Below are 71,216 nucleotides of genomic sequence, written 5' to 3' on the forward strand. Positions count from 1 at the left end.
CTCCCAGGAAGAGACAAATGATCTAGGGAAAACAAAACAATACCTCTTGCTGCTGGGGATTTACTAAAAAGACTAACTTCCTGGCTCTGACTGAGGGGTGAGGACTGTTGATTTCCCTGTCACATTTAAGTTGTTGGGGGTGAGGTCATTGGTGTCAGGCATGATTCACGAGAGGCCGACCAGAGGCAGAGAGAGAGGCTAGAACCAGGGAGTGGGTATAACCTTTAAAGGCCTGTCTTCACTGGATCTGTTCCTTCCATGCAGGCTCTGCACTTATAGGCTCCACAGCCCTCAAAATAGCCTCAGAGACTGGAAAACCAGTGAGCCTGTGGGGGACATGTCAGCCCCTAACAATAAGGAGACTCACATAGGGCCACAGCATTTGCTGTTGGTGGCACTGACAGAGCTTCCTGGGAACAGAATAATGGGTAAAGGGCCTCGTCTGGAATCCCGCCTCCAGCCACTGGATCCCGCAAGCCCACACCTGGGTCTCCATAAATAACGAAACTCCTTCCCATAGAGTTGTGAGAGGCAAACCCAAGATCGGAAGTGAAAAGCAGAGTTGAGGAGATGGCAGCTAAGGGCACTCACTGCTCCTGCAGAGGCCCAGGTTCATTTCCCAGCACCCACGTCAGGCAGTTCACAGCTACCAATTCAGATGCTGTCTGCCTTTGGTGGCACCTGATAGCCACATGCAGCCACACACACATACACGTAAATACAAATAATGAATAGATCTTAAAAAAAAATAAGTGAAAGGCAAAACCAGACAGTATAGTCTGTCTTGTTTTTGTTTGTTTGTTTGTTTATTGATGGTGGGGCAGATGCTTGCTGCCAAGGCTAGTGACTTAACTCTGAAATCTAGGATCTGCAAGGTAGCAGGAGAGAACCGACTTCCACAAGTCATTCTCTCTCTCTCTCTCTCTCTCTCTCTCTCTATCTCTATCGCACACACACACATTAAGTAAAGATGTCACATTTAAGATGTGACTGTTTCTTAGTTCCCGATTCCCATGGCTGCCTTGCAGGTAATGATGGCTGGTTCCAGAGGCTGCTTGCGGTGGTCTCCGGCTGGCACAGTATTCAGTGGCTCTGCCTGTCACAGATTAGCACGCCTTCTTCTTCAAGATGCCTGTGTCCTGTGACTGTTAGGTTCTATGAGAAGTGGCAGGTTCCTAGTCAGATGATCTTAAAACTGTCAGTCTATTTTGGCATATCTGGGTTACTGGCGGTATAATCAGGAGGGAGATTGTTTCAGTAGAATCTAGGCGGGTCGTGTTCTTCCACCTGCAGCTCCTAGGACCATGACCTTTGCCCTCGAAACACCTGCCGCTCTCTGGCCAGAGCTCTGTGAGATAATGTTTATTGTTTTCAGCCACTGATATTTTGGTCATGCTATTGCTTTCCTATTGCAGCAACAATAGGAAAGTAACTTGGCCCCCTGTGGGTGGACACCAGGTCTTCAAAGACATTGCACCTCCTACAGGCAAAAGCTCCCAGACCCTAGGGGAGTGAGCAAAGCTTCTCCTTTCTCCCTGTCCCAGTGGCCTCTGAGTCACCAGCCACTCAAGATAAGAGCTGGGCGTCATCTGCTTGAACATGCTCCCTGCACCTCCGTCACAGGTCCTTCCTCCCTGCCCTTCATGCTTCAACGAGGTGTGCTGGGGTCTAGATACTTGAGACTTGACCGGTTCTTAAGAACAGGTTAGGTGTGCAGCCACACACACTCAGCTGCCAATGGCAGCCTTTCCACATGCCTCCCTTCCCCGTTAGCATGGACGGAGATCCACTGCAGTCATGAGCCAAACTACTGGCAGGTAGACTGGTCTCAGTGACACAAAAATATCAGGAGTTTTTAGAGCCATCCAGAGGTCAGCACAAAACCATGAGCCATACACAAAGCAAGCAAGGAAGAGAATGCCCGGGCCTTACATGGGTATTTTTGTTTTGTTTTGTTTTATTTTGTTTTGTTTTTGTTTTTCGAGACAGGGTTTCTCTGTGTAGCCCTGGCTGTCCTGGAACTCACTCTGTAGACCAGGCTGGCCTCGAACTCAGAACTCAGAAATCCGCCTGCCTCTGCCTCCCAAGTACCGGGATTAAAGGCATGCGCCACCACCGCCCGGCTTATTCCTTTTTTTTTCCCCATGGTTGACAGCTGTCTGTCAGCGAAATGCTCATTCTCCACATCTTCTGAGCCAGCTGTTCCAGGCCCAGAGAATCCCACAGCTGAATCCCACAGCACCTCAGCTTTTCAAAGTGTGGTGCTGAGGAGAGACTGATGGGCAGCTGTCAACAACAACAAAAAGGAGCAGAGCCTGGGGTGGCAGGACACACCTACACAGCACACGAACTGACTCCTTCCTCAGAAAGACTGTATTGGGCTGGAGAGATGGCTCAGTGGGTAAGAGCACTGACGGCCCTGGCAGAGGTCCTGAGCTCAATTCTCAGCAACCACACTGTGGCTCACAACCATCTGTGATGTGATCTGATGCCCTCTTCTAGTGTGTGTCTGAAGACAGCTGCAGTGTACTCAGATGGAGCGCACACTGTGACCGGCCCCTCTATGGAGACCCAGATGCCTCATCCAGAGGCAAACAGGGAACCCAAGGTCATCAGCCTCCAGTGCGAAGCACACTCTGGAGTAAATCAGAGCATGACAATAGAGATGAGCCGGTGTTTGCCCCAGGGTCAGTCTGGACAGACAGCAGCTGTCCCTGGAGAGGGCGCAGCAAAGCAAGGTTCCAAGTACGGTGTGTGCTGTTTCCCAGGGGCAGAGAGGGTGAGGTTCCAGAACAGGCCATCCAGAATGTGAAGAGGGCTGTCTGGTAAAGTGCTTTATGGTCTGCAGACAGTCTCTGGCACTTCCCTGTGGAGTCCACAGTTCAGAGACTCTTCTTCAGAGAATAAGATTAGTTAAGTTCCAGAGAAACTCTCGGTGGAGACAAAGCCGCACTGTGTGAGGCTTTCCTTATAGCCAGCCTGCGAACTCCCTCTTGCCAAGTCAACTTTTTGTTGTTTGTGTTTAAGTGTTGGGCATCCAACCCAGGGCTTTAAGCCACTAGGCAAGTGTGTGCCACTGAGCTCCACCCCTGTCCCCAGCCCTGACTTGTGCGTAAGGCGAAGACAAAAAGGCTCCAAGGTGTGGTTGAGGTAAAGGAGATCCGAGGGAGAGTACAGCCAGAGGCGTCTGGACGAGTCCGAACAGGGAAAGTAGTAGTGACACGGCCAGCAGACTGGACCAGGCCGTGAAGAGAGGAGGAGACAGACAGCGAGGAAGGCAAAAGGGGCCCAAGAAATCGCATAGCTCAAATGTCAGATTACCTAGGAATGAGAAGCTGGGGGCCCCCCTGGAAGCCAGAAGCCAGTGAGCTGGAGTTTAGGATGGGGGTCGGGTGAGAGGAGCTCAGGGGATCCACAGGGCCTGAGTGGGCCTTGAGGCCGCAGACACTTGGTGTGCTAATAGGCACTACAGTTAGCCATTGGTCCTGAGTTTCTTTTGTATCTGAGAACTGGATAGCTTTCCTCTTCCACATGTGGTTAAGTGAGGTTCTTTCTCACCAGGTCCCTTGGGGTCCCTCTCTTAGAGGATGCTTAGATTGTGAGGATAGGGACCCAGCAGAGGAAGAAAATATTCCTTCTGGTTCCTCCAGAGATGTGAGAGATGGGGAGGGGAAGTGTGTCAGGCAGAATAACATCCTTTAAAAGATGCCCAGGCACTGATCCCTGGACCTTGGGGATATGTGATCTGACAAAAGGGTCTTTGTGGCTATGACTGAGTTGAAGATCCTGACTGAGGAGATGATCTGGACTCTGATCTCCATGGACTCACGGTCACTGCCAGGGTCCTTGAACAATAGGGAGCCATGAAAGAGAACCAGAGAGAGGGCAACACAAGGCTGACTGGGCCCAGCACTGACAGAGAAAGCCTATAGCTTCCAGAGCACAAAGAGGGAGGAGCCCCAGGGTTTTCTCTCGGGCCACTCCAGAAGGAACAGCACCCCCACCCCCCATCCACCCCCACCCCCGCCGCTGCCATCTCCACCCTAGGCCTGCTTCACACATCTGACCTCAGAGTGACAATAAATGTAGTGAAGTAAATGAGATGGTAAGAGCTCTTGGTTGGTAAGAGCTCTTGTGTTTGGGGACATCAGGGACAGAAACCCAGTGCAGGAAAAGCTGTCTCTGAGATTTGTTGATGGGCGCCTGGCTTCCCTGGCTTCCGCTAAGCCCTCAGTGAGCTGACCACGCCTGTCCTCTGCCTTGCTGCTTTGCAGATCTGGCTTGCCCCCCCCCATCCCCCTGAGGCCTGTGTGAATGCTCCCCGGTGTTGAGCAGCCGGAGCTCCCAGAGGTGAAGGCGCTGGGCAGTCAGTTCATAGACAGGTGGCTGCAGCCTGGTGTGGGTCTGCCATGCCTCAGGGGCTGGAGGCTCCTCTGCACCTTTCAGGCTTGGAAGGGCTCTCTGAAAACATGTGGTTTGGGTTTCCTGCTTTGAATTCTGGAGCGGCATGTTTTTCTTTCCACCTTCTGAGTAGTTCTCATTAATCTTTCCATCAGAGAAAGTGTTACGACGATTTCTCTTTTGAGGGAAGGTTGCAGGGTTTTCCGTCTCTAGCCTAGCCCATAGAGTATCTGCCTTGGTCTCTTAGGGGAATCTTCTACCTCAAGGGAATACGTTCTTTTGTGACTTGTGGCTCTCAGAGCCGGGAGGCAAGTTAAAAGTGCACCTTTCCTCTGTGGCTTCGAACCTGGGATGCAGAGCGTTATCCAGATCTCAGTGATGAAATGCTGAGAGGTTTTGAGGAGCAAATGATGTCCACTCTTGCCCACCTGTCAAGTGCCTTTGGGAGATGCCTATCTGATTTGGGGCATCTGCATCAACACACATATGCAGGGCCACCTTGGTACTCTATCTGGACCTAGTAGACGCTCACTCTATGGGATGTTCTATTATTGGTTAGGGTTAGGGTTATTCCTATAGAAAGATAGAGTCTTGGGCAGCCCACAGTCCAGTGCCACTCATGGTAGAAGTGGGAACACAGTATGGTCAGGCTGTGGTTACCATGACCTAGAGGCTACCCTAAAACATGCCTCCCATAGTGTCATCTTCACACTCAGGCCCAGGGGGTGTGTCAGGGAGAACAGCTGCTCCCGTCCCAGAACCAAACTGCACCCAGAGCTGTGTTGATGAAATAGCTTTGATCACAGGCACAGAAACGTATTTTTGTGATTCAGTATTTTCTGAATTGTCCCCCTCTCTCCCGCCCTGCCTGTTCCTCCTCTGGTTCCCTGTCCCTCTCAAGACCCCCTTTCCCAGCTTGCTGCTCCTCTGAACCCAAAGCTTCACCTGTACAATGACGAGCAGATTCTAACTTGGGAGCCGTCGCCTTCCAGCAACGACACGAGACCAGTGGTGTACCAGGTGGAGTATAGATAGTAAGTGGACGACGCTGTGCGGTGTCCTTGCCGGGTCCTGCTGGGGAGGTCGGATGGAAGCCCGGAGTCAGATCCTGACCCGGGCTTTCAGCAGGGCTGTTGTGGGTGGGACCTCCTCTGCACTTAAAAGCTTCAAGGACAGAGATTTCATGACCGCCTGCTCATCAGAGGTGGATTTAATTTAAGCTGGCTTCAACACTGGCTGCTGGGGAAAGTTAACCCCTTTCTCTGTACAAATCGAGGGTTCCCTTCTGCCCTGGAAAGGCAAGAAGCAGCTTTCAGGTTTAAAAAGTCCAAACTGAGCTGGGCAGTGGTGGCGCATGCCTTTAATCCCAGCACTTGGGAGGCAGAGGCAGGCGGATCTCTGGGTTCGAGGCCAGCCTGGTCTACAGAGTGAGTTCCAGGACAGCCAGGATTACACAGAGAAACCCTGTCTCAAAAAAAAAAAAAAAAAAAAAAATCCAAACTGAGCCTACTGAGGAATTTGTTCAGCAGACTACAGTGAACCCTCAGTTTCTCACGTGGTTTTCTGTTCTGAATAACGTGGTGTTCGCACCCTTTGTTCTGCCTCTCACCTCCGTGTTCTCCATGGCTGGCCACCACTTGATTTGCAAAGAAGTATTCACGAAGGAACTGCTCAGTTAAATGGTTTTGGTTTTGGTTTTTTGGTCACATAAGTTAGTTGAAGATGAAGCTGAAATCACTGGGTACATGGTAATAAACAAAACCTGTTTGTTTTTGAGACATGTTGACTCAGAGAGCCCTGGAGCTGGACATCCTCCTGCCTCAGCCTCCAGGAGTAGCTGATACCCAAGGCCTGTGTCATCGTACTCTGAGCTTGTTAAAAAGACTCCCACAGAGCTTTGTGTTACAGACTAACTTGTTTGACTCTAGGGTTGTTTGTTTGTTTGTTTGTCTGTGGGGTGGGTAGGTGCATGTGTGTAAGCCTCTCTCACACACATACACACATGCACATGCATGTACGCACATAGGCATGTGGAAGCCAGGGAGCATGGCAGAGTGCCTTCCTTAGCCCCGCCCCCTTAGTTTTTGAGACTAAGACTTAAAAACTGTGTTTGTCTGTGGTCAAGCAGAACTGCCATTGTAAATGAAGGTGCCCCCTTTGCTTTTTGTGAAGGTCACAGTAGCAAAGCCAAGTCTACAGGAGAGTCAAGTCAGCAGTTCAGGTTCACCAGCACAGATGCCCGGCACTCTCTCACACAACACGTTAGGGAATTTCTGAAACAGAAGTCCAGAATGACCCCGTGCACAGTGTAGAGAGAATCTCTTGGCTCTTGCACTGTGAAAAAGCCGATGCCTTGTAGCAAAAGGCAGGAAGAAATGTGTGGGAGTTCTGGTAGGAAACGGTGGAACTCCGGGAATTCATCAGAGGCTCTGGAGATGGGAGAGGTATCCAGCCATGTGGCTCAGAACAGAATAATCGGTTATATAAGTTACAAACTAGCGAAAGCTTGCGGCCTAGGCACTTACTCATACATAATTCAATCTCTGAGTCTTTATTCTGGGAATAAAGAGGCAGAAACACTTCTGGCTACAGCACTGAAGTGGGGATGACTCTCCTATCAGTCAGGCTGAGGCCGGCTGATTTGGTAGAGCTCGATGAACCACATGCTTGAACTGTGGTCACGTCGTCGTTCACTTAAATGCAGCCAAAATCACCTTGTTTTCACCCTCTGTACCCTTGTCCCCCCACAAGTCTGCCTTCCGAGAAACATTCTTAAAAATTGTTGTGAGAAGAGTGGTGGTGGCTCACACCTTTAATCCTAAGACATGAATGCACATAAAAATAAAACACAACATTTTAAAGCTTTAGAGGGAAAACCTGATACATTCTATATCTGAATGGAGCTGCCATAAAGGCATCCTCGAGATACCAGTAGTTCATAGGTATCCATATTACGGTATGGTTCCGTTCAGGATGAGGGTGCCTCTTGAGACAGACAGTACCTCAGCCCTTGCCGCTGACCGGAGCTTCAGGTTTAAGAGAAGTGGAGACTCACTCTCAATAGATACCAGATGGGGGCTTTTGTCGGGGAGGGGCAAATAACCCATATTTTTAAAATGGACTATACCGGTGGTCTCCTAACCTTGTGCACATCCTGGGAGCACTGAACACTTGAGTAGGCCTGGCACAGGAAGTAATCTAGTCAAGGGTTTCTGTGTTTGACCTTTGCCAAAAGGAGTAGCGAGTGAGCAGCTCAGATGGAGAAGTTAGTGTCCTTAGTGTCACACGTGAAGACAGAACTCTGTGAATTGAGATCTTGTCCTCTTTCCCAGCGTCGATGGCACCTGGCGTTCGTTGCAGTGTACAGACATCGCAGAGACTAAGTGTGACTTCACAGAAGGGGACCCCTTGAAGGGCCCACTCTCACGCTTACTCTCAGTCTTCCTGCGGGTGCAAGCCAAGCGAGGAAACCGCACTTCCGACTGGGTGAACCTGGATCCATTTCTACACTACGAGAATGGTAAGAGGACTCGGGAAGAAAGCTTAACAGGGGCTAGAGAGGCGACTCAGCCGTTGGCTCCTGAGGAGGGCCAGAGTTCAGTTCCCAGCACCCACATCGCAGAGCTCACAACTGCCTGAAACTCCAGCTCCAGGCCCTATCCTGGCCTCCTCAGGCACCCACACCCACACACAGAGAGATAAAATAGACACACCTTTAAAAAAAAGGTCACAGTCCCAGGTTTCCTCTGCGTGCTTCTTCAGTGATCACTACTGAACCCACCCTAGGCCTTGGCCCTACCCTAGGCCCTCATCCTATGCCAACGACAAATGGTAAGGTTGTCAGAGATGACTGACCTTAAGCTGATGCTGCCCCAGGCTCTAGGGCTCGAAATCTGACCCCACGCCTGTTATTGTAAACTGTTTGTTTGTTTGTTTGTTTGTTTTTTAAAGAAACACTTATTTATGTATATGAGTATACCATTGCTCTCTTCAGACACCCCAGAAGAGGGCATCAGACCCCATTACAGATGGTTGTGAGCCACCATGTGGTTACTGGGAATTGAACTCAGGACCTCTAGAAGAGCAGTTGGTGTTCTTAACCGCTGAGCCATCTCTCCAGCCCATAAGCAGTGTTTTATGGGAAGACAGTTACAACCATTTTTTGTTTTCTTTGCTGTGGTACTAGGAAGCAAGGACCTGATAGCTCCCAGGCAGGTGCTGCATTGCTGAGCCCCCATATATACACACACATGCTCAAAGTATAAGACAACAGACATGACCACTGTCTAGACAGTTCATGCTGTAGTAAGCAGCTACAGTATTTTGGCTAGGGTTTTTTTTTTTTCTTTTCTTTTCTTTTTTTTTTTTAAGAAGTATAATCCTGGGTAGCATGGCAGATTTTATGTTTCTACCACTATAACATCAAAATGTAATAGAAAATTTAAAGTAAAGCTAAGTAAAATTTTTTTTTTTTTGGTTTCTCGAGACAGGGTTTCTCTGTGTAGCCCTGGCTATCCTGGAACTCACTCTGTAGACCAGGCTGGCCTCAAACTCAGAAATCTGCCTGCCTCTGCCTCCCAAGTGCTGGGATTAAAGGCGTGCGCCACCACTGCCCAGCAAGCTAAGTAATTAATAAATGAATAAATAAATTCCCCCAAATAATCCAGAACCATTAAAATGCCAGCTTATTTAAACATGAGCTAGGGGTTAAGGGTGGCACACACCTTTAATCACAGCACTTGGGAGGTAGAGGCAGGCAGATGTCTGTGAGTTCAAAGCCAGCCTGGTCTATGGAGTGAGTTCCAAGCTAGACAGAGCCACACATATCGAGAGACCCTGTCTCAAAAAGTCAACAGTGAAAGAAACCCCAATGATACTGTAAATGTTATACTACCCTACACATTGTCCTGTTTACATGTAACATGTCTAGTTACACATGAACACGATAGACTGAGACCCTCGTATGAGGTGGAACATGCAGTGTCTTTTTCTCTCTGAGTTCAGTCCCTCACTTAACATGACGATCTCCAGATCCACCCACTTCTCTGAAAATTTCAAACCTTGTACACCTTTTCCACCCTGAATGAAAGCTTCGCCTCCAGCTTAAGTTTCTGTTCTGTTTCTCTGGAATTCTGATGTCTGCTGTGATTATGAAAGCTTTGCTTGCAGTCAGATGACTCCCAGCTGAGAAACAGCATCTCTGATAGAACAATCTTGAATGCCTCTCGCAAGGCCAAACTCCTTGAGGCGTGCCCCTCCCTGATGGGGACCAGGAAACAACTCCCATGTAGCTCTAATAGATTCCAGCTCAGAGGCCTTCAGCTTCAGCAGGGCAGATCCTGCACCTGCCAGAGCCCGGCAGGTTCTCCTATTCAGAGATGGCATTCAGAATGGGCATCTGAGTGCAGCCCATTGCTTGTGTAAGTATAAATGTGTGTGTGCACACAATGTGGATGTGTATTGTGTTTAATAGACATGCACAGTGTATACGGGTGTTTGTGCATCACTCATGTGAGGTCTTTGTTTGTGATTCTATTTCAGTTACTGTTGGACCTCCAAAAAACATCTCGGTGACCCCAGGAAAAGGCTCCCTCATCATACACTTCTCCCCTCCCTTTAATGTGGGAGGGGGGGCAACATTTCAGTATCTTGTCCACTACTGGGAAAAGACAGGAACCCAACAGGCAAGGACCCTTTTCTTCTTTATGTTTTTTTTTTTTTTCTCTTTGGAGTTTCTTTTTTGTTGTTGTTGTTTTAAGATTTATTTTATGTGTGTGAGTACACTGTTGCTGTCTTCAGACACACCAGAAGAGGATACCATTACAGATGGTTGTGAGCCACCATGTAGTTGCTGGGAATTGAACTCAGGACCTCTGGATGAGCAGTCAGTGCTCTTAACCACTGAGCCATCTCTACAGTCCCTAGAGTTTCTTACTCAGAAGAAAGATTTTCCATATGAGACAGGAGACTAGGGTTGCCAGTGTCTCCTGGATCTTGAGCCCTGAGCTGGTTTTAGCCCTCCTTGCTGTCCTGAGCCCTCCTCTGCCAGAAGGATTTGACCCTTTTGGTGTCATCCAGCCCTGCTGTCTGCTTCCATTCATGGGCTTTGCTGGTTCTCTGTCTACCATGGCTTTGCTGTATCTGGACCTTGGGGAGGTCTAGGGACCTGTTTCTTTTCCAACAATTTAGATAGTTAGGCCTGCCAGATGGCAGTAGATTTGTGACGTCATTTCAGTTACTGTCACCACGGGAGCAACACCAGGACAAGGCCCAGGTGTCCTCCCTCTCCTCTTTGATGTCAGCCCTCCTGGGGCCATTTCTGGTGTGGACTGAATGACAGTGGTTTGCAATGTTAAGGGTTTGCTTGTTTGCAAGAGGCCACATGGGACTAGAGGGAGACAGCTGGAGAGAAAGAAGACAGGCATCCCAGGATTAATACCTCCAAGTAGAGAAAACAAAGCACACCATGACACAGCAGGTGCCTTGATCAGTCTAAGCGATGACACAGGTGTGGCCAACAGAAGAGTTGACATAGCCTGAAGATATAAACACCTGTGTCCTTTTAACCATAAAGGGATTGGCACATTTCACTTCAGATCAGAAGCTGTTTGGGAATTAAAGGGACATTGCAGGATGCTTTTACTGTTGTCTAACCCAAGACACAGATGATTATTTTATTGTCTGTGAGTGAGTGTGTGTGTGCATGTAGGCTTGCACACAGGCCCACACATCCATGCTTGTGTGGGGGCGGGGGTCAAAGGGCAACATCAGGTGGCCTCCTCTGTTGCCCTCTGCCTTAGTTTTTTGAGACAGAGTCTCTCCCTGAACCTAGAATTCACCACTCATCCAGACTGGCTGGCCACTAAGCTCCAAGGATCTGCCTGTCTCTGCCCCCCATTGCCTGACTCTGCTCCCCAGTAATGGAGATAAGAGATGGAACATCAAGCTGGACTTTACATAGGTGCTGAGGGAATGAACTCGGCTTCTTGTGATCACACAGCAAATGCTGTGCCCACCAAACCATCTCCCTAACCCAGGGCTTTAGTTTTACAGAACTCTCTATACTAGAAATTAAGATTTGTGATGTTCTGGCTGCCTCAGGAGGCTTAGTGGATCCTCACAGCCCCACAGTCTTGTTACTATTTGGTTGTGTTCACTGTGGATTTGAGGAGTCACTAGAAAAGCTAGAAGCTGCGTGGCTCTGTCTGTCTGTCTGTCTGTCTGTCTGTCTGACCTGTGTGGCTCTGATGCTGTCTATACAGGTTAAAGGCCCTTGCAAGAGCAACTCCATTGTGCTGGATGATCTGAAGCCATTCAGAATATATTGTTTACAGACTGAGGCACAACTGATTTTGAAAAACAAAAATATCCGACCAGGCGGGCTTTTGAGCAATGTATCTTGTCACGAAACAACAGCAGATGGTAAGACATACCTTCATTTATCCGTTACCTGCTGAGGACAGCATGCAGTGGCATGGCCGGTGGGCGTGGCAGAGACTGGAAGTACTTGTCTGCAGCAGCAGGGGCTGAGAGACTAGACTGAGCAGCCTCCACAACACTTGGGACCAGGAGTGTGTCAGATTTGTGGTTGTCTTGTTTCAGATTTTAAAATATTTGCATATATATAATGAGGTGTCTTAGGGATGAATCCTAAATCTGAACACAAAATTCCCTTATGTTTCATAGACACCTTGCATGCATAGCCTGAAGGAGGTTTTATATAATATTTTTAATACACTGTTATAGAATTTTATTGCATTTTTTGCTTACTTACTATGCATGTGTGTGCATGTGCAAACGTGTATGTGAGTACACCTGAGTGGCAGTCAGAGGACACTCTGTGGTATTGTGACAGGGCAGAGGATGTTCACACTGCTCTCTGCTGTCACACATGGGTCTCCAGGATGAAATGCAAGCTTGGCAGGCTTAGAGGCAGGTCCCTTTACTTGCTGAGCTATCTCACCACTCCAAGTGCACTGGGGCTTGCACTGGGGCTTGCACTGGGGCCCATCAGATTCATTTGGATGTGGAATTTCCCATTTGTGGTATTATGACAGGGCAGTTTTTGATTTTGGAATAGAAAATTTCAGGTTTTACATTTTCAAGACAAAATTATTAGTTTAAGCCCATATTAAGGGGGGAGAGGGGGCCTGTGGGTTTTCCTGGGACAGGGAAACGGCCCAGCAGAGGCAGATGAGGCATGGACTGCCACTTGTGGCTTGCTCACGTCTGTCATCTTTAGCCTCCACCAGGCTGCAGCAACTCATACTGATCCCTGTGAGCATCTTCGCATTGCTGCTGGTGCTGACGGGAGCCTGCTTCATCCTGTTCCTCAAATACCAAAGCCGGGTGAAATACTGGTTTCAGGCTCCACCAAACATCCCAGAAGAAATAAAAGAGGTCAGTGCGCAGATTCGTGAGTGACCCTTCATGACCCTGGCACCACATGGTAGGAGAGCACTGACACGCCATGTTGTCCTCTGCCCTCCATATGTGGGCACCTGCCCACACACGTACGTTCACCCAGAATAACTAAGTAGTAAAAGGAAGGTTGGGTTAGGTCAGAGTCCGCGGTGATGGGTTAAAGGTGTCCCTGGTTGACACTGCCAGAGAGTAACAGTTCCGGGTGGCTCTTGAGGTTTTACTGGGTTCATCCTGCCTCTTGGGTACAGCCCTCAGAGGAACTGGGTCTGGGTTACCACAGTTGTCGCTCTGGGGCAGAGATCTAAGGTTTTGGTGTACTTTCTTGGGAAAGTGTGAAGGACTGCCAGAGGCTGCTGATGTTACGTGAGAGTGAGAGAGAGCGGTTTCGCTTCTGTGTCTGGGGTTTCATGCTGTGCACACGTGACTTCTGTTCCTCTTTCGGTTGGCTGTTAGCACTTCTAAGAGCTGCAGGCAGAGCCTGAGAATCCTGAGGAGCTTATAGCCGAGGACAAAAGGGAAAGAAAGTTCAGGGCTGTGAGACCAATCTTCACCGTGAGGACCCCAGCCCCACCCAGACGTGTCCAGGGTTGTGTGCAGGTGGAAGGAGAGGCTAAAACTTAGGGATGTTCCCTGCTTTATCCTGCCATAGCTGACTGAAAGCTGAAGACTACTTCTTTTACTGGACAGGGTGTGTGTGCGGGCACGTGTGTGTGTGTGTGTGTGTGTGTGTGTGTGTGTGTGTGTGTGTGTGTGTGTAGGTCAGAAGACAACTCTTGTGAGTTCTCTCCTTTTATCGTAGAGGTCTTGGGAACCAAGCTCAGGCTTGGCAGCAAGTGCCCTCACCAAAATGTAGTTACATTTCTTAAATATTTTGAAGTTCATAACCCACTAAGTATACGCCGACGACAGTGGGGATTCTGACCTTTCCTGCATTCTGCCCTTCACAGTTTTCATCAGATGAACAGAGGATGGAGCCCAGGCCCCTGTACTTTCTAGACAAGCATTCTTGCTCTGAGCTACACCTAGGCCTGCGCCATTATAGAGACAAGGGGTGAAGGGAGCGTCAGGCACGTGCTGGAAATCAGGGCTGAGCATGTGTTAGCAGCACAGTGTGCCCTTGCCATACGCCAGACCTCGGCTTGACCCCCAGAATCACAACAGTAACAATCATGATTGGTGGTGGTGGTCGTCAGTGACAGACAAAGTAAAGTTGTATCTGATTAATGTGACTACACCAAGTACAAGTAGAGACCTTGTGTATGACTGTTTGTAACCGGCTGGCCTTCTACCCTTTTCTAGTATTTAAAGGACCCAGATCAATTCATCTTGGAGGCCTTGGACAAGGACAGTTCACCGAAGGATGATTCCTGGGACTCCGTGTCAATCATTTCTTCTCCAGAAAAGGATCGAGGATGTGTTCCAAACACCATGAACTAGGCCACAGTCTTTGCTTGTCCAGGAGGACAGTGCTTCGGGCAGCTTTGAGAGACCCCCAGTGCCCCAGATACATCTGCCTCCGGGAGGCCTCCGGGGCCGGGGGAGATGGCAGACTGTTTATTCTTTATGAGTTTTCTGGATCCTACAAGTATCTAAAAGGATTCCACAGAAAGATATCTCAGAAAAAAGAAAAAAAAAAAAAAAAAAAAAAGGTTTCTCTTAAACACTAAAAAGACAATTACTCATTACCGGCAACATGGCTACAAACCGGTGATGCTTTCTTTGGTGTTAGCTGCTCCGGCTGTCAGAAGACTGGGTCCTTGCCTTCACTCTGGAAAATGAGTTGTCCCAGGCATCACAGCCTGTCACAAAGAAGGGCCCTTCATGTCCCCTTCATGTCCAGTGTGATGGCTGAAATGTGACTACCCTGGGCTCAGTGTTTGCCTAGAATGTCCAAGCCCCACCCCGGCACCTCACACACATAGAGGTGATGAATCTTGTAAATACTGTCCTGATAATTTAAGTCTTTTTTTTTTAATCTAGAAATAAAAGATTGTATATTGAGCTTTTTAAAAAAGTCTATCTGCCAGGTGGTGGCGCACACCTTTATTCCCAGCACATGGGAGGCAGAGGCAGGTAGATCTCTGAGTTCCAGGCCAGCCTGGTCTACAGAGTAAGTTCCAGGACAGCCAGGGCTACACAGAGAAACCCTGTCTCAAAAAAACAAAAAAACAAAAACAGAAAGAAAGGAAGAAAGAAAGAAAGAAAGAAGTGTATGTGTTTCTTCTTTGCCCGTCTCTTTACCACTTTGCCTTCTTTGTTTTGGCCTGTTTTCTATCAAGTATTGACTTTGAAAAGTCTTAGCCAGGCAGGGTGACACAAGCCTTTATCCCAGTACTTGAAAAGCAGAAGCCAGCGGATTTCTGTGAGTATGAGGCCAGCCTGGTCTACATAGTGAGTTCCAGGAGAGCCAGGGCCATGTAGAGAGATCCTGTCTCTCTAAATAAATAAATAATAAATAAATACTTAAAAATATTTTTATCTAAACTTGTATTTTCTTAGGTTGCACTTAGTAAAGCTGGTGAGTCCTCAGGAGACTTCAGCAAGAAAGAAGCTCCTACTGTTTCATGTCTTAGTTCTTCAAAGCTCTGAGAACAAACACCACAGTTCACAAATGAGTCACACTGTTTGGCCCAGTATCGGGGCGGGCCACCAGCTATGTCACCCAGGAACACACCTGAGCTGACTGCCACCCTTGCTCAGCTTCCCAATGGTACCTTTTAAGCCCTTTGGCAGGATTTAACATTTAGGAAAGGCTGTCCAGCTCGCTCTTCTCCCACACACAGTGCCACACAGAGGCCCATGTGATCCACTGTGAGGAGCCGGCCCACAGCCTTGTCCTGATAGTGGGAGGAGACTCAGGCTTGTTGGCAAAGCCACCTCATCCTCTGTTGGGCCCTGTGCCCTTAGTGAGAAGCAGAGAGTGAGAAGGGGGAGCCTCTTTAACTAGACACTGTGTAGCCGCCATCTTGGTGGGGTTGAGGACATTAAAGGTTAAAAGGACAGGGCTGGGCCTAGGCCTCAGTAGTGAGTGCTTGCCTAGGGTGCCCAGGGCCTTGAGTTCCATTCCTGGCACTGCAAGAAAGAAAAAGATGAAGGAGGCACCCCTACTATAGTCCCTCCATTTTGTGGAGAGGGGTTAGTTCCAAGTGTAACCATCACAAACTGTTTTGGGGGTGAGACTGGTCTGCTGTCTTGAGGCAGGAGGCTGCTGTGGTTGAGCCCCAAAGGGCAGCCAAATGGGCCGAGGGTGGCAAGAATGTCAGGGGGAGCATGGAGCCCAAGGTCAGAGCAATCATTTTCTAGAAGTTGGGGGCGGGGTGGGCTATCCAAGCTTATTCTCTGAGTGAAGGGCTAACCTGGACACATTCATCTACTGAGGATTCAAACAGCTACACACGAGCATATTTGTTGTCGGTACTTAGTTTTTGAGACAGAGCCTTACCATGTAGCTCTGGCTGGCATGGAACATCTATATGGAACAGACTGGATGTGTGGAACAAGCTAGCCTCAATCTCACAGGGCACACACACCACGCCCAGAAGAACAAGAAAAGCAGTTTTACAACCCTCTTCACCATTGTCATGACCGCCTCGGTGGTTATTGACAATGACGTTAAGCCAGTTAAAAGTCTGAAGTCCTTTCTATTTATGGCTTGAGTGAGCCTGTGCCTCAAAAAGGTCTATCTGTGCCAAAGCGCAGGAGGATACAGATTTTTTTTGGTTTTTCGAGACAGGGTTTCTCTGTGTAGTCCTGACTGTCCTGGACTCACGTTGTAGATCAGGCTGGCCTCGAACTCAGAAATCCGCCTGCCTCTGCCTCCCAAGTGCTGGGATTAAAGGTGTGTGCAATTATTTTTGAATTATATCTTTTCTAGTTATTTTGGTTAATACATCTAGACTGTGGTGGAGACCATGGAAACCTCAAATGTGTCTCCAGGGCAGATTTGACATTGTGTGTATGTGTGTGTGTGTGTGTGTGTGTGTGTGTGTGTGTGTGTGTGTGTTGGGAGGTGGAGAAATGTTGAGGGCTGAGAACTGTGTAAGGAAACAAAAGATAAATGGAGGCAGAACAGGATGCAGAACAGGATGGTGGATGATGGTCCTTCATCCCAGCTCAGTACGTGCACAACAGGCAAGAGACCTGCCTATTGAGAAGACCAGAATATTTTGAATAAGAAAGATACCTGTATATATATTTCTCCCAAAGAAATGCCTCAGTCTGCCTTGTAAAATAAACTACTAGTCGGTAGGATTGATTCGTGTGCTATCTTGAAGTTTTAATTTCTAATCAGAAGCCCATCACCTATGGAATATCCTGCTGGCACTCTCTTACCGTAGAACAGCTGTAACTGCAGGCTTTATCCACTGGCCAGACTCATTCCCTGCTTTTCTCCAGCTTGTGGGTCCGCAACCATTTTTACATCTTTAAAGAGCTGAAGGAACAAACAAAAGATAAGGGCCGAGGATATGCCTCAGCAGTTAGGGGCCAGCTGCTCTTCCAGAGGACCCGGGTTTTAGTTTCCAGCATGCATACAGGGTGGCTCACAACCACCTATAACTCCAGTTCTAGGAGATCTGACACCCTCTTCTAAACTCTGTAGGTACCTGCACACACGGCAAAGATACAAACAGGCACAAACACTACTCAAATCAATAAAAATAAAAAATTTTAAAGGTAACACTTCAAACCACATGAAAATGAATCGGAATTCCAGTGTCCGTGAAGTTTTACGGACACCCGGTGAGGCTCCACCGTTCACACGTGATCTGTGGTCACCTTTGCACCACCAGACAGACCTGAGTAGTTCCTACAGAACACATGGCTCACAGAGCCTTATGTTTACAACAGCTGTCGCTCTGTGGCAAGCTTGCTGGCCTAGTTAATGACGTGGTCACTATACAGGTGCAAAGAGATCCACTCTTATCATCAAGGTTTATGATGTTGGGGTCAGAGGTCATAAATTATAAGAGGGGACACTGCATTCTTGTGTACATACCATAAAGCATGTTATGAGTCAGGAAAGGCTGCGTGCTCACAGTTTAGGAGAAGACAGGATTGGTCATCCCGAGCTGATAGGACTAGCTGGACCAGGCACTAACTGTAAGGAACCTCTCTCTTCAACTCACCTTACTTCCAAGGGCAACAGATTTTCTTCCTCAATAAGCAGACACATTCTGTGTGCCCGCTCTTGTCAGGGACACATAACAGTGTGTTCCAGGGATTAGTCTGCAATACAGTGTCAACCACGTCACCAACATAAAAACAAGGTCACTAGGATTTGGTATTGTTACTTCTCTGTAAGACTTTAGTGACTCACAATAAAATGTTAATCGGTGCATTCACGGTGTTCCTGGCCAGAGGTAAATATAGCTCAAGGAACATGGGAACACCATGGGGACCTGCATAAGTCACTTTACAGCCTTTGCTGAGCTGGGGTTGGGGGGAGGGCAGTAAACTTACATCAAAGGGCTTTCAAGTTTCTGATGCTACAAAAGTCAAAGCTCCCATAATGTCTACCCCAGCATAGCATCCCTGCCCCAGCTTGACAGCCCACGGTCTGCACACTTGCTGTGGAGATGTAAAACCCCGGTATGGCACCAGAGCAACTCAAGAGGCTTGTGCTTCTATATGAAAGCCCCAGGGAGAACATTTCGACAGGGATGGATGGCACTGCTACAAAAAGAGGGGTGGGGCTGGCAGAACAGAACAGAGAGCACAGCCCAGTGTGGAGGTGCAGGACACTGAGGAAGGAAGAGGGTCTCCAGTTCAAAGTCAGCCAGAGCCACACAGGGAGGAAGACATCCAGTATCTAGCCTCCATGCACGTGCATTTGTGTACAGATATACCCACGTGCACACATGCACACACACATGAACATCCATACACAAGATACACAAATAAAACAAACTTTAAAGAGTAAAAACTATATTTAAGCACAAAAAGGTCACAATGAAACACATTTTTGTAAGCTAACCAAAAATATAATTTTAAAAGATTTATTGTGGGCTGGAGAGACGGCTCAGTGGTTAAGAGCACTGGCTGCTCTTCCACAGGTCCTGAGTTCAAGTCTCAGCAACCACATGGTGGTTCACAACCATCTGTAATGGGATCTGATGCCCTCTTCTGGAGTGTCTGAAGAGATTAACAGTGTACTTGCATACATAAAATAAATAAATACATAAATACATCTTTAAAAGATTTATTGTTATTTTATATGGTTTGTGCATATGACTGTTTTGCCTCAATATACGACTGCTCACTGTGTGTAGGCAGTATCCCTGGAGGTCAGAAAAGAGCCCAGAGTCCCTTGCCCAGGAGTTATAGAAGATTGTGAGCCACAATGTGGGTGCTGGGGCATGAACTGGACTTTTGGAAGAGCAGCCATCTTTCCAGCCCCGAAAAACACATTTTCCAAATATTTTAAAAAATATTTATTGAAAAAAAAAAAAGTATGGAAACCACTATATAACTATCCCCTCTTTAAAACATGCCATGTGAAGTATAAGTCCGTGTGGGTTCACATGCATGTGTACTTGTGCATGCATGTGCATAGGCTCAGAGGCCCACCTCAGGCGTCATTCCTCAGAAACCATTCACCTGGCTTTCAGAAGGGGGTCCCTCACTGACTCACAACTCACCAATTAGGCTGGCTGGCTGGCCAGAGGCTCTAGGACTCTACTGTTTCCATAGACCCAGTATAAACTTCACAGCAAAAAAAATTAATTTTTTTTAGCTTGGGTGCTGGGAGATTGAAGTCAGGTCTTTGTGTCTTCAAGGCAAGCACACTACCAACTGAACTAGTCCCTATCCCTCAATACACATTTTATAGAGCTCTAATTTAAAAAACAAAATCCTGAGGCAGGCGGATTTCTGAGTTCGAGGCCAGCCTGGTCTACAGAGTGAGCTCCAGGACAGCCAGGACTACACAGAGAAATCCTGTCTCGAAAAACCTGAAAAAAAAAAATTCCTTCGGGGTGGGGGGGTGGGGGTGGGGGACTATACGACATTTACCCTAAGTCAGTTTGGTTTCCCATGCTTCTTTGCTGTTGTACTTTTCCTGGGTCCCTGAGGGGTCTTGAGTGTTCCGGGAGCAGCCTACAAGTGCGGGCTGGGCGAACAGCAGGGCTTTAGGTCATGGAGAAAGTCTAAGTCACCAAAAGCTACCCGACCTCTCTGGACTCGAAGTTCTGAAGGGAACTTCGAGGAGAGAATATAGGACACGCTATTCCCAGAGCTATCTATGTGGAGCAGAAAAATGACTCAGGCCACCCAGAAGCTGAGTGCCTAAACTGGCAGTCATAAAAGGGGGGACGTGACCTGTCACAGGAATGCTGAGGGAGGCTAGGGCAGTCGGGCTCCCCAGCCACTACAGGCCCTCGTCACTCCCATCCATACATGCCCTCCCCCGGCACTGGCCAGTCCTGCTACTGGCTGAAGTGTATCTGTGACCCCAGAATCAATATTTGGGGCAATTTCCTGATCCTCTAAGGATACATGCAGAGAGTTCTAAGTCGTCTGATGGGGCTGGTGCAAACAAGGGCCTAGTTGTCTGGTAACATGTCTTTCTCGCTTTCGCTCTTGCTGGTGTTTCATGTGGCCTCCAAGGGTGGAGCTCAAGTTCTGTCTAGTGTTCAGCTGCAGGAAGATTGTAACATGGGGTCCAGTGTGGCATAGCCACAGTGTAACGTGGGGACCAGTGTGGCACATCCACAGTGTAACGTGGGGACCAGTGTGGCACATCCACAGTGTAACGTGGGGTCCAGTGTGGCACAGCCACAGTGTCAGTTGAATGAGGCAAGATACAAAGCAGTCCTGATCAATGGAACCACATCGTGATGAGTAGCTCTCAGGAACCTAGTCCTGTCCTTGCTCTAGAGACAAAGGTTTAATGTTCTTGACACCAGTGTTCACTGGGACTTAGAACCAACCATGAGAGAAAAATCTAAGAAGTCAGTGTATCTGGAGTGTCAAGTCCAAGGTTTCCTTCTTAAAGGGAAAAAAAGAAATGGAGGCCATGTGGGGATGGTTATGGTGACATGTTGTTTAGCTTAATTTAATCATTTCACAATGTGTTTTTTGAAAACTACAGCCTGGCATAGTGACCCAGGCCTTTAATCCCACACTTTGGAGGCAGAGGCAGGCAGATATAGATCTCTGAGAGATCCAGGATAGCCTGGTCTACACAGTGAATTCTAGGACAGCCAAGGTTACATAGAGAAACCCTGTCTTGAAAAATAAAATAAATAAGTAAATAAATAAATGAACATACTACTTCGTACCCTCCAAATACATACCATTTGTTCATACCTAAAAAGCAAGTGTGAGCTTTCATGAAGTTCAAGGAGTGAGAATGGGAAACGTGGACTCTTTAAACATCAGACAGTCTGTGCAAATAGATTAGTTCATTTTTAATAGAACAAAAGCGTCCTAGAAAGCTGTTTCTAAGAAAATGGGAATAGGCCGTAAGAAGAGAAATTATGCCATGATCTCGTCACGGTGAAGAATGAGTCTACGGTAAAATAACCCTGCTCTGTTTCCCTCGGCAACTCACAAAGGACAGGAGCTGGGCCTGTCAGCCAGGGCGGCTCAATTCCTCTGCTTTCCCCTCACAGGGAAAACAGTTCACGGAGTGGCTGTTGCTCAGTGACCCAGGGTGTTCTCAGCAGTCCAACTCCAGCAAACACACCCCAAGATAGTAATTTCTATTTCAATGAGCTTCTACTTTCGTGACTGTCCTGGCTAGTTTTGTGTGTCAGGGTGACACAAGCTAGTCATCAGAGAGGAAGGAGCCTCAGCTGAGGAAATGCCTCCATGAGATCCATCTGTAAGGCATTTTTCTCAAGCAGTGCTCAATGAGGGAGGGCCCAGCTCATCGTGGGTGGGGCCATCTCTGGGCTGGTGTCCTGGGTTCTATTTAAGAAAGCAGGCTGAGCAAGCCATGGGGAGCAAGCCAGCAAGCAGCACCCCTCCGTGGCCTCTGCACCAGCTCCTGCCTCCAGGTTCCTGCCCCATTTGAGTTCCTTTCCTGACTTCCCTCAGTGATGAACAACAACGTGGAAGTGTAAGCTGGATAAAACCTTCTCTTCCCGACTTGCTTTTTGGTCATGGTATTTAGTCAAAGCAATAAAAACTCTAAGACTGGTACCAGTATCATGCAGTATTGCTATGACAGCCCTGACCATGTTTTTGGGAGAACTGTGGAAGGACTTTGGAACTTTGTGCTAGAAAAGCCATTGGGTATTTATAGTTCTGTGAGTATTCAGTGGGAGCTCGGGAAATAACAATGTTGAGGGCAGGGCAGAGGATGGAGGCCTGGCTTGTGACACTTCAGAGGGAAGATTAAAGACTATCAGGACGGTTTGCTATTTTGGTTTAAGATTCTGTGGTTGTGGTTAGCTGGGGCTGAAGAATCAGCTGTGATTAACAAGATACCAGAACTACGAAAGTGAAACCTTTGTATTACTTGAACAATGAATGGATCCTGGTCAGGTGAAGCTAAGAAATTAGTGGTGATTAAGAAGAGACCAGCATCACTGAGGTGAAATCTTCTGGAAAGTGATTTTTGAGAGCACAAAGAAGCTGTGTTTCAGAGACGGCCAAGGTTGTACCTCGTGCTGCAGCTGGACTTGGTAGTAAGAGTCACCTGGTGGTACTGGTTTTGAAGGCAGGAAGGGGTCATGCAGAGCAGCTGAGGCTCGGCACTGTGAGAGGCCAGGGAAGGCCGCTGGTAAAGGGGCAGCCTCGGTTGCAGTTGAAGCCCCAGGACTGAAGGGGTCGTGCAAAAGGATTTGAGGCTTGGCACCATGGAGAGAGCCCATGAGAGGCTATTGGTGAGAATGCGGCCCAGTAACATGAAAGACCCCAGCTTTTGGAAATGGCAGTATTGTGGGCTGAGCACCAGGAGGCGGGGCAGCAGGGGGGTGGAGCCAGCCAGTGCCCAGGGGTCAACCTGTGCCACAGAAGGAGGAGCTGGAAAAGTGACCCAAGCCCTTTTGGAGGAGGAGTCCAGGTCATGAGTGGATCCCAGACTTTGGATGGCTGGAGTTTGATTTTGCTTTGCTTTGACTGTGCCCTGATTTTTCCCTCTTGAAGTAAGAAACTATTTTACTGGAGCCCACAGATGAGAAGCTTTGAATTTTAAAAGACTTTGGATTTTTAAAGAAATTGGGTATTTAAAAGAGACTGAAATTTTAATGTGCTTGAATGTGTAAAGACTGGGACTTTTAACGTTATTTATGTTTTTAAGGTGAGATCTTGGGGATAAATACGAAAGGAAAGGTTGTGTTTAACAATGATGATTGTGTGTCAAGATGACATGACACAAGCTAGAGTCAGAGAAAGGAGCTTCAGTTGAGATGCCTCCATGAGATCCAGCTGTAAGGCATTTTCTCAATTAGTGATCAACGGGAGAAGGTCCAGCCTATCGTGGATTGTGTCATCCCTGGGCTGGTGGTTCTGGGTTCTAAAAAAGGTAGGCCGAGCAAGCCAGTAAGCAGCACCCCTCCATGGTCTCTGCATCAGCTCTCACCTCCAGGTTCCTGCCCCATTTCAGTTCCTGTCCTGACTTCCTCCAGTGATGAACAGTGTGGAAGTGTAAGCTGAGTAAGCCCTTTCTTCCCCAACTTGCTTTTGGGTGGTGGTTGTTTCATCGCAGCAATAGAAACCCTGACTCAGACGGTGTCTAACCACTGCCATCATGCGATGCAGTGCCAGCACCCACTGCAGCAGCGCACTTAACTTGAACATTGCTCAACAACGGAACAAGCTCGTTGCTTATAGAAGTCTCCTCAGAGATGTCCTTCAGAGTTTAACAGGCTGTCATCTGAGATTAAAATGTCCAAAACCAAACCAGTGAGTTGACTTAGTGGGTAAAGGCCCTTGTCCCCAAGCCTGAAGACCCGAGTTTGATCCCTAGGTCACATATGGTGGACAGAACTGACCTACCCAGACAGACAGACAGACAGACAGACAGACAGACAGACAGACACAAATAATACTAAAAGAAACCCAAACCTTCACTTTTTGGGAGGAGTGGGAGTTTCACAACAGGGTTTCTCTGTGTAGCTCTGGCCGTCCTAGAACTCTCTCTGTAGACCAGGCTGGCCTTGAACTCATAGTGAGCCACCTGCCTGTGCCTCCCAAGTACTGGGATTAAAGGTGTCCACCACCACTGCCCGACAAACTTTTTTGGTTTTAATCAGAAGACTACTCAAGAGTATTCAGGATAGTACACAGAAGAATTGGGATAAACTTGTGAGACTGGCAGAGACTGTTTCCTATGAAATGTTGAAGTGTTTACATCTAAAATGATTATTTAAAAAATGCTGGGCTGGAGAGATGACTCAGCAGTTAAGAGCACTAGATTTTCTTTGCTGAAGACTCAGGTTTGGTTCACAGAACACACATGGCAGCTCACAATAAACTGTAACTCCAGCTCCAGAGAATCTGACACTATCTTCTGGCCTCCTCTTGCACTGGATACACATGTGGCTTGTGTACATACATACAGAAAAAAACATTTATACACATAAAATATACATTACATAATCCTGAATTGACCGGAAATGCAGAGAACATTGTTGCGGCCCTCTCCACTCCACACTTATCGGCCACTGTTTCCCGGCCCAAGCTGCCACTCCGGTCTTCAGGTCAGGGCCTAGCGAGAGAGAGAGAGAGAGAGAGAGAGAGAGAGAGGGAATAAAGGGGAAGAGATGCAAAGAATGGAGACAAGACAGAGGTTCTGATCAAGTCTCAAGTCTCGTTTATTGAAGGGAAATCTGGGGTATTTATACGCTTTTGCCACGTGCCTTGTAGGCGCGTGGATACCATGTGCCTTGCAGGTGTTGATATGACGTAAGCCTTACAGGCGTGGATACCATGTGCACCTTACAGGCATGTATAACATGGATAGCATGTGGACAGCACGTGAACTGCATGCCCTGCAGGTGTGGCTACCACGTGCGCCTTGCAGCCGGGGGCACTAAACAGCAAAACAAAATATGTAGGATATCAGAGTGTGCTTCAGCTGTTGTAGGCTGTTGAAAAACAAGTCTCATGTCAGGGTATATGGCTCAAGATGGCTGCAAAGCTGATAGCCGCTTTCTGCTAAAAAGTCAGCTCCCAACAGAACATAAATTCAACCTGTCCATGGCAAACACTCTTGAGTTTCCTACTCAAGAGGCCAAGCCATGTGGTTAGATATCATCTGTTTCTCTTAGTTTCTCAGCCTTCAAACTTCAGTTTGTTTGTGCATATCAGTTTCTTAGAAAGGAAAAACAAACCTCAGGATGGAACAATCTCCGAGTGTCTTCATCAGTGGCAAGAAAAGAGCTGATGCAGCAAGAGGCCCTAAGGAGACGGCTAGGTCGGTACAGAGCCTGCCAGGCAAGCATTGGTAGCTGAGTTTGATCTACAGAACCCATAAAACTCCAGGCACAATGGCACATGCCTGCAATCACGGTGCTGAGGAGGCAGAGACCACTGGGTTCCTGCAGAAGAACAACCAGCCCGTCTAATTTGTGAGCCCCCAGGTCCCAGTGAGGAACTGCCTCAAGGCAGACAGTTCTGAGGACTATCTAAGGCTGACCTCTGGCCTCCACAAACACGCACATACACCTGCACACATATGTGCACCCACACATCTTACACACAGTAACACAGGTTATGTGTGGTAGCCCATGTCTTTAATCCCAGCACTTGGGAACCAGAGGCAGACAGATCTCTGTGAGTTCAAGGTCAACCTGGTCTACATTTCAAGTCTCAGGGTAGACAGAGCTACACAGTGAGACCCTGTCTAAAAAAAAAAAAAAAAAAAACTAAAAATATAACAGTGAGGATCTGAGAATGGCCTAGAGAAAGAACACTCTGACGATACGGTCCACACAGAGTGGGCTACAGAACGCTCTGACGATATGGTCCACATACAAAAGACTCACATTCCATAGTCTTGAGCTTGAGCAACAGTGAGACCTTTATTACAAGAACCATGTGCATTTTATATGATTAGCAAGAATTCTACTGTCTCATAATATCTATGAGAGGATACTAACTTCATCTCTCTTGTTTAATGAAACAAATAGAAAATCAACAGATTTGCTTACAATTAAAACAAAATTCATGAATAGAGAAGAAGCTACCGCCATTTTCAGTCGGTCGTCAGGGCTGCCCTTCATAGACCTCCCATCAGCATGCTGTGTAGCGTCCCCTCCTTGTTTATGAGTGCTTCTTGGACAGTGGAGGATGGACAGGGCCGGGTTGTATGGGTCACTCCCCCGAGCACACCTAACTGCAGCATGTGTGAGAGGGAGTATTTATTGCATTAGTTCTAATGGAAACGTGTGGTTAGATTTATAGTTCACTGGAAACAAGACAAAGCTGGCATTTTGAGGGACTGACAGGAAAGTAATGAGGCAAGATGCATCAGAATGAAGCACAGCGATCAGCAGCCGCTTCACACGCTGTGCTCAGTGGGGCCTCTCGGAGAGGCCAGCTAAGTAAGGCCTGCATCAGAAGGTGTGTTAATCCGTCCTTACTACTGGTTTACAGCAAAGGGTCTTATAAAATCCTCTGGGGTTAAAAGTGCAACACAGAGTCTTGGCCCAAGGGAAAGGCCCTCAGACATACATGGGGCAAGCGCAGCGATCAAACGCGGGAAGGAGCATCTGGCGTGAAGTGTGACCTTTCAGTACAGGATACGTCTACTGTGCAGCAGCTAGTCTCCCGGAGCCTGAGAGTGATGCAGGAGTCAGGAACAAAGAGAAAAGCATCTGACCTTTGAGAGGTCACAGCGCCCTTCGGGAAGAGGTCTTTAGCTAGTTATTCTACTTGTGCCAGTCTAAACTGTGCCTGCTGCAGGGTCCCCTGCTGTGTGTAACACGATGGTGACAAGCCATCCACTACAACCCAGGCATCAAAGCTGCTCGGTAAAACGGGAAGCACATGGCTCAGCTGCCTACTGTCTTTTTACAAAATGGACTTTATCTCTGTGTTATCCCTTCTCAAACAAAAGTCAAGTTAGAGGAGTTCTTTGTAAAGGGGTCTTTCAAACTAGTCCTTTGGGCATTTAAAAAAATCTTCATATAAAAAGTCCAGCTCTTTAATACATATGCACAAACATTTTTTCCTTAAAAAAAAAAAATCTCATTTCTAAGCCAAAATGAATTACACCTGGCAGAAATGCCTTTGTTAACGGCTCAGGACCTCTGGAGACATGGAGCTGTATAGTTTGCACATTTTCAAACATCAGAAATACCAAGACAGAGTATTTACCTCTAAACACCAAGACAATATAACCCTGGCTTGGGATCCATGCCAGTCTTCGTCTTGGGAATAAAAACCTGCCATTCAGTATCATGTACATGTAGTGATGTATTATGTACGTATTAACTTGTCTTGATCTTCTTGTCAAGACAGACATTTTGCAAAAGCAATTCAAAACTCAGGGCACAAAACTATGAAGAAATAAACCCCTGAGCACACAATGTGCTCCATTTGGCAATATGTAAATTATACTAGTGATAAAAGGAGCTAGGCACGGAACACAACAGAAGAAGGTGCGGTGTGCGGTGATCTCAGGCCCAGAGCTCCTCAGTTCTTCCAAATTTGTAGATCAGGGTGCTGGAAAGGAATGGACACAGCTGTGAGGTACAGGGACAAGCAGCACAGAGCGCACCTCCTACACGGCTCCAGCATCTGAAACCAAGTGCAAGCTCAGGGTCTGCTGAGGAACGGGCTCCTTCTGTAAAGCAGACACACACCGATGTCTGGGCCTCGGCAGCCACTGACGAGGAAAGCGTGGGGAAAGAGCTGCCTGTGTGGGTGGTGAGCGCAGGTCGCTCTACAGCTCGAAGAGCAGCTCTGTCTGTGCTGTAGTCACAGGCACATCCGAGCACAGACCAGATGTAATTCTCTGTTCTTTAGCAATTACTGTAGGCTGAGTCCTGGAATGCCCCAGGCCTCCGGCTAAGTGCTGGAATGCCCCAGGCCTCCGGCTAAGTGCTGGAATATGGCTGAATCTAAATGAACAGATATGCTCCTTGTAGAACAGAGTCTAAGAAGGGACATGACTGACGCTGTCAAAGTCCAACCACAGACTATGCTGTGAAGGAGTGGCGGGAGGTGTCCGTCCTAACAGATCAGAAGGAACTGATGCCCACCATCCCAGCACCTGGGAGGTAGAGGCAGGAGCATCAGGAGTTCAGGGCCATCCTCAGCTATAGGCCAGCCTAGGATCCATGAAACTTGAGTCCAAAAACACTATCAAAACGGAATACCAAAAGCTACAACCCCAACAAACTACACGGAAAGCTACAAATGGAAAAAATAACCCCAAACTGAAAAGTAAATAGAAAATAGTCAATAAATTAATACAGCCCAGGCCTTAGATACAAGTATCAAAAAGGCTATAAATAGTCACAGGTGCTAAGGAAAGACAGAAAACACCAAAGACCTGAGCTGAACTAGGGCAGAAAATCCAGTGTGTGGAGTGAGCGGTTCCCTGGACACTGAGGAAACTCAGCTCAGAGAGCCTCAGGACAGAACACTGGAACCATGCACACGGGATGGAGAGAAGAAAAGAAAAGCACAGGGGAAGGGAGCCACGGAGCCGTGGCAACTGTGACAAGCATATGTGAGAGCTGGGCACAGTGGCTCCTCTGTTCCCAGCTGCTTAGGCTGAGGCAGGAGGATCACAGGAAGGATCACTGGAGTTTAAGGCCACACTGAGAGACCCTGTATTATTGAGGGGTAGGGGTGGGGGATAGGAGAAAGAGGAGGGGAAGCAGAATGTAGGAAGGGGTGGAGAGCTACAGGGGAGGGGAAGAGAAAGGGAAGATGGAGCAGAAAAGGAGGAGAGGAAGAGGAGGGAAGAAGAGGGGAGGAGAAAGGGAGAAGAAGGGAAGAGGGGGAGGAGGAAGAAGAGAAGGGGGCAGGAGGAGGGGAGGGGGAAGGAAGCAGTGGTCATGGCCACCACTTAGGATTACTACAAATGTACTTAGAACCTAAGAAAGACAAAATGGACAGAAAAATAGTCAAAGAAATATTAGCTTAAAAACCTCAATTTCTGGAGGTTTTTTTCTCAGCGGTTAAGAGCACTGTTTGCTTCTCCAGAGGTCCTGAGTTCAATTCCCAGCAACCACATGGTGGCTCACAACTATCATTAATGGGATCTGATGCCCTCTTCTGGTATGTCTGAAGATAACAACTGTACTCATACACATAAAATAAATAATTTTTTTAAAAAACCCCTCAATTTATGAAATCTATAAATCCTTTTATTTTTTAGTGCAATAAAGCCCTAACACAAGAACCATGAAGAAACCTGCACACACAATGCCACACTGCTACGACGGTGGCCAGTAGCAAAGGTGGCCAGCGCTGGACTTCTCTGATTGGACAGAGAGATAACCCTGTACCTGCACAGTTCAGCCTCTCACACTGGCATTGACACATGTCACCTGGACACGTACAGGTTTCCAGGTGAGAAGGAAGCGCTAAGAAGTTTCTTCTAAGAAATACTTTTAGCACAATGTTACTGTTATGCTTACTTTAAGTGGTCTAGAAAACTCAAGTCTCAGCAGGTTCTGTGTACAATGTTTCCCCTTTCTTGTTTGGAGGCAGGTCTCACTGTGTAGCCTTGGCTGTCCTGGAACTAGCTATGTAGAGCAGGCTGGCCTCCAGCTCACAGATCACCTGTTCCCTTTTCTTTCATGTGAGTGTGCACGGTTTTGTGGCAGCCACACTCTGGACTGAAGCTCCTGCTCTGCATGTACTTGCTATGTCTCTCAGAAGCTCTGGGCTTGTCTCGCCTACAGACAGAAGAGCACCTGGTACTTATTTAAGTAGTAATGGCTGAAAGGGGATGAGAGACTGTCCAGATGAACGAGGTCTTGGCAAATAACAGAGCCCTGACTAAAAGGTTCCCATTAATGTTTCATGGCCATGACAGTCTCAGGATGCTGTTGACACTTCTGGAAATGTTTTAGGTGTAATGAGAAATGAGGTGCCTTGGAGATGGAAAGATGGTTCAGCAGTCAAGAGCACTTGTTGTTCTTGTAGATAACCCAACACCACATGGTGGCTCAACCCCCTGCAATTCCAGTTCCTGGGGAGCTGGCACACTCTTCAGGCCTCCTTGGGTACCATACCAGCATGCACACAGTACTATGTATACATGCACTACCTCATGCATATACATAAAATTTATCTTCTTAAAAATGTAAAAGAAAAGGAAATTAGACAACTTACCTAAAAAATATAAGAGCATTTTGAAAGAACACAGCTAGTCCAGGGTAAACATCAATATCTGCACACAAAGAGAAATGGATTAGAGGGGAGGGGAGGGAAGGGGAGGGGAGGGGAGGGGAGGGGAGGGGAGGGGACTAAAGGAGAGGAGAGGTGGAGGGGAGGGGAGCAGGAGTGGCAGAGGACAGGGACAGCACAGCCTACGCTGTTTACAGCAAGGCTCTGTATGTCAGAACACAGGACATTTACCTCTAGAATGTCTACAATGAAACAAATAATGTCATTCCCTAAAACAAAAGACTACGTTTGCTCTAAATAAATGCCAGTGAACCCTGCCTCGCCGTGCGCCCAGGCCACAAAGGTCTAGGCCTCCCGCCACAGTTCAGCCTCGCAGAGACTCAGCAGCAGGAACACGTCAGCCCAGGAAAGAGTAGAAACGAGACCAACAGTGGGCCGGGTCTAAAAGCAAACAGTGCCAGCACGGAAACAAGAATGGGGGTTGGCTACATTGTTGACTATTGAAATCTGCTGTCATGTGACATCACACAAACCCTGAGTGACAAAAAGGTCTTGCTCTCTTCCTGACTGAAGCAATCAGCTAAATATCCATAGGAAGATGGGAATTGTGTTCAACTGTAACTACTGGTGTAAAAACCACTGGCTATCATAAAGACACTGGTTTACACTTCAGTCTTTTGCGAGCATAAAAACTAAACAGCAGGTTGGCTGGAGAGCTCCAAGTCTGAGCCAAGTTCGTGGTGCTGAATCCTAATTCTGTTACTGACTAAATGCATATCCTTGAGCAGCTTACTAAATCTCAGGGTCTTAACTTTCTCATCTGTAAAATGGGCATTACATCAATGGCCACCCCACAGGAGTGGGAATTAAGTGGGTAACTTTGTCTAACAGCTGCAAGTGTACTTGGACTGTTCCCTGATACCAGATGCACACACCTTATCTAAAATGCTGGCGGCCAGAGTTCAGTTCTTAGATCTGGGAGACTTGCATATGCCCATATTAGGAGTGGGACCCAAGTGTGAACACGAGGCTCAGTTATGCTGCATATGTACCTTTACAAACAGTTTGAAAGTGATCTTATACAAGTTTTTAGTACACCTGTTTGACTACATCCCTCACATGAGATCAGGAGGTCAGGGGTTGACTTTAAGACTTGTGGTGTCAGATCAGAACTCAGAATACTTCCAATTTTGGAGCATTTTGGGTTTCAAATCAGAATAGAGATGTTCAATGTATAGGTACATGGTAGCTGCTATTATAAGTATTAACAGTTCAAGAAGCTCTATGATGAAATCTGAAACATGTCAGAAATGGCCCTGAAATGGGCGAAAGCTCACTTTCTAAGCAGTGAAGCGGGCAGCCCGGGCACCGCTGCTGAGACAACATGACACAGAGCTGAGAAGCCTCTTGCTGTGCGCTGGATTTTAAGATTGAGACACAGGACCTGAGCAGAGCCGTTACAAAGGTTCCCGACGCTGCATGGGAATGCTGTCAATGGTTTGTCTGTTTCTCAGGTGAAATGAGCAGACCCATCTCCTAGTGCTGTCCTTCTGAGTTCTTAGTCTGGAAACAAGCTAAAACCTACTTGATGTGTTACAGTGCCCTAGCGAGCTCTGGCCCAGCAACCCACGGCCAAATACACTTAATTCAAATCCACTCCTGCAATAAAGTCCTTTGACTACTTAGACTAATGCAATAAAGAGACACAATGAGCCATATGTCCATTTAGAGCTGTTTTCTGTACACTAGTAAAGAAAACTTGATTTCTCAGTATTCTGCATCTAAGAACTTTGCACCACCATGTACAAGGGAATGAATACCACAGACCTGTATCCACTTTCTCACTGGGCCCCCAGTGGGCCGGCCTCGAGTTTAAGGATTCAGCTGCCCAAGGGAAGGCACTCAGGACTCTGGAGATGGCCGGAGGGCCTGCAGTGGTTAGGGCCTGTGATTTTCTATGAGCCAATCCACTCACAAAGACAGGTTCTATGACAGTGTGTCTTTACCCAGAGGAAGAATTTAACCTATTTCAATGATCACATTAATAACAACTCCAAAGGGGCCAGACAGAAGAAGCCAAACATAAAGTCCACCTGTAACATAAAGGAGAAATGCGCACTTACTTTGAGTAACGTATGCACCAAAAAGAATCCACATGGAGGCGATAAGTGACCCGAACATCAGCATAAAACCAATGAAGAGCCAGACCCGAGCACCTGTGTGAACAGCGGCTTCTTTACAACCATGCGGCGCTAAGCAGGGCTCCGTGACGTCTTACAACCATGCAGCATTAGAAGTGGCTGACTTATTGTGAATCCTGCATATTTCTGCTACAACACTTAACTGCATGAAGACTTAAAATACACACACACATTTAAAGTGCACGTGTGTGTGCGTGTGCACACACACACAGACACACGAACACACACACACACACCAAACCAAAAAAGCTAAGAAGGGTTAGACAACATGGAAAGGAGGACAGTCAGCTCTTTACTGCTAGAGAAACTAATTCCTGAGCGAGTTAGGGAAATGACACTGACAACTGCCTCACTCAATCAGCTTATTAAACCATAACTGAAAGGGTCGGGTAGCTGGTGTGTCAGGTGGCCAGAGCCGCCCCTCGGACTCAGTGGCAGGCTTCTATAGAACACCCAAGGCACTACACGGCAGCTACTCTGGATAGTCAGACTGCTCTGCGGCCACAAGGAAACCAACCCGAACCATGCTCTTGACAGGTTCAGGGCATAGTGTCTCTTCTAGCCATGACCTTCTAGAACCTCGGTGGCAGTTATCTGGATGTTCGGGGAGAGCCAACACATTCTTAGAAAGTGGGAGTGATAGATAATCTTGACTGTCAGTTTGATGAGATTGAAAACCTCCCTGGAACAGCATCTAGGCATGTCTGTAAGGATGTTTCTAGACTCAGATAACTGTGATGGGCACCTCACCCTGAGTCAGGATGGTATTTGTTCTAAATAAGATAGAGAAATCGGGTTAGGAGATGCTGTTGGCAAAGTCTTTGCTGCACAAGCCTGAGGACCAAGTTCATATCTCCAATACCTACATATTTATAAAAAGCAGTGCATTACCTCACATCTGTGCCCAGCACTAGCTGGGAGGAGACGGGCAAACCCCTGTGTGCCCAGCACTGGCTGGGTAGAGACAAGCAAACCCCTGGGTGGAAACAAGCAAACCCCTGTGTGCCCAGCACTGACTGAGTGGAGACAAGCAAACCCCTGTGTGTCCAGCACTGGCTGAGTGGAGACAAGCAAGCCCCTGTGTGTCCAGCACTGGCTGGGTGGAGACGGGCAAATCCCTGGAGCCTATTGCCAGCCAAATTGATAAACTCCAGACCAACGAGAGACCCTGTCTTAAAAAATTAAAGTGTGTAGGTCTGGATATCAGCTGTTAAGAGCACTTGCTGCTCTTGCAGAGGACCCAGGTTCAGTTCCCAGCACCCATGTCAGCTCACAGCTGTCCATACCTCAGATCCAGAGGATCTAACATCTTCTCCTGGCATCCTTGGCACCAGGTATAGCACACAGTGCACTTGTATGCATACGTGTGAGCAGAACACTCATACACATAAAATAAACTAGAGACTTGCGAGGAGGCTCTGCCTTTCTGCGGACTTGAGTGTGCCTGCATCGCCGTCACGCTCTTACCAGTTCTTCCTAGGCAGCCGCTTTCATAGCTGTCCCCTCGCACCTGCGCATTGGATACAGCATTGATCCTACAGACACAAAATCAGCCAATGAGACTTCACGTCAGCACAAGACACACAGGCACTTGCATATCATTTGAAAGAGAAACAGACTGTTTCCTACGTAGAGCTAGTGAGTTAACAGAAATTCTAGTGCACAGAAATATTACTCCTTTTGTCTTCCACTAAAGCACACCCAGAAACGCAGCTGAGACTGAGACAGGCGCGAACCTTCTTCCCATCCTGCCCCCACCTCTTTTCTTTCTTTTGAGACAGGGTCCTACTATCCAGCACTGTTATACAGACCAAGCTGGCTTCCAGTCTGGAGACCTATCCACCTGCTCTGCCTCCCAAACTCTGGGACTAAAGGTGTGAGCCGCCACACCCAGCTTCTTGTTTCTCTACCTCTTTTATACATGTATATACAGACGAGTCTGTGTTGTTTATCCCATTTTAAAGTTTTCATTATAATAATTAAACAGGTGGGGCTGGCGATGGCTCAACGGTTAAGAGCTGTTTGCAAAAAAACCCAGATTCGCTTCCCAGAACCCACATGGTAGCTCACAACCATCTGTAACGCCAGTTCCAGAGGATCCAGCGCCCTCCTCTGGCCTCTACAGGTACTGCATACATTTGGAATACATACATGTAGGCAAAACACCTGTACACATTAAATAAAATAAAAATTATTCAAAAATTGTTAAAAATAATAAGTAGGCACTGGAGAATAGATTAGTGTCAAAGCACATTCTTAGTGTGCACAAGGCCACATGGGGTAAACTGAGAGAGAAATGGGAAATGGAGGAAGGGAGAGAGAGAAAGGGGGAAGGAGAGAGGGAGGGAGAGAAGGAGAGAGAGGAGCATGGTGTGCCAATAGAAGAGGGTGCTTACTTGTAGTCTGGATGGAGAGTAAGCAGTTTTATCTTTCATAACATAAACTTTCTGGTTTACATGGCAAACTCTAGTAGGGCAATGTAGAGACCCTATCTCAAAATAAAGAATCAATAAATAAACATATAAATAAAACAACACTGTTAGGCCAGGTGTGGCGGGACACACCTTTAATCCCAGCCCTTGAGGGCGGGATCTGAGTTCGAGGAAAGCTTGCTCTACACAGCAAGTTCCAGGACAACCAGAGCTGCAAGTAAGATATTGTCTTAAAAAAGGAAAAGTTGTTTTGTTTTTTTTAATTTTTGTGTAACTGTGATCATGTATGCATGTCTGCATGTTTGTGTATGTATGGATGTGTATTTGTGTCTTGGACATGTACCATTGAGTGTGGACATGTGTGTGAATATGAATGTACATATATGCGTGTGTGTGTGTGTGTGTGTGTGTGTGTGTGTGTGTGTGTGTGTGTGTACATGTACTCTTCTGTTCTCGGGGCAATCAGAAAAGAACTTTGTGGAGCTGGCTCTCTCCCTCCACCTTTAAGTAGGTTGTGAAGATCAAACTCAGAGCTCCAGGCTTGTGCATCAAGCCGCATCCCCTGCTGGGCCATCTTGCCCGCCTGAGATCCTTTCTTTTGCGTAACTAAGAATGAGTATAGAATTTAGTCACGTCTTTCCAGCAGCTGTAAGAGAATCATGCACCATTTCTCCTTGTATTTCAGAATTATATTTTTCAGTTCCAAAAGTAGACTTCCCCCATTCTTATTTATTTATTTACTTACTTAGTTAGTTAGTTAGTTAGTTAGTTAGTGTGGGAGAGTTGTTTTGTCCAAATATGTGTGCCTGGTGCCTGTGGAGGCCAGAAGGGGGCATCAGACAGTAGAGGGCATCAGATTCCCTCTAACTGGAGTTTCAGACAGTTACGAGCTGCTTCTTGAGTGCTTAGGAATTAATCCAGGGTCCCCTGTAAGAACAGCCAAAACCCTGAAGCAAGGAGCCATCTCTTCTGCCCCATGACACTTTTTCTTTCTTGGCAGCACTGACAAACAACAGCAAAAGTCAGCAGGCCTCAGGCCCCATGGAGCAGACCTGCTCTCCAGGTGCCCAGCCCCACTTTCCCTGGGACGCTGATGCTCTTTCCCTGGAGCTCTGACTGCTGGGCAGAGGGTGAGACTGTCACAGAGGAAGTCAGTCAGAGGCTCCATTTCTTTTTTTTTTTTTTTTTTTTTTTTTTTTTTGGTTTTTCAAGACAGGGTTTCTCTGTGTAGCCCTGGCTGTCCTGGAACTCACTCTGTAGACCAGGCTGGCCTCGAACTCAGAAATCCGCCTGCCTCTGCCTCCCAAGTGCTGGGATTAAAGGCGTGTGCCACCACTGCCCGGCGAGGCTCCATTTCTCTAATTACATCCCTTTACAGTTTGTCAGGTATTCCAGTGCACAAAAAATTGGAAACCTTTTGTGTCTTTTTACTTTTTTTTTTTTTTTAATTTTGCACATATAAAATTTATAAAAAAGACTTTTAATAAAAGGGAAATAAATTCATCATGTTAAAGAAGAATCTATCAATAAAGTTTAGAAGTTGTTTTAAAAAAATCAAATGTTGCCGGGCGGTGGTGGCGCATGCCTTTAATCCCAGCACTTGGGAGGCAGAGGCAGGTGGATTTCTGAGTTCGAGGCCAGCCTGGTCTACAGAGTGAGTTCCAGGACAGCCAGGGCTACACAGAGAAACCCTGTCTCGAAAAACTAAAAATAAATAAATAAATAAATAAAATAAAATAAATAAAAAATCAAATGTTAAAGAGGACTATTTTTCAAAAAGGCAATGTTGAATTGAGAATCCCATCACACTTACATGAAGAAGGCCAGCGTGGAGAACACGCCGCACGTGTGGAAAGCGTGGTTCAGCTGCTCAGGCTTAGGATACACCACCGCCGCGTCAATCATTATCCACCAGCCTGTGAAGAACTGCAGAGCCCAGGACGGCAGGATGAAACTCACAGTGTATGCTCCTCGAAGGCCTACCACCCCCTGGCTCCACCCCCACCCCACCCACCCCTGCGTAAGAGGCAAGGGCCTCTGCTCCTGTGCTTTGGATGCTAGACTATAGAAACTCGAATCTTGGTTTCCCTGTTCTGTATAACTCACGATGTGAGGCGTCCCATCAATCTGAGAAAGACTCAAAGAAGGTGAGTTTACTTGCGGCTGGCTCAGTTCTTCTCTCTGCCACGCCATCCTGACCTGAGCAGCAGCGTCCTTAATTACCACCCCCTCCCTGCCTCCCCTGCAGCCCTCTTCTCCTCAAGAGCCTCTCAAGAGCCCGCACACTTCCGCCCCACAGAGCATGCTCAGATGCTCACTACCAGTTGTCCAGTTCCCAAACTGTAAAGGCCTGCAATTGTTATAGCTTATGTAATTTAATAAAATACCCTGTAGCTGGCTGGACGGGGGTATATAAAACATAAGCTTTCCCTGTCCACCAAGCTGACCACACCTAAACAGACAGGTGCTAAAAAATTAAGGACAGGATGTAAGAATCCTTTCCTAAACTGGCAGAAATAAGAGAACTATATAATCTGAGTGTTTAGAGAGCTCAAAATTCATTTTAAATATATAAGAAAAGCCTCCAACCTCCTTTATTAAGAAAAATAACAGATAAACCTGGAAAATACTTAATAAAAAAGCAAAGTCACAGAGCAATCCCCTAGAGGGCTAGCCTGCCCAGGACACAGCTAATTGGCAGAGCGTGTACCTGCATGAGGCCCGTGCTCTAATCCCTGGCACTGTGTGAGCCAGGCAAGGTAGCACAAGGTCATTCTTGGCTACACACCGAGTTCAAAGCCAGCCCAGGATATATGAAATCCTGTGTGAAACAGAAAAGAAAGAGGAGCGGCCAGATGGCTCAGCGGGTAAATATGCCTCTGGGCCTGACGACCTGAGCTCCACCTCAGGGATGCACTGGTAGGAGAGACCCTGTCCCCAAAGTTATCCTCTGGTCTACATACAAGTGCCAAAGTGCACTCCCTCACACAGAAATAAACACGTGATGAAGAAGAGCTAACGCAAAGGAAAAGAAGAGACAGCATGACGGCTCCTGGCTACTGCCCCTGCAGGCAGGCTCACCTACAGTTCAAGGCCATGCCGGGCTTTGGACTGAGTCCTAGGTAAGACAGGGCTAGAGTGTGACTGTTTCATAGGAAAAAGGAAGGGAGAGAGGAAAAAGAGAAAGAAAGCCAGGCCAGATGCTGTATGCTTGTGATTTCACCATTTAGACAGCAGAGGCAGGAGGACCTCATATTCCAGACCAGTTGGCTGGGTGGTGGTGCACATCTTTAATTCCAGTGCTCAGGAGGCAGAGACAGGTGGATCTCTGTGAGTTTGAAGCCAGCCTGGTCTACAGAGTGAGTTCCAGGACACCCAGAGTGACACAGAGAAACCCTGTCTCGAAAAACCAAAAAAATAGAAAGTAACAAGAATTGAGACCAGCCTACACTGTATAACAAGACCACCTATGCTGTATGACAAGACCAGCTAGGCTGTATGACAAGACCTTTCCAATGCAAGGGCAGGGGGCTACATATTACGAAAATAGAAAAGATGAACCGTGTTTTTAAAATGCAGTGGAGGGAGGTACTGCAGGGGTCTTTCTGGAATGAGCGCTCCCACACCAATGGGAGGGAAGAGAGATGTCGTGGGTGAATGGAAGCCAGAACAACTCCAGAAAGGCCTCAGTCCCAGGTCCAGTCTCCATCCTCACTTTACACTGTAAAGCCACAAGGTGGCAGAGGTGAGCAAGCGAGGCTGTGGCAGCCAGTGGGTTGTTAGGGGCAACGACCTGGTTTTCAGCTGTTGCTCCAGGTCACTCTGTCCCAGGTAGCAAGTGAAGTCATGCTTGACAAACAGGCAGTACAAGCTAGCTTTAAGTAGATCACTGAATAAATCAATAAATCACTGTCTAGTAATTGGTCTTTTCTGCCTTAGAGGCAGGACAAAATGGCCACAGAATCTAAGACTGGTCAGGTCATGATTTACAAAACAACAATAGCAACAAACTGAAGTAAGTCGGGTGGGGTGGGCCCCATCTGTCATCCAGTGCTCAGAAGGCAGAGGCAACTCTGGGAGCTAAGCGGGTCCCTCAGCTACAGAAGACCTTGACCCAAAATACTTAAATGAAACAAAGAATCTATGAAGCTAGATGACCAATTTGCAAGTGAGAGGTGTTGGTACAGCTAGTTTCTTTTATAGACTTAGTATTTTCCATAATAAAAAACAAGTTGAGTAAATCAAACAGAAAGAAGGGTAAACAAGGCCACACTGTGGTTCACACCTGTAATCCTAGTCCGTAAGGCCAACCTAGGATACTGAGGATAGTGAGCTTGGGGCTAGCCTGAGCTACATAAGACCCTGTCTTAAAACAAAACAGAAAAGTTTTTTCCACAGACTTCTTTACTGTGTCTCCAGTGCTGTGGCTTCAGTTCTAACAAAGCCTGAGGTGTTACCACTGTCTACATAACCTTGTCTTCAGTGGGTCACAGTGCCTCTGAGTGACATCCAATTCTGAGGGAGGACCGTAAAGTACTTACAAACACTGTTTCACTAAACTGAAAAGGCGGTGACAAGTGCTGCAACTGAAGGAAAGATCCCAAATTTAAGTCATTCTCAAAATCCAGTAAACCCAGTGCGTGGGGCTGGGGTCGTAGCTCAACTGGTAAAGTGCCTGCTTTGACCATATTAACCCCCAGCACTGTCCAAAACCAAATGTAGCATCAAATACCTGTAACCCCGACATTTGAGAGGTAGAGACTTTAGGTCAGGAAGTTCAAGACCACCCTGGACTACATAATACTCTACTTCTCAAAACAAACTGACCCCCCCACCAGGCTACATAATAACATTTCCTATCCTCCACAGCAGTGAACAGTTCTGGAAGGCTGGTCACCATTTAAGGACGCTGCCATTAATTCGAAGATGAATGCAAAGTTGTAATATCACCAGTACACCTCTCTCCTTACCAATATCCCTGCAACCACGGAGGCCACAGTGTTCCTGCGCTCACTCCAGTCGATGCACTCACACTCGGGCCATCGGAAGTTATCCAGGAAGCCTGCCATCTTTACTCTGTACGCATGGAGTTCTCATTAACAGTGCTTCCTAGAAAGCAAAAGACAAAAAAAAAATAAATAAATAAATAAATAAAATAAAATAAAATCAGCCTAATCAAGTGCTTTCTAAAAACGATTCACTTTTATTTATGTGCATGGGGGTGGGGTTCCCACAGATGTTAGAACACATATGGAGCTGGAATTACAGTGGTCTGCCATCTGACATGGGTGCTGGGAACCAAACTTGGGTCCTTTGGAAGAACAGTACAATCCCTTGACCACTGAGCCACCTCCCCAGCCCCAGGAAATGCTTTTAATCCCAACACTTGAGAGGTAGAAGCAGACAGATCTCTGAGTTCCAAGCTAGCTTGGTCTACACTGCAAAGCGTAGACCAGCCAGGGCTCCATAGTGAGACCGTCCCAAAATAAAATAAAATAAATAAAATTAAAAGTAATAAAACATTTTATTCTTTTCTTGGAGTTTTAATCCTGAATTGACTTTAGTTATTATCTACTATAGTTAAGAAAAGCTACATTTCCAAAAGTGCCTATTGACAAGACATCCAGGGCGACATACTGAGACCCTGTCTCAAAAACAAAACAGAAAATGGCAAACCAAAACCTATTGGTATGTAGGACTGTGATTGGACACCAGGGGGCGCTGCGGCTTTTTAAACGGTCATTGAGTGCAGGTGGTAGGCAGGAGGTAGAGAACAGGCAAGGGAGGAGGGCTTGCTCTGCTCATCACACAGACACGGCTCTCTGCCTTTCACTCAGGAGAGCCTGGGATTTGAGTGGTCTAGTCAGGACTATACTATAGTTTCTCCCACCTCTGGAATGTGACAAAATAAAGATTGGTCAGCCAAAATGGAGGACTGCTCTGTAACGTCTAAGATTAGGTCTCAGTACGCAATGTGGCTTCTACCTGGTTCTGTGGACACTAATGCCTAAGTCCTGGGTGAGCATAGAAAATCTCTGAAGCTGCCATGCTGTGAGGACACCACAGCTGTAGCTGAGTTCCTGCCAACAGCCTCAAGGGCCAGATGTGTGAGTAAAGATGCAGGCAGATGTAACACAGCACTGGCGATGCTTTGAGCCTTCCCAGGTAAGGTGCCAGACAGATGGGCACAGAAACATCATCATGGCTGGGCCCTTGCCAAAGCCTTTACCCACAGAACCTATTAAGTAAAGGCACTTGAAACCGCTAGGTTTTAAGGTTAATCTATAGCAATGGCTTATGAAGGAGAGAAACAGTGGGAATGAAGAACTGGTAAGAATGTAGCACATTAGCCCACAGGGGTGCACGCACTAGCCCACGGGGGCACACGCAGTAGCCCACGGGGGCACACACGCAGTAGCCCACGGGGGCACATACGCAGTAGCCCACGGGGGCACACACGCAGTAGCCCACAGGGGCACACACAGTAGCCCACAGGGGCACACACAGTAGCCCACAGGGGCACACACAGTAGCCCACAGGGGCACACACAGTAGGCACACACACTAGCCCATGGGGGTACGTGTACTAGCTCACAAGGGCACAGGCCTTTGATCCCAGTGCTCAGGAGACAGACATAGCCAGATTGCTGAGTCAGCCTGGGGTCCATAGTAAGACCATCTCAAAACAACAACAAAAATAAATAGATGAATGGAAGAGAATGCTATGCTAAAATAAAAACAGTAAGCCTGTGCCCCAAGAGGACCATCATAACTTCTAAAAAGGACCAACAAAACAAAACAAAAACCCTTACTTTAAAACATTGCAGATAGGGGGACTATGGCCACCTTTTCAGTTTTGTGTTTAAACAAGACTTCAAGAAAAGAAAAATCTCTGTACCAACAAGATAGGAATAAAAGTTGTGAGTCTAAGACAACCCCCAGTCTGGCTCTACATGGCCTTGGGCAGGTAAAACACGCCCCAGACGACCCCAGACACCCAGAGGCCCCTGGCACCACCAAGAGGAGCAAGTAAGTGGTGGAGAGATGGAACAGGAGAAACAGAAGGATGTGTGCACAGTGAAGAGGGGCGAAGCTGGAGACTCAATGGAGTGAGGAACCACCTGATGTGGGTAAGCAGTGATGCCACCTAAGGCCATGGTGGTCCTGGCCCTTGCTGCCAGTGAGAGCACTGTCTCCATCTGTGGGCCTGCAGCAGCGGGAATCTGTTACCAACAAAGGCCAGGTGGAAATCCCTGGTCTGGACTGCCACCTGGAGCCATGCTGATATCTGAGAGCTGTGTAGAGCTGTCCTGACTACCCCTTGCCAGCTATAGCCCTCGTGAGAGCCAGCCCTGCACCTTGCCTGGGCAGCACAGTAGAGCTGACCCTGGTGACGAAGGGGAGGGTGAGCCAGCTGGCTCCACAGGAATGTGTGGGGTGGGGAGCTGGCTCAGTCTACTGTGTGGTGGTGTGGGTGAGGGAGAGACGCCTCCCTTCCCCATTCCCCTCACTACCTACAACAGGCAAGAGAGCTGGCCCTGCCCCCGACCAGCTGCAGCACTTGGGAGAGTGGACCCTGCACCTCGCCTGGGCCCTTTGGTGTGGGCACAGTGAGCTAGCCCTGATTTATGCCCCTTGCCAGCTTTGGCACTGGGTGAGCTCCTGGGGCAGTTCTAGAGAGCATAGCCTGGTAGCCTGGGTGTAGGAGACCGGGTGGGCTGATCACTTCACCTACTGCCCAGGCCCAGATCCAGGGCTTGAGTCGGCCCACTCCAACATCTACCCCATCTATGATATGCTGGAGCATGTGAAAGATATACTGGAGATATATATATGAATCCTATGAGGATCTAGTAATAAGACAGTAACAGAAGCCAGAGCCTTGAACCAGTCCAGTGACTCAGTGCAAGTAAATGAACATTTGCAAGTAAAGCATGTGGACCAAAGGGTGTGCTGTGGAGCACACTGTCACATGTCACAGCTTCCACAGGGAGATTTGTTTTCCTTTGGGGGTGAGGTTGCAAGGATGGGATGGAGAGTAAAAATGGATGGATGGGATTAGGGTACACTGTGTGAAATCTACAAAGAGCCAATAAAGAGGCAAAAACAAACGCTGAAGCTGGGTAGAAGTGGCGCAGGCCTTTAATCCTAGCGGTCAAGAGGCAAAGAAATGTGGATCTCTGAGTTCGAGGCTGGCCAGCCAACTGTAACCTTGAATTCCAGGGCAGCCAGAGTTACCGGGAAACCCTGTCTCAAAAACAAACCAATCCCCAAACACTGGATATGGCTTTTCCTCGGTAGCAAGAACCTGAAGGAGACTCAACCTTACGAGCAAGAAGACTCAGTGAACGGCACTCATCACACAGCCCCACCCCACGGGATTTACTAGTTTGAGATTCCAGGTCAGCTGGAAACTGGGGTTTCTTGGAAGAAAGAAAGAGTCTTGGGAAAGAGTAAGCCATGGGGGTCATCCATACACCTCAGTGTAAACTGCCTTTCAGAACCTTGACTAACTCCTGAACGTCTGCTATGGAGACCCCATGAACGCCGTCAGGGAAGACAGCTGCTGCAGAACAAACGGAGAAGCCTCTGGCTGCTGCTCACTGCACGGGAAACACCAAGTCAGAGGGGAGCAGTAAATCCCGCTGGGACTTCCAGGCACACCCTAACAAAGTACAAAACCTAGTCTCACAATACCAAGGTGACCAGCAGCCAATGTCTTGTACCTGGTACACAGAGGGCAATATTTGCACTTTGAGCAAGATATCCTGCAGATGTTATCAGATTGTTAGTGAAAGGTTCAATATTAACCAGAGAAAAGCCAGATAGCACCAAGGGCACTACAGTGTGAGACAAGACCTGAAGGATACATGAGGTGAACTTCATTTCCCACAAAAGCTCACCATCAAACGCATTTCCCATAATGCTGTTGGCTTAAGTCGTTCTAGAAGCAGAAACTGTGCAGTTATTTCCACACGCCTGGGCCAGGCATGGGGTAGGACAGAAGGACACAGAAAGGATGACATTAAGGAAAGAAGTGTAGCAAAGACAAAGGAAACTATCCAAACAAGGAAGAGTTCACTGGCACCACAGACAGCTGACAGGTAACGGAGGAGGGCAGCTGAAAGCTCAGTCCCAATACAGATTAGTATGAACTCACTAAAGATTCTGGGTTTCACCGGCTGTAAAGGAAGCCAACTGACAACCTCTCAGGAGAAAGGGCCCGGGACACCAGGGCCCTGGCAGAATGGCAAGCATGTGGATGGGAGCTGGCACTCTCACTGGGAGCTCAACTTCACCATCATCGACATGTACCACCTGGAACTCCAGCTCTGGAGGAGCGGGTCTGGCATTTTCTCTGTCCCCAGACATCGTGCACACACGTGGTTCACAAACGTATGCCCACAAGTACTCATATACATAGTAAAAATAAATAAACCTTTACAATGTTGAAAATGTTATTTTCCCTGTGTGTGTATGTGCCCGAGGGTATGTCTGCATGGTGCACATGCATGAAGAATCCTGCAGAGGTACCAAGGGACCATCGGATGCCCTGGAACTGGTATTTCAGGTAGGTGTGAGCCACTATGTGGGTGCTGGGAACTGAACCCAGATCTTCTGTAAAAGTAAGTGCTCTTAACCTCTAAGCCATCTTTCCTGGCCCCAAATAAACCTTAAAACAGAAACCCAGGTGAACAGCCAGCATTGCCCACAATTACAGCTTACAGATCCTTGCTCTAAGCAATGGGAAGCCATAAGAGGTTTGCAAGTGGCAGGGCTGGGTCTGTAACATAGAAGTAATTCTGGTAGTAGCTATATGGGGTGGGGGAGGAACGTAAAGCATCTGCATGATATTAAGCAGAAAGAGAATGAGACGAATACTGAGGTCGCATTGCACAACCCAAGGAAAAAACTGTATAACGTACGTGTTTACAATATCATCGACAAGTAAGAACACTGTCAGGCTTCCTGGTTGAACATCCAGTGAGAGACACTGGCCAAAACTGGGAGTGCTCACAGGGGAAAGGCACAGAGAGTTAGTGTGAATGTGACAATAATGTCAGGACATGCAGGGGAAACCCAGAAGACCGCTGAAGGCAGCCGGTTAGAGAGGAGTCTGTCAGGGGCCTAGTGGGGCCTCAAGTGGAGATGCAGCCACACCTTGGGAGAAACTGTGGTCACCTGACAGATCCTCTATTTCCTGTCTTCCCTAGGCTACTGCTGCCCAGAGCAGTGTGTTTTTACAATGGTATTAAATAGCACAACACCCGCCTGCCTTTAGAGCAGCCTTCTCAACCTGTGGGTGTCTACCCCTGTGGGGTCAAACAACCCTTTCACAGGGCTCACCTAGAAAACAGTTAGTTAGAAGTAACAGTGACTGTCCTTTTATGGTTGGGGGTCAGCACAACATGAGGGATATTAAAGGACTGACGCATAGATTGAGAACCATTAGACAGTTACAAATGCATGGGGTATGGGAGGACAAAGATCAGTACAACTTACTCATCGTTAGGGTGCTTCCCTGCTAGGGCAGAATCACCCAACACTTCAAAATTTTAATTACTGACTTGTTTGTTTGTTTCCTTTTATGCAACAGGGCCTCCTGTAGCCAGGCTAGCCTCACATTCACTGTGTAACAGAGGCTGGCCTTGGACGGGTGAGCCTCCTACCTCTGCCTCCCTAGCACAGCCTTGTCTGGACTCAGTGGGGAGGATGACCCTAGCCTCAGACTTGAAGTACCAGGGTGGGGGGATATAGGGTGGGGCACATGGTCAGAGGAGAAGCGGGAGGGAGAGGGGAAGGATTGTGAGAGACGGTGACCAGGGTGAGGGCAGTGAGCAGCCAGGGTGAGGGCAGTGAGCAGCCAGGGTGAGGGCAGTGAGCAGCCAGGGTGAGGGCAGTGAGCAGCATGTAAAGTGAATAAGTTAAAAAAATGTGGGGCTGGGGAGGGCACAATCAGTGAAGTCTCTGTCACAGAAGTGTGAATTCTTGCAGTCAGATGCCCAGCACCGTGGTGACAGCCAGGTGTGATGTCTGGGTCTGGAACCCTAACACTGGGAGGGGAGACAGTGGATCCGAAGCTCCCAGTTCAGTGAGAGACCGTCTCAAGACACAAGGGTGGAAAGTGATAAAGAGGAAGACACAGACACACACACCATATACACACCACACATACCACACACACACCACACACACACACACACCATACACACACCACACACACACACCACACACACACACCACACACACATCACAAACACACCACACACCATACACACTCCACACACACATCACAAACACACCACACACCATACACACTCCACACACACATATACCACGCACACACACATATACCACACACACACCACACACACCACACACACACACAGACACACACACACCATACACACACCACACACACACACCACACACACACACACCACACACACATCACAAACACACCACACACCATACACACTCCACACACACATCACAAACACACCACACACCATACACACTCCACACACACATATACCACGCACACACCACACACACCACACACACACACACACACACACACACACACACACACACACACGCCCTGCCCCTCTGGCATGTTTCACCATTATAAAAAGGCCTTAGATTTCCATGCAATCAAGAGCCTGAGTGAGACATCTGTGTCCCTCCCTGTTCCAAGCAGGATGAGAAAGATGTCATGCAACCCATAGAGGAAATGCAATTATCTTAAATCATCAAAGAACTTAAATTCTGTGTTTGTGTTTTAGAGTTCTGTGGAAGGCAGACATACGATATGTTGAAATTCACAGCTGAGAAGGACATTTTCTGGCTGCTGTTTCACTAGAGACAGCATCTGCTGTATTACCTGGGCTCACGCTCTCCTGCTGCCGCAGTTCCCAATCGCTGGGACACAAGGACACAGAGATGGGGAAGCTAAACAAGTGCCTGTCCTCTCATGAGAGCATCTAATACAACGAAGAAGAGATGACCGGATACAGAACTGTTAACCAAAGGAGAAGCAGAACTTAGAATGTGGGAAGAGAAGAATGCTTGTTTAGGACAGAACACAGGCCTGAGCAAATAACCTTCTGACAAAGGAGGTTAGTGTGGACCAGGGAGCCTGGCAGAAGCCAGGTGTTACTCTTCAAGATAATGGACCCAGTGGTGGCGCACGCCTTCAACCCCAACACTTGGGAGGCTGAGGCAGCTGGATCTCTGTGAGTTCAAGGCCAGCCTGGTCTACAGAGTGAGTTCCAGGACAGCCAGGACTACACAGAAAAACCCTGTCTGAACAAACAAAACAAAACAAACAAAGTAAATAAATAAATAAATAAATAAATGAAGGTAACAAAAGAAAAAGAACCCGAAGTTGCCAGGACTACTACTACCCCATCATATGCCTGGGAATAGCAGCTCTAAAACACACAAGCTGACATATTTACAGGTCAAGTGGCAATGTTATACCTGTAAATACTAGAGTCAAGCAAAATAATAACAGGGGCTAGAGAGATGGCTCAGTGGGTAAAAGTATGTATTGCTCTTGCAGAGAACCCAAGTTCAGTTCCCAGCACCCACAGCAGGTGGCTCACAACAGCCTGCTGTAACTCCAGCTCCAGGAGGTCGTGCTCTCTTCTGGACTCCATAGGTACTCCTTATGAGTGCACACACACACACACACACACCCCTACCTATATATGTACATATAATTAAAAATAACATAAATCTTTTAAAAATTATTAGTAATACCAACAACAAAATAGTTGGGTATGGTCATGTCTGTAATCCCAGCACTTGGAAGGGTGAGGAGGGATTACTTCAGGTTTGTGGCCAACCTGACCTGTAGAGTGAGTTCAAGGAAACCCTGAGCTACAGAATAATACTCTCTTACTCTCAGAAAACAGTAATAACATAGAAGTGGCAAATATTAACAGTGTTATTCTACTGTTCTTTCAATGTTTATGTATTTTTAAAAAACAAATTTTAATTTTTTACAAAATGTATTTTATGTGTATGGGTCTGTCTGCATGTCTATCTATACACCATGTGTGTAACTGGTGCCCAAGGAAGCCAGACAACAGCATTACCTGCTACAGGTGGCAGAAAGCAGGAGCCTGGCATTTCCACTGACCTGGGCTCAGTACAGCACCCACATGGAAAGGTTCACGTACCTGCTCCTGTCTTCCTGGACTGGCTCTATGCCAGCAACAGTTTCAGCTTTAAGCCTCCATAAGCTACAGTCTTCTGGAACATGACTAGGGTAATGGCAACACTTCCCTCAGAAATGAAGACCGAACTGGTGGCTCAGTGGGGAAAGTGCTTGCATGAGGACCTGAGTTTGGATCCCCAGAAACCACGTAAAATCGGGGTGCAGCTGGCCTGTAACTCTTGGTGCTAGGGAGAGCAGAAACAGGTCATCTCAGTTACATTTCTATTGTTGTGATGAGACATCATGACCAAGGCAACTTATTTAAAAAGGCATTTAATTTGGGGATCACAGTTGTGGAGAGTTAGAGTCCATGATCATCTTGGTGACAAGCATGACAGCAGGCAGGCAGGCATGGTGATGAGGCAGTAGCTGAGAGCTTACATCTGATCCAAAAGCATGAGGCAGAGAGAGCTAACCGGAAATGGTGCAGTCTTCTGAACCTACCTCAAAGCCCACCAGTGACACACCTCCTCCAACAAGGCCACACTTTCTAATCCTTCCCAAACAGTTCCACCAGCTGCAGATCAAAGCATTCAAATACGTGAGTCTATGGGGGCCATTCTCATTCAGAGCACCACACAAGTGGTCCCCTGAGCTCACTGAACAGCCAGTCTAGCCAGTTGGCACACTCCAATACAGTGAAAGACCATGTCTCAAAAAAGATAAAGTGGAGAACAATTCAGAGGAATACCTAGTGTCACCCTCTGGCCTCCATATGAACACAAGCATACAACACATACACACAAAGAAAAATGAGAAATAATCAGAGTACACATGTGAGCACTCAGACCTGCCAACCATCACTAACAGGACACACACACACACACACACACACACACACAACTGCTTTGAGGTTTACCGCTCCTGACTCAGCTATGACTGTTTCTGGATAAAAAACGGAAGATGTAAGACTGAACATAAGCACCTCACTGTACTTGTTCCTGGGACCTCACAATCAATCAATCAATCAATCAATCAATCAATAAATCACTAAGCATGGCGGTGTACACCTTTAATTGGAGCACGGGGGAGGCAGATGCAGGTGGGCCAGCCAGGACTACCAGATAAGAATCATAAAAATCGTCTCAGAACGACAAACCAATGAGTTAACAATCACTCTCACTGACAGGAAGGACAGAAGAGGAGACAAGCACAGCACAACGAAAGGGCATAGACGGGGCACCTGGGTAGTAACTAAAGAAAGGTCAATGCCAGGGCCAAGCTGGAAATGAGGCCCAGCAGGAAAGAGCAGGGTACATTAGAAACATTAGTGGTGCATGTGGCCCCTCCTCCACTCTTCCTGCTGCCAGCACCTGTGACTTCTGTGCTGGGAAAGTCTGCTGGCTTTGTTTCTGATTTCTTGTGTCCCAGACTAATAGTACCTACAGAACAGATGGTATAGGCACCCCAAGGCAAACAGCATGGGAAACTGCATGCCGATGGAAAGTGTAGGCCTCTGTGTGGCTCGGGACACTACGGTCAGTGGTCTCTCCAAATGCCACAACTCTTCCCTGGGGAACCTGCTGGGAAAGAGGCAACGTAGGAAATCGTAGGTATGGGGTTCCCCCTAACCTAATGGCCTGGAGCGATAAAACAGCTCAAAGGTCTTGTCCATACCTCAGAGACGGCAATCTTTTTTTAGCCCCTAGTTTTATTCTAAGCACAGTCAAAGATTACTGTCTATCAGGAATCTTTGAACGGGAAAGACATACAGAGAGGTTAAAAAAAAAAAAGTAGCTTGGTACAACAAACCACACAGGAGGAGGGGGGCAATCATCCCAAGAGGAGCCAGAGACATGGCTCAGCCACCACGACTGACACCTGAACACCTGGCACCTGAGTTTGATCCTGGGACCTGCACACTAGGAGAAAACTGACTCCTGCAAATTGTCCTCTCTATGTGAGCACACAAGATCTCCTCCCCCCACCACCACACACACACACACAAATACATAAATAAAATGTATAAAAACATTTCAAAAAATTAATACTATGCTAAGAAACACTGAGAATGGAGAATAGCCATTGGGAGTTAGAATCATCACAGTGGATATTTTGTTTTAAGTGCAAATCACGTCTAGGGAGACAGCTCAGCAGCTTGAAGGCACCTGCTGCACCCAAGCTTCACAGCTTGAGTTGATCCCTAGAACCCAGTGGAAAGACTTTTCTCCCCAGTTGTTCTAGGACCTCCACACACGAACTGTGGCATGCACATACCCACGTACACATGCAAATACACAAATATGCTTTGAAAAATGAAGATGAGATGCAGGAGGTGGTGGCACACGCCTTTAATCCCAACACTCAGGAAGCAGAAGTACACAGATCCCTGAGTTCGAGGCCAGCCTGGTCTACAGAGTGAGTCCAGGACAGCCAGGGCTACACAGAGAACCCCTGTCTTGAAAAAAAAAAAAAAAGAAAAGAAAAGAAAAAAAAAGAAAAAAGAAAAAAGAAAAACAAACAAACAAACAAAGGCCACATCTAATCTCAGCCCTTCAGAGGCCAAGGCAGGAGGAGCCAAGGTTTAAGGACAGCCTAGGCTACATAGTATCCAAATACAAGATAGAGGTTGGGGAGACAGCTCAGGGGTTAAAGGTGTCGGCTGCCATACAGAGGACCAGGGCTTGATTCCCAGCACCCACAGAACCACTACAAGCATCTGTAACTGCGGTTCCAGGAGATCTGCACTCCTCTTCTGATCCTTGCAGACACCACACACACAAACATATGACACATGTAGAAGATCGGACAATTAAGGTGCCCATCCTTAGTACTATGGAGACTGCAGCAGGAGAGTTAGAATTCCCAGTTAAGTACTGCCTGGACTTTACTGCAAGTTTTAGGCTAACCTGGATTACAGAGCAATGCAAGTTTTAGGCTAACCTGGATTACAGAGCAAGATGTGAGCAAAAACCAAACCAAACCAAACCAAACCAAACCAAAAATCAGCCAGGCATGATATTCCTGCTTGTAAAGTCAGCACTGGGGAGAATCACACAGAAAGACAGTTTTGGATTTGGGGCAAGCCTGGGCTACAATGTAAGAAACTATCTCAAGCAAATAGAGAGTGTGTGTGTGTGTGTGTGTGTGTGTGTGTGTGTGTGTATGTGTGTGTGTGTGTGTATGGAGGGTGGATGTCAGGAAACAAAGGAAATTAGAAAACCGGAAGAAATGTTCACATAAAAATGACAAGAGAGATTACAGAGAAAATAACAAAATACTCCCAGGGTTCCTAGAGACAATACTTCTATACTGTTTGTATTCAAGGGGTTCAGATACCCAATGTCGGGGATGAAAACAGCCACATGCCACATTAAACTCACAGAGAAGTGGAGCTTCTCGATGACAGGTGGGGAAATGGCCGAAGGCCTGCAGAGTGTTAACAGCAGCCCAGAAGCAGGTCAGGGCGGAGCGAAGTTGCAGAACCTCAAGAAAATCCTTTAGCCAAAACCATCAACCAGCATGAGGAAGAGAATCGAAGCATGGCCTCACAGGCTCCCAAACGGCCGCCTCTCAGCAAAACCCAACAGCCTTTGCGCACCACTAGAGAGGGTAAACCCCTCAGCCTAATGCCTGCTACAGGAGCGAGCCAACACAGGAAGGCTAAGGAAGCCAGCTGTGCCCAGAGGCAGAGGATGGCAGGCCAAGGAAACAGCGCACAGTCCAGCTGCTCTGGCAGCCTTCAACCTGTGCAGAACGCCCTGGAACCTGGCCCAGATTCCTCTCTCCAGCTGGCTGGGCTGGCTTCATCTTGAGTGTGTGCTGATGCCACTAGGCCTTGTCTCACGGAGAGGTTTGACTTTGATGGACCCTGGAGAATGCAGAGACGCTGTGGGTGAACGAAAAGGCAGAAATGATTAAATCTGCTGTCCTTCCAGCCCTTGGTATGGAGCCCTCCAGATGCCCTGGCTAAGCCCGGCTCTGGTTCTTAGGGTTCTCTCCTACATGGCACAACCCCTGACTTCCTCACAAAGGGCAACCCAAGCCATTCTGTTCAGTTCTCCTCTTCCTGCAAGCTATGGCAACCATACTGTTCTTTCTTTCCAGTCAAGTTTGAAATTAGGATATAAAACATCGAAAACAACCGCAAGCCGCGTAGTTCTCTGTTCTCTAGCGGGAAGGCTATTTAAGTCATGTGGGGTCTGGAAAACTTGACCTTGTTCTAACAGTTTACTTAACAAACAGTTCCCTGTTGATAAAGATGAAGATATAGTTTATAACCTCCAAAGGTGTGGGCTGAACTGCAGAAATTAGTAAGGTAGGATTAGGATTTGTATAGTTTAGTACAGAAAATGCATTCCAAATACTGTGATTTTTTTTTTCTTGCCCCATAAGTAAAGAATGTGTATTTTTTACTGTGAGTCAAGTAACAACAAAACAACCAAAATGTCTATCAATAAGAGACCAAAACCACATTATAGTACACCCACATAACGACATTACACAGCTTTTGAAACTGTGTGAGTTTCTATGTGAAGTACATCTGAACGCAGGTGTCCACAGAGGCCAAAGTCAGGGGATGCCCTGGAGTGTGAGTTTTAGGCTCCACTGTGGCCATGAGGCTAGTGTGGGTTTAGTCAGGAAACTGAACGTGGGTCCTGTCAGAGCAGGGAGCACTCGACCTCTGAGCCATCTCTGCAGTCCTCTGAGCAGCTTCTTATTTTAATTAAAAAAAAAAAATAAGTCCACATATACCAATGTAGAAATATGTCTTCATTATTTGTTGCCAAATAACTTTGTGTTATGATGGCCAGAACTGGGGACACAGAGAGTGGAGAGTGAAGGAGAGAGAATTTTGAGGATCTCCTCACCACCTTTTTTTCCTGGTTTTTCAAGACAGGGTTTCGTTGTGTGTATGTAGTCCTGGCTGTCCTGGAACCAGGTCTGTAGACCAGGCTGGCCTCACCTGCCTGAGTGCTGGGATTAAAAGCGTGCTGGCGACTTGATTTTTTATTTAATGTTTCTGTATTGTCTGAAGGCTTTACTTCATAGCCTTCCTCAATGTTTATTATATTAAAAGACAAATAAGGACTAAGCAAGATTGATTCTTTACTTCTGGACCCCAGAAGTAAATTTAGAAAACAAAAACCAAAACCAAACAAAGCAGCAAGGGCTGTCTAGCTGATACAGGAAGGAGAGGTTTACTAAGGGTGTGTCTCCTGAAGAGGAAAAACTACATCTTCACCCTGCTCCAGTTAAACCTGCTTTTTTTTTTTTTCAGCATCGCTATGCAAATTAACCTCTGGGTTTCATTTTTAGGATCATGAAGTCCCTGAACACTATGCTCGTTTAAGTGTTAAATTGCTTGGCTCTGCTCTTTGGAAGCCAGCCGTACACAGGTATAATAGACAAACGAGAAAGGGTGAGAAGCCTGGGGGAAAGCACCCCTGGGAATTATCTAGAAATGAGATTTGTGGTACAAGTAGGGTGAAGAGTTGGGGGGCGAAGGATGAACGGAGTAGGGGTTGCTGTTGAGTGAGCATAATATCTACTCCAGCGAGAGGTTGGAACTCCCACGACCCTCCTCCCATCGCAGCAGCAAGGTGGAAGCGAGCCCAGCCCTCCGCAGCTATGGTTGGAAAGGTCAAGTACCTATCCACCTTTCAGGCTCAAGTACCTTCCAGTAGTGAACTCAAAAACCAACTTACTGGCTAAAAACCAAAATGGCCTATCCTACAACGACCACACTCTGCGCTACTTCTCTGAAAAGGCCACTCGCCACTTAGGATGAATTCGCAAAGACTTCCCTCCCACTCCTCCCTCTCCCTGCGCTTGCAGGATGGAGGGGAAAGTCAAGGTAACACGGACAGTTCCTGGTAACGGCTTCGAGCAAACGAGAGGATCGCTCGTCCCCAGACGCCCGCGGGGCCTCGGTGGCTGCTGCAGCAGTGCCCCGCAGGACCTTCATCCCCTACCGGTCGCTTTGAGGACCTCCCCAGCCTCCGGATGAGATGCGCGGCGGAGAGGCCTGTCCCGGCGGAGCACGGGTCACGGTGGCGTCAGGGCCACGGGCCGCCGAGAGGACGTGGGCGCAGGCCTGGCCCCCGCGGGTCGCCCGCGCGCTCCTCAGCACCGACACAGGCGGCGCCACGGCACTTCAGGCCGCTCCGAGCCGGCGCCCCGCGCTCAATCGGTGGATCTCGGAAGAGACTTGCCAACCGCACTTACCCGGCTACCTGCGATGTCCACGCCGAGCCCAGCCGGGAGCAGGAACGCCGAGGGCGCGTGTCCGCCCGATCAGCTGCGACCCGCTCAACCTCAGCCCGGGAGCCGGGGGCCGGCGGCAGGCGCGAGGCCAGGGCGCCAGTGGGGCGGAGACGAGGAGCCGTGCGCACCGCAGAGACCAATGGGATTGCAGCAAGTGGCCTGTGTGGGCGGGGCATAACCCCTGGAGGCGGGACGGGACCTCAGAGGCGGGACGGGTTGGAGCCGTTCTTACCCAAGTGACCAATCAGAGAGTTGCCTATGAGATGGAGGGCGTAGCTTGATTCTTGAGGGCGGGGCTGGCGCGGTACTGGCCGGCGTCCTGGAGCTGAAGTCCGGACCTCTCCGGCTGCGGTTTGTCTTAGTGTAAACCCAAGAGCCTCAGCATCGATGAGAGCACCGAAATGGGGAACCCAAGCCTATTATGCAAGGTCCTCTTGCATATCAGCAGTTGAGCATTGTACATGCACTCCAAGACGTTCAGAAACCGAGATCTAAGAAGACAGGGATCCCAGTCAGTACTGGTTACCCGAGAGTACCCAAAAAGCAAGCTACACAGCTATTTCAGCCTGATGATTTTTTCCCCATCCATCCAAATAGGATTTTGGCTTGTTTTGGGAACAAATCTTTACTTATCTTTTTTAGAGATACTGCCTCTGGATTTTTTTGGCATAACTTCAAAAAACCACATTTCCAACAGACTAAATGCAGTTGAAGAAAGATGCAAAGTCCAAGTTACTATTAAGTTGAAGACAAAAACACATTCTACCTAGAAAGAGTAAAGCAAAAGATGTTTGTGTCATGTAACTGTCACAAATGACATCCTGGATCCTGTTACTCCCGGAGTTCTTGTATATACATAATGTAGGACTTGGGTGCTCAATAAATATTCACTGCATAAAGCAGAAGGGAGCATCTTTAGGCATCTGTCCCAGAGCTAGGGATTGTAGTTCAGTTGGTAGAGTAAATACATAAATACAAAAGTCTCTGGGTTGTATCCCCAGCGTCATATAAACAGGTATGGTGATACATGCCTGTGATCCCTGCATTCCAAAATGTCCCAGCTTTGCTTTGGGTATGATCATGGTCCCAAGTGTATTCCTATTTCCAGTCCGACTGTATCACACAGCAAATTCAAGACCAGGCTGAAGTGAGACCCTGTCTAAAAAATAACTGAGGATCTAGGATGTAGTTCAGTAATACATTGCCTGTCCAGAGTGTGCTGCCTGCTTTCACTTCTCCATCTGTTAAAATAAAAATGGACTGGAAAGATGGCTCGGGCTGCTCTTCCGGAGGACCACAGGGAGGCTCAGCTCACAGCCACCTGTAACTCCAGGGTCAGGGGATCCACTTCTCTCTTCTGGACACCAAGCATGCAAATGATGCCCATACATACATGCAGGCAAAGCACTCATACACATAAGGTTAAACACTTAAGAAGAAGGAGAAAGAAGAAGAAGAAGAAGGAGAAGGAGGAGAAGGAGAAGGAGAAGGAGAAGGAGAAGGAGAAGGAGAAGGAGAAGGAGAAGGAGAAGGAGAAGGAGAAGGAGAAGGAGAAGGAGAAGGAGAAGGAGAAGGAGAAGAAGAAGAAGAAGAAGAAGAAGAAGAAGAAGAAGAAGAAGAAGAAGAAGAAGAAGAAGAAGAAGAAGAAGAAGAGTTGGCCTGAGCTCATTTTTGGAGGCTGTGTTGCTGACATTAGTCACCCACTAGCTTTACTTTAGAAACACTTCTGGCACGTGGGCTGTGGTGACAGTTGCAGAGGTTACTTTTCAGAAGTCTGATGGTCACTTTTGTTGAAACCACCTACCCCCTTCACTTAGGCCTGCATACGAGATGACACTTTATGGCAGTGGTACTGAAAGCTTTACCCTCTGACCACACCAATGCTACCATTTCCTTAACATGTGTTTCATGAAGTGTCATGAAGGTTTATTGCACACATGCAGACATGGCTGGGGGAGAGCCATAGGAGATTGTCATGACTGCTTTAATTGATATGGGAAGACTTGACCTGGAAGAGGGGACACCATTCCCTGGTTTGGGGCTCTGGACAGTGTAAGAGAATGTGTGCTGAGCAGGGGACAAGCGTGTGTTGTCTGCTCTTGGCTGTAGGTCTGAGATGACTAGTGTTTTAAGTTCCTGCAGCCCTGACTTCTCTGATGGACTATAACCTGATATTATAAGCCAAAACGAACCCTCTCTGCAGGTTGCCTTTTGTCTGGGTATTTTATCAGAGCAACAGACATGGCACTGGGGCACCTCCAATGCCTGGGAGATAATTTGCTTCTGGCAGAAGAGGAAACATGTCTTTCTGTGGTGGCGTCTAACACAGTGGACATAGGTGTCTAGTTCGTTTCCTTTCGTGACAAGGAACAGAAAAACACCACCTCAACTTGGCTTAAATAATAAAATTAATGGGACTTGTGAAGCTGGGGAAAGTGTGGTAAAGGGTAGAATCCGAAAGTGATGTGTCCTCAGAATTCATATATTGAAATCCTGCAGCTGATCTTGAGGGTGGTGTTCTCCTGAACGGGGTTAAAACCCTTGTAAACAGAGCTCTCTGTGTCCGGGAGCTGGCTCAGGGGAGAGGGGCTTGCTGGCAGGGCTGGAGAACTAGGGTGATCACTGGAAATCAAGAGGTAGAAGGAGAGAACCAGTTCCTTCAAATTGTCCTCTGGCTTCTACATGCACATACACAATAAAATAATCCACATGCAATGCGCATGCATACATACACAATAAAATAAATGGGTAGACAGATGATAGATCGCTAATAGATGATAGATAGATTGATTAATTGATGATAGATTGATGATGATAGATAGATAGATAGATAGATAGATAGATGTAATGTCTTAAAAACTAGTTTCACCCCCTCCACCTATGAGGTGATGGACCCCACACCAGAAACTGAGTCTACAGGGAGACTTGATCCTAAAATTCGGGGCCTAAAGTCTGTGAAAAATGAATTTCTGTCTTGAAACTCTTAGTGCATGGCGTTTTGTTACAGCAGCTCGGCTCAGTCCCATTGTCATTTTGTCTTTTACCTCCATAGAACTGCTTCCTCCAGAGCCTGGAGAAGAGTCCACCCCACCCTGCCGCCCCTGATTTGACTACTCATAAGCCAATTCCTGGACACAGTGAAATGCTAAATGATTAGTGGTCTAGGCTCAGATACATCAATCACTGGGGCAAAGGTTATTCTTTTTTTTTTTTTTTAAGTTTCTTTTAAGAGGTTAAAGAGATGCCTCAGTAGGTAGGAACACCACCAGCATGAAGACCTGAGTTCAAAGCCCCAGCTTGTACATAAAAACTATACACAGCTGAACACGTCTGTGACCTCAGAATTGCTGGGTGAGGATTGGAGAATCCTGAGGACTTACGGATCAGCCTAGCTGAAAGAGTGAGCTTCCAGATGTAATAGACTCTGTCTCAAGGCCATAAATCAGAAAGCAATAAAGACACCGATGTCTTCCTCTGGTCTCCACATATCCCTGTATACTGATTCAACTTTCTTTGTCTCTTTCTCTGTTTCTCTCTGTCTCTGTCTCTGTCTCTCTCTGTCTCTCTGTCTCTGTCTCTGTCTCTGTCTCTCTCTGTCTCTCTCTCTCTCTCTCTCTCTGAGAGGGAAGGAGGGAGAGGAAGAGAGAGAACTTCAGAAGTGATATGTTGGCTGGGCAGTGGTGGCGCACGCCTTTAATCCCAGCACTTGGAAGGCAGAGGCAGGTGGATTTCTGAGTTTGAGGCCAGCCTGGTCTACAGAGTGAGTTCCAGGACAGCCAGGACTACACAGAGAAACCCTGTCTGGAAAAACAAAAAAAAAAAAAGAGAAGTGATATGTTATAGTACATTCTACTGGCCACATAGATCAAGTGTTACATAGTGTTCAAGGGTATTGCTCAAACCTGAAACTATCAGAAGATGGGACTCACTCAGGATTATCTTGAAGGCTGGCTACTACACTTACTTATTTAGCAATATTTTATTCTAAATTAGAAAAGATCTCCAAGCCAGGCGGTGGTGGCACACGCCTTTAATCCCAGCACTTGGGAGGTAGAGGCAGGTGGATTTCTGAGTTCGAGGCTAGCCTGGTCTACAGAGTGAGTTCTAGGACAGCCAGGGCTACACAGAGAAATCCTGTCTGGAAAAACAAAAAAAAACAAAACAAAACAAAAAAAAAAAAAAAAAAAAAAAAAAAAAAAAACCAAAACAAAACAAAACAAAAAAAAAACAAAAGAAAGAAAGAAAGAAAGAAAGAAAGAAAGAAAGAAAGAAAGAAAGAAAGGAAGGAAGGCAGGCAGGCTTCCGGTATGTGTTTTCACCAGGCACTGTAAGTGCAAACTCCAATAGCTATGTAGTATAAAGAACTCAAACTCGGCAGTCCCTGCGGATGGCTCCATTGATAAAGTGCTCACTCACGAGCATGAGACCTGAGTTCAGATCCCCAGTGTCCACATAAAACGCTGTGCACTGCAGTATGCCCCTGTTCTCCCAGCACTGATGAGGTGGGGAAAGAAGGATCTTTGTGGCTCACTATCCCACATGACTAGCAAATCATGAAGCTCCAGGGTTAGTGAGGGACCCTGTCTCAGAAAATAAGGAAAGACTGATTGGAGAACACACCAGATATTGACCTTTGACCTCCACATACACCAATACACATGTACACATACATGCATGTACATGAACACACATACACACATATTTATTTCAAAAAGTCTTTCTGGGTCTATCTTGTAGTAGTAAAATTCCCAAGAAAATGAAGCACAGTTTTCTTACCACGTCCACAGGGGTTGCACTGTGAACATGTTAGCATAATTAATAGCAAGCAGATAATATGCTGCATTTACATGTAATGTAATGCCATGCTAGGCTGCATAACGAGCAGGCTTTTCATTCATGTGACTGTTTACTGAAACATTTGCAAGTCAGGTGAGGCAAGGGAAACTTCCTGGCTGTGCTTCACCGGCCTGAACATTGGAAAACATCCGGCTGTCTGGCCGTCCTCAGACATGGTGTTTGAAATACCTAACAAGCAGAAAGGTGTGGACTTAGAAACCACTAAGAAGGAGTGCCAGCCAACAGACCATTCTGGTCCACACTCTGATAACCAGAAGGCCTGCTGTTAACAGTGTCCTATCATTGAAATGTCTGAGGATTCCTGTTCGAACGGCCCCTGCAGCATGGCAGCTTCCCCTGAGGACCACTGACCAGCTAACCAGGACACCACCCAGCAGCCCGCATCTTGTGTCCCAGCAAAACCTCAATCCTGCGATCTGGGTTTTATCTTTCTGTGTGTGCATGAACGTGTGCATGTGTTCAGATGCATGTGAAAGCCAGGCTCAGACATCCTCCACTTGTTCTTATTCTGCTTTGGTTTGGGAGACTCTGTTTTGCTTGAGACATGGTCTCTCATGGAGGACGGGGCTTGCCAATTCTACGAGGCCGAATGGCCAGTAAGCCCTGAACATCTGCTTGCTTCCTCCCTCCAGCACTGGGATTACAACTGTGAGCATGCCTGGCTTTTCTACATGGGCTTCGGGAGTTAGAGGCAGGTCCCCATGCCTCTGCAGCCAGCACTTTGCTGACTGCTATTTCTTCCAGCTTCTGGTTTTTCTCCTTTGACCGAGGGGTACAAAGCCACACAGCTAGTGAATGAAAAGTCCAGGGTCTGAATTGAAACCTCTCTGGTTGGGAAGTTTGTTCTCTACCACATTGTGGTGTTCGTTGGTGTTATGTATGGACACTCAGGGAGTCAAGGTCTCCTGGAAATCCAGGACAAGAGTGTCAGCTCATACAGAAAACACACTAGTGAATGGAGTTTTCAACTCTCCACAGCACCATAGATTTGTATGGGAACAGAGTTCTGGAATCAGAGCAGTTACAGGTTCCTGGGTTCAAATTCTTCCTATGCCACTTTCCAGCTCAGCTGTGACCAATATGTCATTTAATCTCTCTGTGCCTTCCTTGTCTCCTCTCTCCCTGTGCTGGTTCAAATATGTTTGACCCACGGGAAGTGGAACTATTAGCAGATGTGACCTTGTTGGAGGAAGTGTGTCACTGTGGGGGTGGAATTTGAGGTCGTATGTTCAAGCTCTGCAGAGTGTGGAAGAGACCCTCTTCCTGGCTGCCTGGGGAAGACAGTCTCCCCCTGGGTGCCTTCAGATCAAAATGTAGAACTCTTAGTTCTTCCTGAACCACGCCTGCCTGGATGCTGCTATGCTTCCCACCGTGGTGATAATGGACTGAACCTCTGAACCTGTAGCCAGCCCCAGTTAAATGTTTCCTTGAGAGGAGTTGCCTTGATCATGGTGTCTCTTCACAGCAATGAAATCGTAAGCACAGGATCTCACTCGTTAGCCCTGTTGGGTCTGGAACTTACTACATTCACCAGGCTGGCTTTGAACTTGTGGCTATTATCGATGTGCAGGTCAGCTGACTGGCAACCTCCATCCTATCTGAAATTTCCCCTCCTTTCTCTTTGTAATTTGGTGTTGGGATGAGAAATGTCCACGCCCCCCCCCCCTTGGCTCAGGTATTTGGACACTTGAACCCCAATTGGTGGTGTCATTTGAGGAAGTGACACAACCCTGCTGGAGGAACGTGGTCACTAGTGGTGGGCTCTGCCTCTTGAGTGCTGGGATTAGAGGAGTCATTGTCACCTTTTAAAAGGGTTTGTATGAGAGCACCTTTGGCTCAAGGTTGTTGCAAGGGTTGAATTAGTGGCTGCGAGGGAAACAGCCCACAGCTGTGTGGTAAGACCACCTACCCCAGTTCTGCATCGCATACCTTCCATGTCCTTACCAACCATATCTCCGATTACCATCAACTTCCCTCGACTTCTGATTCATGCTTCCTCATTACGCCGCCTCTTCTTCCTGAGTAACGGAGAAGCTTTAATCTCATTTCTCCTTTTATGCCTCATGCCTTCTCTTTGTGGAATCTTGCACTGCTGGCTCTTTGTTTAGGAACGACTTCTAATTCCCAATGCAGGTACAATAAAGAATGATAGAGAGCCAAACACAATGAACTGGAGATATATTGAAAACCTAGTAATAAACAGGTAAAGAAGGAAGGAAGGAAGCTTGAGAGATGGCTCAGTGGATAAGAGCACTGACTGCTCTTTCAGAGGTCCTGAGTTCAATTCCCAGCAACCACATGGTGGCTCACAGCCATCTGTAATGGGATCCGATGCCCTCTTCCGGCCTGCAGGTGTACATGCAGGTTGAACACTCATACATAAACTAAATAAACAGGTGAAGGGGATATACAAGAATGTTTATAACATGTTCACATTTATAGACAAGAAAGAGACTGGGTATACATAAACTCTGCATATAATTTGTAAATTTCTGAAAGAATATTGTGGTATCAGGATAATAGTGCCCTCATTTCTTAATCCCTAAAATATGTAAATATATTACTTACTATGTGGGGCAGTGGGCTGTGAGAAGCAGCTGGGTGCTTGGTCGAGCATGAGCCTGGAACCCCCCCCCCCCCCCATTATTAGACAGCAGGAGTTCAGCTCTGCTCCCAGGCCCTGGTTCTTTTCATTTAGCTTCAACCTCCACAGCCCCTCCTACAGAGAGGTCTATGGCCAACAGTCGTGAGGAACAGGCCTCAGGCCCTAGAGAGATTTACATACTAATGAGGTACCTGAAGGCCAGAGGGTGGAACCAATTAAGCATTCTTCCCCAGCTCCTCCCCCCTCTCTCCCTCCCTATTTAACTCCTGTCTGCCCTGAGTTTCAAGGGGGTGCACATCCAGATCCAACCAGTATCTGCCATGACATTAAAGCCTGTAAAAACTCATGGACTTTCTCGTGTCTTTGGGGATGCACCTTGAGGAACCGTGGAGAAGGTCTTCAATGAGCTACTGTAGCTGCAGCCGCTGTGCCTAACTTCCCACCTGGAAGAACCCCCTGCGTTCCCAGCCAGCCTACTGACATTACTATATTAACCACTCTTCTGTTGCTGAGGTAAAACACCATCACTAAAACCAACTTATGGAAAAGAGAGTTTTCTTTGGGCTTATATTTCCAGTCCATATGGCTGAAGGGGATGACGGACGGTAGCAAGCATCCTGAGCAGAAAGCTTGGAGACTCCTCAAGGGCAAACACACACCAAAGGTGGTAAACAAAAGTAGAGACAGGCCATGAACTCTCAGAGCCCACCCCTAGTGACCACGTTCCTCCAGCAGGGTTGTGTCACCTCCTCAAACAACACCACCAGTTGGGGTCCAAGTGTTCAAATACCTGAGCCAAGGGAGGGACATTGCTCATCCCAACACCAAATTACAAAGAGAAAGGAGGGAGAATTTCAGCGGCATCTACTAGACGGAAGAGGCAAGGGAATGAATTATTCTTTAAGGCGTTCCTAAAATCCTGATTTGAGCCCAGAAAGACGGCTTAGGGGCCTCTGCCTTGCAGACTGTATGTAATACAGCGATTGCCTGTGAAGTTGCATGCGTTATAGAAACTGTTTGTAGTGGCCATGGAAAATCATCACAGACACAGTAGGGGCTGGCCATGGTGATCGGACCTAAGAAGTGCAGCCGGAGGGCTGGATGTCGGCATTCTGGAGTACAAAGTGCCTCATTCGTTCGTATCTGTTCTTCTGCACGGGTGAAAACTTTATTACATATGTACATTTATAAGTCCATTTCTGAAGCAATCAGATTTATCAGCTCATCTTGAGCTGTGTAATATTTCACTGACCAGTCAAGGCGTCCATCACCCTTTGCCTGTTTTTAGCTGTTGTGCAGCCATGGTCAGGCAGATGCATAGAACAGAAAAATCCTCAATTTCCTCCACATAGTCAGGCGTGTAAGTCTGGAGCTCAGGCACAGGCAGACACCCTCCCCTCGGCTAGCTCACTGACATGCAGAAACAATTTCAGAAAACCACAGTGTCACGCTTTCTTTTTATGAATTTTTTTATGTGTAGGAGTGTTTTGCCTGCATATATATATATATATATATATATATATATATATATATATATGTGTGTGTGTGTGTGTGTGTGTGTGTGTGTGTGTGTGTGTGTGTATGTGTGCCACTTGTATGGAATGCTCATGGAGGTCAGAAAAGGGAATCAGATCCTCTGGAACTAGTTACAGAGAGTTGTGAACTACCCTGTGGGTGCTGTCCCAGCAAAAAGGATTTTTAATCACCAAGGTCTCTCTCCAGCCTTGAGCCATGACTTCTCAGACCACTTTTCCCAAAGCAGGAGGAGGAGGGAGCAGTTTGGCCTCTCAGGCTGACATAGGATGGCCTTGAACCCCTGACTCTGGCATCCGCATCCTGAGTGATGGGGCTAATTTTTGGCTGTGTTTTGAGACTTTTTCTAGGCAGCTCAGGCTAACCTTGAACTGTAGACCCCCCTGCTTCTGACTTCAGAATGCTGGGAATGCAGATGTACGAGTTCTAAGTTTTCTGTGACATAATTCTGCAGTTTCTGCCATGATCTCCTAGCTGTTTGATGTCACCACATCCTATTTTAGAGCATTTTAGAGCATTTCATTTCCCTCCAGTACCTACAGCCTGAAGTACTGATCAGCATTCTGTCACTGGACTGCCCATACAGGACTTCACATATAAGTAAGTGGTTCCTTCCTTTCTCTATATCTCTGTCTCTCCCTTTCTTCCTCTCTCTCCCCTTCTTTCTCCCTTCTTTCCTTTCTTTCAAGACGGGGTCTCATGTACCCCAGATCATCCTCAAAGTTGCTATTTTACATGGAAGACCCTGAACTCCTGATCTTGTCCTGCCTCTGCCTCCGAAGTATGGAGATTACAGGTCTGCACTGCTTGGTTCCCGTGGTGCTGAAGGTCGAATGCAGGGCTCCATGGATGCTGAGTGAGCTTTCCGCAACAAAGCTACTTCCCAGCCATGTGTTTGAGTCTGGGTCTCACAATACAACCAAGTGTCCCAGGCTGGTTTTGAACTCACCATTTTTGTTTCAGTTTCCCAAGCTCTGGGTTGACAGGTGTGCCATGTTGCCTGGCTGAAAGGAATGACTATATCATATTTTCTTTCAAAGCTTTAAAAGAGTCTTTGCTGGGCGCACACCTTTAATCCCAGCAGACAGGAGGCAGGGACAGGCAGATCTCTGAGTTTGAGGCCAGCCTGGTCTACTGATGGAGTTCTAGGACACCTAGGGCTGTACACAGAGAAACCATGACTTCAAAAAAGCCAACCAAGGGCTGTAGAAATGGCTCAGTGGATAAGAGCACTGACTGTTCTTCCAGAGGTCCTGAGTTCAATTCCCAGCAACAACATGGTGGCTCACAACCATCTGTAATGGAATCTGATGCCCTCTTTTGGTGTGTCTGAAGACAGTGACAGTGTACTCACATAAAACAAATAAATAAATCTTAAAAAAAAAAAAACAAACCCAACAGCCCAACAGTCAAAAAGCTTCTTTTAAGCTGAAAGCATGACAGAGCAGTTTCCATAAATTTAGGAGACTAAATGAATACAAATCAGATCGTGTCTTCTTTGTTTGTTTGAGACAGGGTTTTGCTATGTAGCCCTGCCTGTCCTAGAACTCAATGTGTAGACCAGGCTGGCCTTGGAACACTAAGAGAGCTACCTGCCTCTGCCTCCCAAATGCTGGGACCACAGGCACGTTCCTCCATGCCTGGCTTTTGCATTGGGTTATTCAGTGGTAGCATCTCTTCAACCCCCACAACACTTCTCATTACTCCTTCTGTAAGAATCTGTAGGACAGTGACATACAGTAATTTCCCCCAAAGCACGTGCATGCAAAACACCAGAGCTACTAATATTCTAGCCAGAGGGGCAGGGGAGTTAGCTCACCTGGCAACATACCTGCTAGACAGGCATGAGGACCTCAATCTGAGTCCTAGAATGCACATACAAACTCAGATGTGGTACTTTCCACTTACAACCCAGCATCGATTGGGCAGAGACAGAGGGATCCCCTGAGGTTTGTTGGCCATCCCAGCTTGCTCAGTGAGCCCCAGACTAGTGAGAGTCTCAAAAATCAAGGTGGGTAATGCCTGAGGGACAAAACCCAAGGTTGTTTTCACACACACACACACACACACACACACACACACACACACACACACGGGGGGGGGGGGAGGAGGGGGAGGGGGGAGGGGAGAGGAGGGGGGGAGGGGGGGAGGGGAGAGGGAGATTCCAGCCAGAGCTCCTGTGCTTCCTGCAACAGTGTAGTGTACAGCTCCTCTTTACCCTGACACTGAGATCCTCTTTCCATCACAATTCTTGGTTGTGAAAGGCAGTCTTCATTATTTTAGGGTCCCCGAAGGACAGGGTCTGTGAAAAGTCTCTTGAAGAACCTGGCAGTCACGGCCACCTGCACCGATTTGCTTTCTGTAACTCTACCTGGCAACCACCACCTGCCTGCACCAGCCAAGGGGAACCACAAACAGCCAACACATTTCCTCCTCGTCTTATTCTGAACTTGTGCTTCTTGAAGGCAGCTTCCATCGGCAGGGCTGGGATGTGTCCCCGGTTTCTCAGGATATTTATAAAATGGAAAGTAAAAAGTCACGTGTTTATAGGAGTGGGGCAGAGAGGGCATGTCTTGGCATGCACTCGGAGGTCTGAGGACAACGCATGCTCACAGGAATCAGTTCTCTCCTCCCACCACGTGGAGCCCAGAGAGTAAACTCAGGTTCACTGGTTGTACCATCTTGCTGGCTTCAAAATTTTATCTTCTACCAAGACCAACTCAAAAGGCCTGGCTTCCTGTTGGAAGAGCTCTGTTTTGCCAGGATGAGTAAGGCAGGCTGCCATCAGCGTGGGCCATCTGAACTGGGCCATGCCAGCTGGGAGTGGCAGCGCACGCCTAATCTCTGTACTCTGGAGACAGGAGAATTACAAGGTCCAGACCTGCCTGACTGCATAGCAAAGGCTCAACTCAGCCAAAAGCAGCTTCCACTCTTCCTGTAAGCAAAGCTCTCTTAGGGCAAAGTGTGGTCTTGTCTCTTGTTTCTATTTTGTGACCAAAAGCAACTTGGGGAGGGAAGGGTTTATTTCAGCCGGTAAGTACAAGGCATTAAGAACAGGGACTCAAACAGATAGGACAGAATTCCACTTAACAGTTTGCTCCTTCCGGCTCTCTCAGTGTGCTTTCTTATCCATCCAGGACTAGGGTTAGGGTTAGGGATAGGGTTAGCCCAGGGACAGCACCTCCCAGTGTGGGCTGGGTCACTTACATCAATCATCAATTAAGAAAATGCCCCACATTGACAGGCCAGCCCAATGGGGTCATTTTCTCAATTGTGGTTCCCTTGTCTCAGATGACTCCAGGTTGTGTCATTTTGGGAAAAACTGATCAGCACAGGTATGCATGGTTATGTTTGGATCACCCCAGTTTGCCCCCTGGCTTTCCCTGTGATAGACAGACAGGTAGATAAGCCTGGTATGGTGGCACATTGCTTATGTACCAGGGAGGCAGAGGCAGGAAGATCTCTGTAAATTCCAGGCTAGCCTGGTCTACATAGTGAGACCTGTCTCTAAATAAAATAATAATAATTATTATTCAAATAATAATAAGCAGCAGCAGCAAGAATTGGTGGTGGGGGCAAGAAAGGGCAATCGGGTGAATGGTGATAAAAATATATACATGTATTAAAATGTCATAAAGATACACATCCTTATAAATAATAAGTGCTAATAAAAAACAAAACTAGTGAGGTCTAGAGCCTGGGGTAGCAGTGTTTGACTGTAATCCCAGCACCAATGTGGGGACTGAGGCAGAAGAACTGCTGTGAGTATGGGCTAGCCTGGGCTACAGAGACCCTGCTTCATGAAAACAAACCTACCAAAATGAGACTTGAAGTCAGTCGGAGGTCCCTAGGTTAACTGGGGACGTGTTCTAGAGAGAGATTAGGGTGTTTTACACAAGACTATAATTAGTTATCACCAAAGGGTTATTACAAAAGCTTGAGCCTAGCCCCGCCCAGTTTCTCTCTGGCTTCCGGTTTCCAGTTGTGATATCTCCAAAGTCAGGTTCCTGCCATGACATGATGCAACCAGGAGAACTTACACCAGAGCTGATGGCAGTGCCGTGCCCTTAGCCCTCTAGTACCGTGGGCTACCAGACTTTCTCTTATTAATAAAGTTAGCCCTCCCCGGGCAGTACCGGATGGATTAATACACTGTGGCTGGATGAAAGAGCGGACAGAACCAAGCTTGCTTGTTAACAGAAGGTGGGAACCAGCTATAAACATCAGAGGAGCAAACACTCCCTCTGGAATATCTTCAGCAACACAGATGTCCTCTTTACCTGTGTGCTCCAGGTAGGAACCCTCCCCACAGCCGTGGGTCTGTCTTCCTGAGCATGTCTGTAAGCTTACTTACCTGTGTTTGAATGCATCTGGCCTGTTATCTCTTAAAGGGTGCTGGGGAATGTCCATATTCTTGTCAATCACCTGAGAGATAGAGCCTTCCCACAGGAAGCCAGACTTCTGAAATTGCAATTGGAGGCAAAGAACATGCATTATCCCTGGGACCTCCTCTAGCTTTCGGATGAGTAGTGACCCGGTCAGGGCCTTTAAGAGTTTTCTTCTGAGGTGGGTGACCGTGGCTTTATCACTCTCCTTATGTCTGAGCCGGAAGTAAAAAGAATTGCATACTCCAGTCTGGTGTCAGCTATTGGGGTCAGAGCAATTACATTTGTGTTTGTCTTTAAACCATAGATGAAGAGGGTTCCATTGTCCTCTGACTAAGGTGCTGGTGATAACAGACACACCAAGGAGTCTGTATCCCAGGGCTTCACTGAGGAGTCCATTTGGTCCTCTCAGATGTCTGACAGTTTAGATGGGGAGACGGTAGATGTCATGACCTTAGCAGACAATGACCAAAACACGGCTAAAAGAGAACGATGATATTGATGCTATTCCTAAGAACAGGTAAACTGTTAGTTAGCCATGGGGGGTGGGGGTGGGGTGGGAATGTTCCCCTCCTAGGCATGTGTTCCCCTTAACCATACCTCTTAGCTTGACCCCCACCCCATTAATTTGAGACAGGGTCTCACTATGTAGTCCTGGCTGGCTTGGACGTAACTATCTGAACCGTTCATGACCGACTAATGTTGATATGCTTGTCCCTGGAAGTACTGTCTCTCCCTTTGGCAATGTATGGCTGCTGTTCTCTTGGGGTTCAGCTATAGTACCAGAAAACTGAGGCTGTGACTCAAAGCCTATGGCTCAGAGGCTCTTGCCTCAGATTCATGGGCCAGTCTTGACAGAAGCAGGTGAAAAGCAGGCTGAGGAGCAGACAAGGTTCTCTGAGTGTCCACCAGTGTGCTCCAAAACCTCAGAATTTCCTGCACCAGCTAGTTTTGTCAGCTTGGTGCAACCTCACGGTCACTTGGGAAGAGGGTCTCAGTGAGGGAATGCCTACATCAATCAGACTGGCTTGTGAACATGCCCCGGGGAGTGGGGGGTTGTTTTGCTGGTCTTGATTGGTATGTGAAGACTTAACCTAAAGGGGGCCCCCTACTTTTCCTGGGTTTGAATCCTCAGATGTATGAGCAGAAAAAGCTAAGCCTGAAACGCGTGTGCATTTGTGTCTCTGCCTGACTCTGGAAGTGATATGCCTGGCTGTGTCAAGTTTCCGATGTCTAGACTTCCCTGAGATAACCAGACTGTAATGGGGGAATAGAGGGCTGAAATACATCTTTTCTCCCCAAGTTGCCTTTTGTCAGGATGTTTAATCACAGCGCAGCAATGGGGGGGGGTGCTTATCAATACACCAAAAAGCAGAGGGATGAAAACTAAATAAAGTTTGGCTCTCATCACACAGCGTGAGTCAACTCCACTGCAGCAAACTAAACGCTTGCAAACTCCTTCTCTGGCCCAGAAGAGGCTGGTTTTACATAAATGAAGTTGCCCCCTTTTAAAGAAGTATTTATTTATTTATTTATTTATTTATTTATTTATTTATTTTATGTATGTGAGTATACTGTAGCTGTCTTCAGACACAGAAGGCACCGAATCCCAATGCATTTGGTTGTGAGCCACCATGTAGTTGCTGGGAATTGAACTCAGGACCTCTGGAAAAGCAGGCAGTGCTCTTAATGGCTGAGCCATCTCCCCAAAAAGATTAGAAGGGTTGGGGTGTCATCTGGGAGGGTGCTTGCTGTGTGAAACTCTGGTCCTAGCCCAGCACTGTATGAACCATAAACGTGTGGTAAGGTATGCCTGCCCGCATGTGCTCGAAGCACCAGGCAGGTAGAAGCAGGAAGGCCAGAAGTCCAAAGTCACTCTTGGTTACACTGTGAAATTGAGGCCAGCTTGGAGTACCTCAAACTGCTTCAAACACTACAAGAGAAAGGAGGCTGGAGACGTGGCTCAGTGGTTAAGAGTACGTGCTGCTCTTCCAGAGAACTTGGGCTCAATTCCCAGCAGTCACATGGCAGCTCACAACTGTCTCTAACACCAGGCCCAAGAGATCTGCCCACTTTGGGGCTCCGTGGGCATCAAGCATGAGTATTGTGCACATACATACATGCAAGGAAAACACCTACACACATAAAAATAAATAGGAAAAGTTAAAAAAAAAAAAAAAGAAAGAAAGAAAATAACACAAGAATAAAGGAGATTTTAAAATCCACTTCCATGGCAAGCCCAAAATGTGGCTAGTTACTATTAGTTGTTATAGACCAATGGACCACTGAATGATCATTAAGGTAATTTTATTAATATAGACATTTGCAAACATAAAGTGAACGGTACTATAACTAATAGTTTTGGCAACCTCACCTTCTCTTGTATAATGCTGAAAATTATTTCATTCATGTTTGCTCCAAACTCCCATTTTTTAAAGTGAGCATCACAGAATAGCAGGATCTTAAATGATGTGGATCGGTGGCTTTTATCTCAAAGCCATGTTCCATGCTGTTGACTTAGTAATTATATACAGCACTATCACGAGATGCCAGATAACTCATTCCAACTAGAAAAAAAACCTCTTGTTATGCCAACCATCAACCATTATTTGCTCGATCATCAAAGTAGAAAGGCCCCCACTTTCTTTTGAGGATGTATGTTTCTTTGATGTTTTAACCACCACATACTTTACAAAAAGACTCAGCCCCAAATCCGTGTCAGGAACTCTTCCCCTGAACCCCACACACTGCTCTCTGGAAGTGGGTCAGTTCCTTTCTGTACACTTCGGCTTCTTTCTGAGTGCCCAGTTCTGTACCCAAAGCACTTAGCCAAGCCTGAGCGCCCTAGGCTTTCTGAAAGGGGACAGGAACAACCATCTCATCAATTTCTGTCTCTTGTCACTTGCTGAAGATGCCAAGGAACAAATTTCAGAGACCTTATCTTAGACAAACTGGAGACAAACGGGTCCCCAAAAGGGTTGGGTTGGGGGTTAACATTGTTGAGCCGTCTCTGGGGAGGCTGATCTAGGACACTGTGGCACTGAAGCAAAGTTTATGGAAACCTAGCGGATCAGGCTGTGATCAGAGAAGAGACTAGAAGTAAACTTTTATCTTTATATTGTTCTTAAGGATTTTTGCCCCCTCTAAAAGTTACAAAAATAAAATCAGAGTCTAACATTTTAAAACTTTTAAATCGATTAGCTTAACTGACTTCTGTGGCCAGTGGATGTCAGTTAGCCTACCTACTTGGCCGTTTCTTTGTCCAGTGCCCACCGGGAAGGCCTTTGTGAATACCCGAGACCCAGAAGGTTATTATTCCCTGACTTCAGGTCTCCAGCACATAACAGGTGTTCTAAAGCCTTCCCACAGCGTAGAGCTTTAATAAGCTCTGGAATAGTCCAGAGGAAACCTGCAAAAACTACTTGTCTGGAGATTTTTAATTTATTACATGTGTGCACATGTGTGTGTGTGCATGTGTGTGTGTGGGGGAGGCACACTGGGTCCCTGAAGCTGGAGTTACAGGCAGTTGTGAGCCACCTGACATGGATGCTGAGAATCAGGTCCTCTGCAGGAGCAGCGAGGAGCAAGGACTCATGACCTCTGGGCAGGTTCTCTAGCCCCTTTTCATTTTCATTTCCTTTCATATCTTCTTTCTTCCTTCCTTCCTTCCTTCCTTCCTTCCTTCTTA

General features: G+C 47.3%; 3 protein-coding genes across 3 annotated transcripts in view; 1 reads left to right on the top strand and 2 right to left on the bottom strand.

Moving 5' to 3' along the window:
- Ifngr2 (interferon gamma receptor 2) overlaps positions 1 to 17,080 on the top strand; it is a 19,496-nt gene extending 2,416 nt beyond the window's left edge. The window contains exons 2-7 of the mRNA XM_034515780.2: positions 5,303 to 5,435; positions 7,734 to 7,921; positions 9,943 to 10,085; positions 11,664 to 11,823; positions 12,644 to 12,801; positions 14,125 to 17,080. Of these exons, the coding sequence (XP_034371671.1) occupies positions 5,303 to 5,435; positions 7,734 to 7,921; positions 9,943 to 10,085; positions 11,664 to 11,823; positions 12,644 to 12,801; positions 14,125 to 14,262 (920 nt within the window). The 3' untranslated portion in view covers positions 14,263 to 17,080. The remainder of the gene's footprint in view (positions 1 to 5,302; positions 5,436 to 7,733; positions 7,922 to 9,942; positions 10,086 to 11,663; positions 11,824 to 12,643; positions 12,802 to 14,124) is intronic.
- An 8,691-nt stretch (positions 17,081 to 25,771) lies between these two features.
- On the bottom strand, positions 25,772 to 54,274 carry Tmem50b (transmembrane protein 50B). Its single transcript, XM_034515541.2, has 7 exons — positions 54,110 to 54,274; positions 39,688 to 39,826; positions 36,531 to 36,643; positions 33,753 to 33,820; positions 32,208 to 32,300; positions 30,070 to 30,127; positions 25,772 to 27,441 (listed from the first exon to the last, which is right to left on the bottom strand). Exons 2-7 carry the CDS (start codon positions 39,784 to 39,786, stop codon positions 27,396 to 27,398), a joined length of 477 nt encoding a protein of 158 aa, XP_034371432.1. The 5' UTR covers positions 39,787 to 39,826; positions 54,110 to 54,274; the 3' UTR covers positions 25,772 to 27,395.
- A 15,544-nt stretch (positions 54,275 to 69,818) lies between these two features.
- The window catches only part of Dnajc28 (DnaJ heat shock protein family (Hsp40) member C28), a 4,932-nt gene continuing 3,534 nt past the window's right edge, over positions 69,819 to 71,216 (bottom strand). Inside the window, exon 2 of the mRNA XM_034515911.2 lies at positions 69,819 to 71,216. This exon is cut by the window's right edge and continues 1,870 nt beyond it. The gene's annotated coding sequence lies outside the window, so the exon portion shown is untranslated.

The sequence above is a fragment of the Arvicanthis niloticus genome, chromosome 12 (assembly GCF_011762505.2).
Source record: "Arvicanthis niloticus isolate mArvNil1 chromosome 12, mArvNil1.pat.X, whole genome shotgun sequence".
In the NCBI taxonomy this organism is placed as follows: Eukaryota; Metazoa; Chordata; class Mammalia; order Rodentia; family Muridae; genus Arvicanthis; species Arvicanthis niloticus.

What these genes read in the sequence shown, in the direction of transcription:
- Tmem50b (XM_034515541.2), bottom strand. Translation starts at nt 39,786, where the DNA reads ATGGCAGGCTTCCTGGATAACTTCCGATGGCCCGAGTGTGAGTGCATC. An exon ending in TCCACGCTGGCCTTCTTCAT is followed by an intron (nt 33,821 to 36,530) that starts GTAAGTGTGATG and finishes TTGTGTCTGTAG; the next exon opens with GATCAATGCTGTATCCAATG. An exon ending in CGGCTGCCTAGGAAGAACTG is followed by an intron (nt 32,301 to 33,752) that starts GTAAGAGCGTGA and finishes CTGTTCACACAG; the next exon opens with GTGCTCGGGTCTGGCTCTTC.